General features: G+C 32.5%; 2 pseudogenes; both read right to left on the bottom strand.

Annotated features, from left to right (window-relative positions):
* Nucleotides 1–40,780: 40,780 nt before the first annotated feature.
* LOC149567741 (protein argonaute 1B-like) lies at nucleotides 40,781–42,925 on the bottom strand (annotated as a pseudogene).
* Nucleotides 42,926–43,467: 542 nt separating this feature from the next.
* LOC149567740 (protein argonaute 1B-like) lies at nucleotides 43,468–49,347 on the bottom strand (annotated as a pseudogene).
* Between the last annotated feature and the right edge of the window lie 22,742 nt (nucleotides 49,348–72,089).

The following is a 72,089-nucleotide window of genomic DNA, read 5'->3' as shown; positions in this document are numbered from 1 at the left end:
TTCTTTTATTGATGTGCCAATTATTTGGAATTTATCTTGTTCCATTTCATCATCATCAGTTTCATCAAGCTCTAACTACTTTGCATGAACAAAATCTTCCATCCACTTGTCAAAAAGTGTGTCATCTAGCCAATTAAAATTCAGAATCTCCTATTGTTTCTTCATCACATATTCTCCTAATTTATTAATTTCAATAAAATAATTTCTCAAAGAATAATAAAATATTTTCACTTTTATAACTTCTTTAGTTGCATTTTCCCACTATGCACTTCCCTTTTCATTTATGACCCTATTCATATTAAGGCATAATAGGTCATCCAATTCCTAGGCCCATTCCTCTTTATTCTTCAACTTATCCTTTTTATCTAGGGCATGTGGGAAGAGTTCAAAGTTTATACTCTTATATTTGTTAAAATAATTTATGATTCTCCTTTGCAATGCAATTCTCTTATTATCAAAATTAGAGAGATTGTTGATCAAGTCATAAGTCTTTTCTATATACTCATAGGATAAACTGATAACTAAAAAATATAGTAGAGTGACATCTTTGTCCCTTCTATTCCATTTATTAACAACTGGCTTTAGAACATCATCATTTATTTTTAATTGATCTCATATAATTATTATTTTTTCCAATTTTTCATATAATGTTGGCTACCCAACTTTTTCAACCAACTATAAAATAGCTTTCCTCAATCTATCCTCATACTAGATATCTAGTTCCACATGCAATGCCCACAGTTTGTTCTTTTCTTCTTCAAAATCCTTTGTAGTATAATACTAAGATCTCTATGGTGTGTCTAGAATTTCAATTAGACAAGTGGATTTAAAAGGCTCCACTGGTGGATAAGGATAAGTAATTCTTAGCCTGCTAGATTGTCCTTAGTGCCCCATCACCTTATTTTCAAGTTCAATTCTCTCTTGGACTTCTCTATTATAACCAACTAGAACCTTCTCATTTCTTGTAGCTCTAGTCTATCCCTCTTCTCCCTCAAGGGTGTAGCTAGGGTGACATTGGCTATTCCAACATTTAGCTCTATGGCCTATTCATTTGGAGTGTCCTCTATCCTTTTTACAATTAGGTTTCTAATCAAACCGATAACATTAGGCTGGGAAGAGCTAGCTCTAGATCCTTTTCTCATAGACCAGATAACTAATATAGCATGATCTTCACTTAATTTTGCACCTATTAGCTCCTTTTTCACCTTTTCATCTACATTCAACTTCTTAGTAATAGAGTTAAAAACTATTGCATCAGTAATGTCTCAATTTGGCAAAAGCAAGACCCTAGATGATTTTATCATTTTACTTCCCTCTTCAAGGGTTAGGCTCTTAAACTCTTGCATTGCCTCATATTTTATTTGGTTTGGTAGAGTTGCTTCTTCCATATTAGGATATTTTGCCTTAATCTTATTGCATCTTTCTTCAAACAATCCAATATTGATCCTCCATGAAAACTCATAGAAAGCTTTAGATTTGATAAAGTAGTCATCAAAAATAAACTCCTAACTAGCTTGTTCTACCAAAGAGTAGAATTCCCTTCCTTTCTAATAAAAAAAAGTTAGTTCAAGGCTTGACATGGGAGGTTCTTGAGGGTTTCCTTCTTCCAATTCAGAAACAATGATAAAAACTCCCCCTTGGGATACTAATTACTCCATTTGGTCCTTGGTGAGCTACTCATCTCTTAAATGTAGTGGGGATTGAGAAGGTGAGTACTCCTTTGTTTAGGGTACATGTTTTTTCTTTGATCTTCTTCCTCTTGGGCATTGGCTCATTAGGCCTCTCCTCCATAATAGTATTGGTTGATCAAACTATCTATTGGCCTTTTCCAATTGCAAACATTTTATTCTAAATGATATTGTAACTAAGTCTCCTTTGAATAACTAGCTGCCCTGATCCTACTATAGAGGTAAAAGATAACTTTTTGATGACTTCTCGAGCCTTATCAGGGTAAAAATTAATAAAGAATGTAATTTTTTCATCCATTGCTTCCATAATCTTAGGAAAAGTAATCATCAATTTATTTATTTTATCTGCCTTTGTCTTGGCACCTTTAGAGGCTTATAATCCTTATCAAAACACTTAATAAATTTAATGACCGTAGAGTAAACTCTCCACTTCTCCTTCTTAATCTCTTGTTCTTGGAGAGAGAATTCATTTCTAATTATATCTTCAAGGAAGTAAGGTTGATGATCCTTGGCACAAGTCTTAGCCCTCCATCTAAAAATATCAAAAAATCCCTCACTATCATTGAAACGATCATGGGAGGTGACCATTTTGTATTGTTTTAAGAATTTGTACAAATACAACCAACCACTCTTGGTGATAATGAAGTGGAGAACCACTGTGCAAGATGGGAACATTGAGCCCCTAGATTGACTAGTTAGTTGTGCTTCCTCCAATTCACCTATCTACCATAGCATTTCAACTATTCCTACCTTCAAAGATACTTGGTAAGGGGATTCCATTGGAATCAATACACTCTAAATAATGTAGACACAAGGCAGGGTATGATATCTTCCCAATTGTTGGACACCTTCAAACCAGTAGGGTTGTTTATAGGTGTAATAAAATCCAGTAGTGTCTTAGGTATTTTGTGATTGTCCCTTAATATAAATCCATCAACCTAGATGTTAAGTATCTATAAAATCTCACAAAGCTAGCCTCTTTTGCATCCCAAGTCATATTTGCACTCCATAATTAGACCGGCAGATCTTCTCCCTCATACTCTTTGTTTCATACCATTTCTTTTTCAAAGTAAGTAACCCCTTTAAAAAAGAGCATATGCATCAACAATGAATAATGGCTAAATGTTTTCTCTACTTTTCTCTTTGCAATTACAATCAATCCTATGTGAATTTCCTCTACTAAATAAGATGAAAAATCAAAGTTAAAATACACACCAAAAGAGGAAATCTTTGTCATCATATACATGAACTTTATTAGCATAAAATCTTGTTCATCTTTTCCAAAAACCTTATATAAAGTCATGTAAATATCAATGGCCCTAGTATTGAAAAATTGCTTCTAAAAAGGCTCTTTAGTTGATGTTGTAGCAAAGGTCAAGTTCCTAATTGTGGCCAAGTGCTTTCTCAATGTACCTTGTTTGATTTGATAATTAAAGTCAAATATTATTTTTCTAATCCTTGAAAATCAATGACCTCATGATAATCAGTGGTTGGCTCCAATCCAAAGATCTCCAGAATCTCTTCTATAATGATTTTTATCAAACATTCCCCATCCATTCTCCTCACCATCTTGGCTATTGGGTCATAATTTAGGGCCACTACTACAAGAAGGTCTAAATCCATGAAAACCTCAAGGACTTCTAGCTTTCCTAATTCAAAGCTCTGAATATTTCCATGGGGAGTAAACAATTTCCTCTCTGAGAACCATTTCTTGAATAATTAGAACCTTGTTTTAGAGGTAATGGCATCCCTAGTCCAATTCCCCTTATCATACATACTATATTCAATCCAAAGCCTAGGATTACAGGAATTATTTTTTTCATTTGGGCTGACTCATTCATGGATTCACTCAATTGTTCAAGAAAATCATAATGTATATTCCTACTAGCATGCTTTGTTTTCCCCAAAAAACCCTTCTTTTGAGGCATTTTTCATAATAATTAAGCAAAAATAGAATTCCTTGAATGATATAGGGACTAAGATACTCACTTGGATCTCTATTTTCTTTTTTTTGAATTCTATAGTGAATCATTGGTATAGAAAATTCTTCATGATTTAACCAGATGGGGAAAATAGCTCTTCAACAAGTTCTAGCTCTCAAAAAATTAGAAATAAATTTTCATGAAGAAATCCTTTGACTTTCTACAATATATTCCTAGATTTACTTCACGTGAGGAGCCTTAATTCTCATAAATGGATCATAGAGAAATAGGGTGGCATTACCTTCAAATTTGAAAATAGGTTGTTTGATTTTTTGGAAAATTTGATGATTTAGAATTAAAATCTTTAATGACCTGGCTTCAACCCTCTAAGTTAGCAGTAAATCCAATCAAATGTTCCCACACATGTCATTTCTTTCAATTTTGTAAACTTACATTGGATGCACTTGTGCCTCTAGACACGTGTCATGCTCTCGCTATGTCATCAAGGGTAAAAATTGAGCAACTCTCGTTGGTGACATAGCACCATTGTTGATGAACCTTGCATTGGATGGTAGAACTCGTATGATAATTTCATTATAAATAGAATGGGCCTATGGTATTTCATTTTGGTCACAATTTCACCAAGGATAAAGTTCATACAACTTCCTATGGTGACAAGGTGACCACCATCGATCTTGGGAAGATCTGATGGTGTGGTTTAACATTACATTTCTTTTAGTGTGAATCCTTTGTGGCATCTAACATTCTAACTAACATTCTAACGAGCTATTCATGACATGGAAAGTTATGACACTATCTTCAAAGGTTGGTCCCACCACATATCCACCTGGCAGGTGTTTTCTATGTTACCAAGGATAAAAACCTTGCAATTTCTCATTGCGACAAAGTGACCATTTTCAATCATGAAAGGACCTGACGACATGGGGCATTCATTTTAAATCCTTTTTTCTTCATTAACTAGGTCTTGTGAGTTTGGTCGCTATGTTGCTAACGGTAAGTAACATGTGATTTCTTATGGTGACAAAGTGACAACCCTTGATCTTAAGGAAGATCAAGGGTTATCATTGCTCAATTGATTTTCCAAGTAATCCTACAAAATATCAAAGTGAAAGGTTAGCTTAAAATCATTTTAGGGACATAGGGTAAAAGTAGACTATATAAACAATTTCTTAAAAGGTACTCAGGAATAAATAAATAAAAAGGGGCATTTAAAAAGGCTTTTTCCCACATATTTTTGACTTAAAAGGGTATGCTATGTAAACATAATCAATAGGATTTCTAGGGAAACATTTTAGTGAAATAAAAATTTAGGGTTATTCTAGGGTTAACAAAATTTAAAACTCCAAACCCTAATTTTCTCAAAAGGAACCTAGAATATTCACTTAGATACATATTCAGATAAACTTGAAGTGACAACAAGACCAACAAAATTGAAGACACCAGTGGAGAGCTATGAAGAATGCAGATAAGCTGGAAGGTCTTGTCGTGCCCTTGCTTTGCCATTACCTTATTGAGCCTATGCCCTTGCCTTTTGTATTATATATTTTTGTGCTTATTAGGTATTCATCTCATTCTAGTTTTGGTTTAGGTATTAGATAGCTTTTATTTTATTTAGGGTATTTATTGACATGAATGTTCTTGTTTTAACAAATCTAATGAGCTGAAGACCCAAAATCTTAAAAGACACTCTCTTTACATCTACATAGTCTTCCACCATGATTTTCCTCTTCTTTCAAATTGACATTTTTATAGAGACAATGGGCATGGTCTAGTTTTTCTCATGAGCAAGAGAAACAAGAACAAAAATCTCTCCAAATATTCAACAATAAAAAGATCCCTAATTTTTTTATTATTCTTAAGTTTGAAAATTCAGTGTTAGGTTAGCTAAAGTTGTTTTATGTTCCATAGAAGGAGGAGGAAATTAGTACTTCCCCCTTTTCTTAACTACATGAAAATATTCCCAAATTTTAACCACCACTACATTTGGAGATATTTATTTCATGTGAGAAATCCTTTTTTGGGAAAGTAACTATTATTTCCTTATATCTCATAACTCTTTTTTATTATTGCATCTCAAGACATTTTTTAAGATGTGAGAACTCTTTTGGAAAGAGACCACTATTGTATCTCAATTTTTTTTTCAAAGATAACGACATTTTCTAATATGTATAAGACTTCAATAGAGAAAATATACATATACATTGAGATTCATATTTTCATGAATTAGTAAGATAAAAGAGTACAAGAGGTCTATAATAAGTCTCATAACAACTTTTTATTGTCTATTGCTAAACCCTCTTTCATTCCATTACATAGAAAAAATTAGTAAACATTAAAAAAAGTGAGAAACAATTTTATATTTCTATGCAAATGGGAAACACCCAGTTGAAACTCAATACAAGATAAAATTCCCTAATTGATCATAGTATGACCCATATGGTGAATTATAGCCAATGCACAGAAAAAAAAAATCACAAATGTTACAAGGTGCCGACTAACAATGGTGCTATAGGCTCTTGCCTAATAATAATGTTTTTAGTTAATGTGCTTTTATTTTATTTGTATTTTTAACTACTTTGATTTTATCCTATTGATTTGATCCCTTTCAAGTTAACTTCTTCTCCTCAATACAACTATTGAAGTTATATTATAAATTTACGAGGATTTAGTATTCTTATTTATTTTTAGAAGCCTCTTCACTGCATACTTCTTATTCCTAAATTCAAGTTCCTTTCACATTCCTATAAACATAGTTTAGGATTATCAAGGTATAGGAGGTAGTAACCATGAGTGTCCTAAACTTTTCATAATACTTGAGCAATTGGACATTTAGGGGAACCTTATCTTCTTTACCTTGTATATTAGTAATGGAGGTATAGATTATTAGCTCTAACCTAAAAATACCCTAGGATGCTTGGAATATTCTAGAAAAAATTGTAGTCAAAGCTAGTTGTATATACAACTCTAGATTAGTTGTGGCAAAATCTCATCTCCAAGAATTAAGGCAAGGAAAAGTGATACAACTACCATTGTGCCCATTGCTATATACTTGGATGTTCTCAACATTGCATATACTAGAGGAGGAACACAACTTGAATTTGTACAAACATTAAATTCCATGACTGAATTAAATTGGGATTCTCAAAATATTATTTTTAGCAATATTCCTTGAAATCATATTTTATTGGAGTAGAGAAATCAATTCCAAAACATAAATCTAATTATCCTAACATAAACTTAAACCATGAATAACCCTATGGAAGTCAAACATCATAGTGAGTTAAACCATGGCAAATTGGACAATTTTTTTTTTGAAAACAACTAAAAAATACAAATGCCTATAATAAAACTAATTGCTAGAGCCAATTTTCAAGTATGACTATTTATCTATTTTATATTAAAAAATGATATAGCAAGCAAATTCAAAATCTAAACTAGCGCAATATAGAGTCTTAGATCATGAACAACAATATTAATGTTGACACTTGAGATATAAAACTACACTTTCCTTGAATAGGAAAAAGTAGAATTCCAAAAGACAACTGAAAAAAGTTACTCAATTATTAGATCATGGGAGTTTATTAAATAAAGTCTAAAATGGTTTCCTTTGATAGTAGCTCAAGCTCCTCTCTAATTAGAACCTTTTTCATGTGATCATGTCTATTTATTTATAATTACATATTGCATCTTAGATAGGAGTGAATGCCTCTTAAAACTAGGATAGTCATTGGGACTGATGTAATAATGTGGGTTTGCAGATTGCAGTTGGGCAAGAATAAGCATCTCTGGTAGTTATTTTAGTTTAAGGACTAGTGTGAGAATGTTGGTTGAGATCAAGCACTTTATTTGAATTTATTTAGAACATATATTTAATCTCTAAGAGAAATATAGATTAATATAGTGTCTAATAATTTGTTTGAGGACTTAGCCATAGTCTTCCTACAACCTACCTTAATTGCAAAGCTTTCCAGTCCTGAATCTAAAAGCCAAAATATTCCATAGAATTTAAATGGCTCACAATGGGGAGGATCAATAGTTATAGTTATGGCAAACAATGACAAATAGTAAGGTAAAAAAACCATTGAAATAAGTTAAAAAATTGACATATTTGTTAAAAGGGAAGGAATACTAGTTCTATGCATAGTGGCATCTATAAGTCTAGAAGCTACCTATTGGAAATACTAATGGGAAAGTAAGTTCTAAGAGAAGGGGGAGGGGAGGTGAATCAATATTTAAAACTTTTTCCTCTAAAACATACCACTGTCATCCATCTCATAAAGTAAATAACACATAATAGAATAATTTTTTTACCTAGAAACCCTCCAATGAGAAGGTAAAACTAGGATGGAAAAGATACCCACAAATCTTCATCACTTTAGTTGCAAAGTGCTGATAGTAAACTATGATCTACCCTATTAAAGGCTTACAATACTATTAGGTCTCACCTTGCTAAAGGATTTCAAACTCACAATTAAGTAAGCACTTAGTTAAGAGATTTACATCAGCCTATTAGGACTACTCTATTAAGAGATTTACTTTATATGACCTATTAGAATGATTCAACACCTGATCCTTTAGTTAGCACTCTACTGCTTAATGTCAAATCTTCTCTTTTTTAGTTGTCTTTTGATCCTTTTGATTAGATCTATCTTTACTAAACCTATCACTACTTGTCTCTATTCCTCTTAGACTGATTCAACTTTGCATAACCCTGTCATAGCCATCATAGCCACCATGAATTTTCTCTTACCTCTTATAATTTTTCTTCTTGTGCATACATAAACTCTTTAGGTTTTAGCTTAAATAAACATTGGTGGAGATAGGCTAGGTGAAAATCAATGACTATTGTTGATCCATATTGCCACCTAAAGCTTCCCTTAATCTAATTGGTTGCATGCATTGCATAGGGATTCACAATATGACTCCATACTTATCTCTTATAATTTTAAATTCATGATTATGTCAGCCAAAAATAATTTACAAGTAGTTTGTGCCATAATAAACAACTATGCCAAAAAGTGTTCACTCAACATCCAAAGACTCTGATGCTTGACCTTCACTGTGCCCTAAATGTTGTAACTCAGCTTCTGTATTACTTGAAAATTATTGATACTCAACACCTAAATCACTTAGCATGTATAGACTACTTGGCACTGGACTAACTTGGCACATACTATCTGCTCGATGCATACTGGTTCTTGACACTAACAAGTCATATTGCTTAGCAAGTACTATCTGGAAACTTATGCTCAACATACTTTGATCACTTGACTTGAACTACTTGCTTGGCTTACTCTAGTCACTCAACATGTACTATGCACTTTTGTAAATAATGACTAAGTATTTTTTCTCTACTGTGTAAAACCCAAAATGAGATCAACAGTGCCACAATCCCTCTTCTGATATAGACAATTTGTGTGAAAATATTATGACCAATGCAAATTTGTCAAGTTTCACACATATAAACTTTGATAAATTAGGAAGTGTAGACAAAAATAATATAGAGGAGGACATATATGATATGATGGTAACTTTTAAGATCATTCCTCTAGAGATTACCAACTCCATACCTAAGAGTTTGTAAGATAGAGCTGAGAAAAAATGGCAATTCAGTTTGACTACTAAAAGGAAAATAAGAGAGGCTACATTAGCTCAAGTTATGCCTACTTTGTATAAGTAGATGATTGTAGAAGCAATGGAGAAACACAAAAGTAAATTTTCTCCCAAATAGAGAGCATTTCAAGTTCTAAAGAAGAAAGTAGGAGATGTGGTAACCAAAGCACATTGCTTTGGAAATCAATCTATGGGTTAACCACAAAGGTTGTAGAGGAGAAGGGAGAGAAAGAGGAACATGAACCTAAAAGGATGAGGAAGAGAAATATGAGCAAGGATAAGAGAACCAAGTCAAGGAAGGTACCGTGGAGAGAAAAGAAGGAACAATAGAGGAAGCCACAACTAGAGAAGAGAAACAAGATGTACAACATGTACAAGTGTTGAGTACCAATCCTCCACATGGTAACAAAGAGATTGAACAAGACTAAGTGAGAATAAAGGATGTTATTGATACTACATTATAAAATTTAAATCCTTTAACTAAGGATGATTTGAATAAAATAATCCAAGACTCTTCCAATGTAGCAATTCTATGTAGTAATCTAATATTGGTGAGAGTGGATGAGATACAAAAGGTAGAACTTGCATCTGCAGTGGAGAAGCAACAAGACACATCAAATGTTCCCCCATAAACTACAAAGGTAAAGGAAAAGGAATCACTAGATCCATAGAAAGATCAAAGTGTAAACCTTGAACAAAAAGATGATACAATAAAGACACCATCTACAATGACAACAATTATCATTAAGATGAAAGAAGCAAAAGCACAACCTATAGGTATATCATTGTCAAGCCTAAATAGTTCAAGTTTACTAGCTCTAGTAATTGTTGACAAGGATGGAACATAAGTGAACATGGGTAAGGAAGCAAGTCTTGTACCTATTCCACATCATAGGTTGACATTTAGACATAAGGAGAAAAGATTGAAGAGGAAAAGTTGACTGCTGCATAGGAGGAGAAAATTTCCATACACATATTGGTTGCTTTGCTAGTTTCTATGTCTTCTCTCAATAGCCAAGCCCTTCAGAGGCCAGGTATATAGGACACACCTTTGTGAATATCAAGGCCAAGTTCTAGCACACCCAAGAGTGTTGATGCTACATCATTTGATAATGTAAGCTTAGATGAGCTGATTGAGTTACCAAAGTTTTGTTTGAATACAATCACTATTGAAGAAATGAGCATTCTTCAAGATGCTTTACAAAGAAATAAAATGCAAGAGATCTTAAAGAGGGAGCATAAGAAAAATATTTTTTTTCATGAAATCAAATACATATTCATTGATTCTTTTAGCCTCCCAAAAATAAATGAAGATAAGACTATTATAGAGAAACCTGTCACCATTGTGGACAAGATAAAGGATGAAGACCTAGACTCTAATGTCAAACTATTGGAATGATTTGAAAGAAAGTTTCATACAATGGTTTTGGAGAAGATATCTAGTGCTAATGCACTCAGACAGGTTGATCTAGCAACCAAAATGGAAGGTGTTAAGAAGGTGTTAGAGAACATTTTCTCTCTATAGACTAAGATATGCAATGTAGATATATTTACAAATGAGGTAAAATAGAATATTGACCAATTGTAGGGATATTTACAACTCACAGGTACTACACTGAAATAATCTCTAGGTAATAGTCAGTTACATTTTCAATAGTTATTGAGGACTCAGAGTCGGCTTGCCGATCTGCAAGAACAAGATGCTAATATAGATATACTATGATTAGTATCCAATCCATGTTGACACCTCACATGGAAGTATTTCACAAGGAACTAGCCTGTGTAGAGATATTGATGAAGAAATATACCTAACTTTTTACACATGATAGCTTAGTTGACCTTGCTGCTCAGCTAGATATACATTATCAATCTCTAGATGCAACATGTGAAAACTAGGATGCATCTTTGAAGATCATTTTGGAGCTTCACAAGACATTTTTGGACAAACACACTATCAATGTACAACCCAAATCACATAAGTGTCAAAAAAGGGGGATTATGAAAATTTTGGAAAAAAACGTTTGTCAAGGCAAATATCTACTCAGCAAGAGTAATAGTAGTAGAGCCCGAAACAAAGTATTTACTAAGGGGGAGTAATAAGTATGAAAGATAGACAAAAATTTTGCACATTTTTAAATCTTGAAATTTTTGTATAGAAGTTGAGCAATGAAGATGCATTGTCTAACTTATGCATAAAATAAGGAAGTATATGTTTTTTCGACTCATGTCAAAGGGGGAGATTGTTTATCTCATTTTAGTTTTGACAAGGTAGTGATAAAACACTTAGTCATTATTTAGCAAAGTGCATAGTGCATGCCAAGTGACTAGAGTGAGCCAGACAATTAGTGCAAGCTAAGTGATCAAAGCATGATGAGTATAAGTTTCTAGATAGTTCTTGCCAAGAAATATGACTAGTTTGTGCAGAGCACCAGTATGTTAGGACTACTTTGTTAACTTATTTTTCCATTAGTATTTCCAACAACTCTATGGCTATAGAGACTGGATGCACATGCATCTATTTACATGCATTCAATCTATCACCATGTCTAGACTCCCATGTGAAGCAATTGCATGCAATGATGTTGTGCACATAGTTGTGCCTCCACCCCATGTGGCAAAAAATTGCCACTCAATCAATATAACACAATTTGGAAATCATTAGAGAGATGTGGTGCTTCTGATTTGGGATATATCATTCTTCTCTTCCCACTTTTATAAGGTGTTATAGAAAGATTCATGTGAATATTTTTTCTATTATCCAATGTTATAAATATTGTCTCCTAAATATTCAGATGTGTGTACAAGCCATAGCTACTATTTTGGAAGATTTACATGCCAGCTTCCTTTCATAGAGTGTTCCCAATAAAAACTATGTAATACTGTCTCCAAAAATTTTAGGATGTTATTATTTGTTATAGATTTTCATTTTTTTTCTAAATGGTGTTCGAGAAGGTCACATATGCTTTGTGGATTTCAACTATCATTTTGGGGGAGTCTTGCAAACCAATTTTTTTTAAAAAAATATTATGCTAAACACTTTAGTTTAAATTTATGTTAAAAGGATGTTGTAGAAGGATTCATGTAACATTTTCTTCAATTTCTATTAATAGGGTGATGTAGAAAGATTTGTGTAATACTTCAACTTTATGTTAAGAGGGTGTTTTAGAAATATTCATGTTATACTATCTTCAATTATATAGGGTTTGGCTACTTCATAATGTGGAAATGTGGATCATGGTATAATTAGTTCCTAGGATGTTCTTAAGAAATTCCATGGAGGGCATTTGAGATGTTTTTTGAGGGAAACATTGAAGATATAGGGTCTACAAAGAATATGGTTGTATACATTCAATCAAAACAAAATACATTCTCAAATAAATGAATATATCTATGCTTCAGGAATGATGTCTATATTAATATATTGAATGACATGTGTATTAATAGGGTGAAGTAAAAAATCATTTGGCTTTTATTTTACCTATGGTTGTCTTATATAAAGACAAACCAAATTGAGGGAATATTTCTATTTTTAGAAGTCCTTATTATTTTCACAATTTAAGTAAATAGGGAAGAGAATGTGTATGGCTTATGATCATTTGGGTTTGTTTTGAGATATGTCACTTTGACTTTAGTAATGATTTTAATAAAACAATTAGTTGGTTAATGGAAAGGAAAATTAATAATTGTTTTTTAATGATAAATAACTTTATTAATAGAAGTAGTAATGTAAAATCTTTACATATATATTTTAGTATGCTTTTAATAAAATAAATTCCTCGTGTAATGGGGAGAAAAAATTATAAAATTATTGCATAAAAATAAAAATAATCTATTATTTTATAATAATAAAAAATTCATATTATATATGTGAGCACATGTTAATATGTGTGTGTGTGTGTGTGTGTGTGTGTGTACATTTTTTATATTCATTTACTTATTGGCCAACAATCTATTAATCTTTCTATGATTTGTAATTGCAAATAGACGTAAAGACACATCATTGAGAAACTTCCATCCATCTAAATGATTTAGACCTACATATTATTTTTATCCATTAGATGTCAACCATAAAGTTTACTAGTTCAATAATCCACACAGAATTAAGAGTTAGCATGTATCATTTAATTGAAAGGTTAAAATAAAGAAAAATAAACATAAAAAATGTTATGAAATGCTCTATCAAGGGGAAATGGAGATTAAAATTCAAGTGCAAGCTCTAAAATCTCTTGTACCAGCTACTATTTTGGAAGATTTAAATGGAGTTCACAAAGATACAAAGTTAGACAAGAGTAAATCTACTCGTGTAACTTAATTTGGTGAGAGGGTAATGTGGATATTAATGTGGGGTTAATGAATAAATTGTAGATAAAAATAACTAAATAGAATAGTACTCACACGATCCCATCAAGTGAGGCAAATTTGTGAGCTTTTCATAGCTTATGCCCTACATCAATCATGATAGATAATACATTTAGCATACTGAAATCGAAAAACACAAGCACACTAAGACACTCACACAAAGAACTTCTAACACAAAAATATATAATGATTCTGAGAATGGTCTGCACATTGAAAATATCCACAAATAGTTCATACACATGGGTCTTAACATTGAGGGTATAAACTTCTATTAGGACTAGAAGCTTTTAGATTAGGTGGTTGAAGAGTTTATAGAAATGGGTAAGGAGTGCAACAAGCTGGTGAAAATTGGTAATTCATAATTTAGCCCTGGCTCCATTTCTCACCCTTAGAGGTTTTTCATGTTTGCGGTATGGAGTATCTTACTTTAGATGGCTGCTTTAGTATGATATATGGACACCATTTTATGTTGGTTAACCATTTTAGGCATAGGGTTAGGCTTAATTTACCCTTATACCTTAGAAAATCATTGAGTAACTCTATTTTAGCCATTCAAAATGATCCTAAGGGTGATCATGATTGTCATGAGGGTTTAATAGTTCTACTCATGAACCTTTTGAAATCCAAAAATGTGGATAGACCCTGTCAAAGAAAGAAATCTTTAGATTGTGAGATAGAGGGAAGTGAAACAAAGGAGGAATTTGATGAGGATATGGAGGATGAGGTTGCTGAGGTTGAGATTAAGAAGAGGAAGAAATGTGATCCAAGGAGCTCATCTAGGAAGAAAAGGAAGGATAAGGAGATTGATTCTGAAAAAGACATTGATCCTACAGAGGAGCAGGAAGTGGGTATTAAGAAGAAAGGTATATCTAGCAAGGTTTTTGGAAATAAGGGGAAGAATGTCAAAATAGATTTTATTCCCTTTGATGATGAACTCCTAATTAAGAGGATGGAGAAAAAAAGGAAAAAAGTACTTTCTTGGGATTTGGATGCTGATAAAGGGTTTAAGGAGACTGAGTTGGATAGGAACAAACAAATGGGGTAGGAGGATTACTTTGTGCATAATAGGGATGAGGAAGACCAAGGGTTTTTGAAGGGAATCTTTGGTAGCACAAGACTTATGATGAAGGATATTGGCAATCTAAAGTAGAAGATGCATGACATATTTTGATCAGCTTAATAGGATGGCTAGTGGGGAGAGAATGCTGGGTTAGCACATTTACAAACTTTTTGAGATTATAGGCAATGCTAAAGAGGTAAATAATTTGATGAAACATGTTCCACCACTTGAACCCAAGAACAAAAATATGGATCAACTAGCCAAAGACCTTCAAACAAGAGTGGATGGTGTAGAAAATAGAGTGGGTAACTTGCAGAAAATGGGTAAGAAATTGGCCGATCAGAATTGCACTATCTTGAAGATAGTGGCTGAAAACTTCAACACCCTATTGAACAAGCTTAAGCAAGGTAAAAGCCAAGGCTCTAGGGATATGAAAGAGGTCCATGGTCCTAGAAAATGTACAAGGGATAATTCCAAGAAGAAAGAGGGTGTGGAAGAAAAAAACCTACATGATATGAAAGCCTCTATAGAAAACATGAACATCCTGGTAGACCAAGCAATGGATCTTCTGAAGACATTGTAGTTGTCTTTGGGTTGTCTTTTTGCTTTCCTTTTGCTGGCTTTTATGCATAGTTGTATTTTGGCCTCTTGTTTTTAGTTTGTTTAGTTTTCTCTTTTCTAGGTTCTAAGGCTTTTTTATCTGAGCATCTCCGCTCTTGTTTCTATGATACTTTGTACAAGGTTTTGGGTCCTTTAAACATTTTTTTTACGTAATCAAAACAATAAAATTGAATAAGACCTTCTTTGGGAATATAAGAAGGAATAAAATATTTTATTTTCTCAAATGATCAAATGTGTGAGGGGATATGAAAGGGAGAAAGATAGTCCAAATAAGTAATCAATATGAAATGGGAGTTGTGTTGATACAGTAGATGGACATCTAAATGGAGCATATTTATAGGGGTGAGATGGGATCATTGGGTGAGAAATTTGAAGAAGAAAGAATGATAAAATAGATAATGTTTTTTTTTTTTATCACACTTTATGATTAGGAAGAAAAAGTGCTTAAGAAGAAGAAAAATGAAAAATGAAAGTTTTTGTAGTTATCATTTGTTTATTATAGAAAATATATATAGTGTTTACACAAAATAAATTTCATCTTTATATCAATTTTTCCAACTTACTCATTGGGATTCACAAAAAAAAGTATATTTATAAAAAAGGTACTCAAATGATACCATATGGTTAAATTGTATTTATATGTCAGGGGCCTTGTAGCCCATAGGCATATTTTAATATAGTTTACTAAAGAAATACATGGTGATTTTAATGTAGTTCAGTGAAGAAATACCTTGTTCAATAATTATACCATCTTCAAAATCAGATGTGCAGATATAAATGTTAAGTATGATGTGTCCAATATTTTTGCAAATATACATACACATTAATTACACCAATTTTTTCTTTCAAAACCATATGTGTAGATATAAAAATTAACTACATGTCCAATATTTTTGAAAATATATTCATTAAGTACACCAATTTTTTCTTTCAAAACCATATGTGAATATATAAAAATTTAGTACATGTCCAACATTTTTGCAAATATACACATTAATTACACCAATTTTTTCTTTCAAAACCATATGTGTAGATCTAAACATTAAGTATAACATGTCTATTATTTTTTCAGATATACACATTAAGTACACCAAATTATTTCTTTCAAAAACAACTCAATAAGGGCACAAGAATAAGTTATTCCTATGAAGAAGGATCATGTCAGATTGTTGGAAACTTACAATTGGAATAATTTTTGTTTTATCATTGGTGTCAAATCCATGCATGAGACATATTGCTACCTAATCTAAATGCCATATCTATTTGATTGATGAAGATAATTTGAGAAATTGCTCATAACTATAGCACTTAGAGGAAAGGTTGAAGTTCTGAAAAGGATGTTACAATGGACATTTTATAAGATATAATTTGATAAAGAAAAGTAATTATTTATCTCAAGAAAGCTAAACCAAGCCGAGAAAAAGAGTGAAATACTAAGGAGTGTCGAGTAATGCTAGTATCAACTGAGCTAAAGTTAGTGCCAAGTAAATATACTATTGATCAAGCATTAACATTGACTAAATAAGTTAGTTGATGTTGAGCCATAAATATTTATAGAAAATGAGTATTTTAGTGTTGACTAAATATCAAAATTTAAAAATTGTTGAGTGACAGTAAGAGAACAAATTCAAAGAAATTGTAAGATCAAGTCAACTTAATTGATTTCTTAGGAGATGTAAAAAATATTGAAGATAAGATTGATGAGTTGGATCATTAAATTCAAGAAGGTGATTAGGTAAAGACCTAACAGATATATTCTGGAGAAGTTTCTAGAGGATGATCAAGAAGATGAAAAAATAAATTGAATTGAGTTGAATCTAATTGTAAACCCTAAGATCTATAGTGGATGTAGAAAAGGATAGATCACAAATTTCCTATTTAAGGAGATACAAAACCAAACATTTGGTTCCATGTCTAGTCAAGCCCAGCCAAGCCTAGCCAGTGTGTGCATAAGTGGGTTTGTATGCAAAGAGAAACATATAGAGTGAGGTTGATAAGAAATAAACAAGAGTGTGAATGTGAAGCGAAAGGAGAAAGCTTGTAGATATGATGCTATTATTGATAAGTGAATTATAGTAGAAGGCTAAGTGTTGATGACAAGAGTGGACTAATTGCCTAAAGGGTGACCAAGTAGATCAAGATCATAAATGAAAATGAAAGGCTTATCAGTGGACCAACATAAGGACCAAACATAGATTTGAATGAGAAAAAGTAAGTTGTAATCACATAGATCAAACCTACTATTTTCTTCCTTGTCATTGTAAACAATTTATATTGAATAGAGGTTGACCTAATAGTCATTTGAAGACTCAAAATTTTGTGTAGATCCTTTAGTAGGGTGACATTCTAAATGGAATGATCAAAGTCCTCTTACAAGGCCACTCCTAATAAGGTGATTAAATCCTCTAACTAGGTCACATTTAATACTGTGTATTGTAACCTTTAATAGGGTTGGCTCCTAACAAAGATCACTCCAAAAGAGTGAAAAAGAGTGACATGTTGTTGGTGGTTTTTCCCAAATTGGGTTTCCATGTAAAATCCTTGTGTCAAACTATGATAAAATTTTTTTATGAATGTTTACATTTGATAATTTTTTCATTATATAATACAAGTTATATTTTATGATAGTTGTATAGTAGAGACAAAGCAACAACAAGATAAGTGGAATAATGAAATGTTTAATATTTAATTGTTCAATTGGTATATATAGACCTTGAGTAATTGATTCAGCCCCCCTTAGTTATTCTAAACATTTCTAACAATTGGTATTAGAGATCAATGCTTATAGAGAAAAATTTGAAGGCACTTGAAGACAAAGATGTACCTAAGCTAAACACAAAGAACTTTCCTACATGGAAGACCCTGATGAAGTTGCACACATCTAGTATCAGTGATGCTGCTATCAAATTTATGGACAATGAATATGTAGAAGTAAAAATTAAAATAGAAGTTAGAACACAACCAAGCAATGTTAGAGATTTACTTAGCCCTAAGCTATACCAATTTTGATGACCTAAAAGATTGCAATATAACAAAGAAGATGTGGGATAGATTGAAGACCATATATGGAGGTGACGATACTATTCTTAGAGATAAATTAGAAAGCCTAAGAGGTAAATTTGATGATATGAGAATGATGAAAGGTGAGAACATAGTAGAATACTACACAAGAGCTAAATAGGTTGTTAATGCTATTTGAGGTGCAAATAGAGAAATCAAATATGAAATAGTGATAAGTAAGGTATTGAGGACTCTACTCCTATCTATGCCATTAGTGTCTCTGTAATTCAAGAATTGATATGCACAATAGGTAAAAAAATGACCTTATAAGGTATAGTTGGTAGGATTACTTCTTTTGAGATGTCTAATTTTGATAACTACACACCTGCTACTATTGAATCTACTTTCAAACCACAACTTGTTCTTAGCAAGAAGAACGGGAAATATGTGAAGAGTGAAAGTGATAGTTCTCATGATGAGATTGATGAACTTGAAACCATCATTACAAAAAGGTTTGTAAGAGGAAGAGGAATATATAAAGGTAATTTACCTATCATTTTTTTTCATATAACAAAATTCGTCATATTACTGCTAGGTGCCCTAAAAGAGAAGACAATGATGAAAGGAAGGAGAGAAAGTACAAAGGAAGAAGAGATGACAAAGACTACATGACAAGAAAGGATGACTAAGTTAAGAAATCTTGTTATATTACTGAAGCAAAGATTAATAATGAATCTGAGAGTAATGATGGTGAAGTTGTCTATGTTTCTATGAAAGAAGATTATGATGAAGATGAAAAAACTACATTAATTTCTTATGTGAACAAAAGTGATAGATGGATACTTGATAGCAGATGTTCCAATCATATATTTTGTAATAAAGAAAAATTTGAAGATATTGGTCCATACAATGGTGGATGTGTTAAATTTGGTAATGATATTCCATGTGTTATAAAAGGTAAAGGCACTATTCAACTAACTAACAAGATAACATATGACAATGTTTACTAAGTTGAAGGACTTAACTACAATTTGTTGAGTTTTTCACAGTTGAACAAGACATGTTACAAAGTTGAATTTCACAATAGAAAGGAAAAGATACATGACGGTGATAGGATGATAATTGGAATTGGTGAGTAGACAAAAGGTAACTTATTTTATCTAGACCTACCAAGTGAGATAAGTATGTCTTCACTATAAGAAGATGTTTGGTTATGGAAAAAAATATTATGTCATGTAAACTTTGACAATTTGGTAAATGTAAGCAAGATGAAGAAAGTAAGAAGATTTCCTAAACTAAAGAATCCTAAAAATGCTATGTGTAAATAGTGTCAATTAGGAAATTTGACCAAGTCTACTTTCAAGAGCAAGACATATAATGGTAGTGATATTTTGGAAATGGTTCATACTAACCTATATGGACCTATTAGTGTTAAAAGGTATTGCAGAGATCAACATTTCATTCTATTTGTAGATGACTATTCTAGAATGATGAATGCGATGTTTCTTAAAGCTATATCTGATGCTTTTCATTTATTCAAGTGGTATTTAGCCAAAGTTGAAAAAGAAATAGGGAAGATCCTAAAGTGTTTGAGATTTGACAAAGGTGGTGAATTCATCTCACATGAATTCAATACATTCTACAATGAAAAAGGAATTAAAAGATAGATGTCAGCACCAAGGACCCCTCCTCAAAATAGGATAGATGAAAGGAGAAACATATCAATTATGGATTGTGCTAGAACACTAATGATGGAGAAGAATTTTTCACAAAATTATTAGAGAGAAGTGGTTAGTACTAGTGTCTATACCTTGAATAGAGTTCAAGTCAAGAAAGGTTCAAATTCTATACCTTTTGAACTATGGTATGGTTATGATCCCAATGTTAAATATTTCAACATATTTGGTAGTAGATGATAAAAGATAATAGGAATGGAAAGCTTGATGCAAAAATTGATGAAGGCATATTCCTAGGTTATTCCACTAAAAGAAAGATTATATGTGTTATAAATTATAGCACTAACAATGTAGTGGAAAGTGTAAATGTGAGAATTTATGAGTTTGCAGAAAGAGATGATACTTCATGTAATAAAAAACTTTGACACTATAGTAAATTCATAAATGGGGATGATGATGCTCCCAACACTCAAAGTGAATAGATAAGTCAAGATACAAATTCCCATCAGACTAGAAATAATGGAGTGCAAATGCAAATTGTTGAGTAAAAGAGAGTGGGTGTTGAGCAATAGACTAAAGATGCCAAGTCACAGACAAACATTATTTACCATTAATCAATGAATATCAAACATTAAAAACCTAAACTAGAACCTGAACAAGGAAGAGGAAATGAGCCTAAGATTATTTTTCTAGAAGAACCCCAAGAAGAACTAAGAAGGAAACTACATGTGTTAGCAAAATATGTGAGAAGACATCATAAACATGATAAAATTATTAGTGATGCAACATCAAGTGTAATAACAAGAAGAAGACTCAAAGGTGATGCATGTTTATTAGGTGAGTTTGAGCCAAATTCAATGAGGATTCATGCAATGAATGAAGAAATTGATTAGATTGAGAAGAACAATGCTTGGACCTTAGTGCCAAGACTTGAAGACAAAAATGTCATTGGGTAAAAGTGAGTTTTTAGGAACAAGCTTAATGAAAATTGTAAAGTAAAAAAGAAATAAGGCAAGACTAGTATGCAAGGGTTATGCACTAGAAGGCATTGATTATTGATATACTTTTGCTCCTGTGGCTAGACTTGAAGGAGTTAGAACTCTACTTGCATACTTAGCTTACAAGAAATTCAAGGTCTATCAAATGGATGCCAAATCTACATTTTTAAATGGTATACTAGAGGAAGAAGTATACATTGAATAGCCTAAAGGATTTGTAGATCTAGACAAAAGGAACATGGTATGTAAACTAAATAAAGCTCTTTATGGATTGAAGCAAGCCCCAAGAGTATGTTATGAAAGACTACATAACTACTTAGTGAAAATTGGTTTTGAAAGGAAAAATAATAACAACTCATATCTGAAGAATGGTAAGAATAATAAAATACTATTATTTGAGATATTTGTTGATGATATCATATTTGGAGGAAGAGAAGAATTGTGTAAATCATTTTCTAATGAAAAGAAAAAGGAATTTGAAATGTCTATGTTTGATGAAATAAAATTCTTTGTTGGATTATAAGTATGTCAAATGAAGTTTGGTATTTTTATTTCACAATCCAAATGCATCAAGAAAATATTAAAGACTTTTGGTATGGAATATTCAAGGCTAGTGAGTACACCTATGTCTATAGGACATAAGATATCTAAGACTGATGATTCTACTGATGTGAACCAAACCCTATGCAAATCCATGATCGGAAAATCACAATATGTTGTCCACAATAGGCCAAATATTGCTTTGGTAGTTGGGATAGTTGCTAGATTTTTTAAAAATCTAATAGAAAATCACATGATGGCCATAAAAAGGATATTGAGATATCTATTTCTATGATTCCAATCTCCTATATATTTTTTAAACTTCTAGGGTTTGAGTAAGATCAAATGTGATCTCAAGTTTGAGTCTAGATTTCCTATAGGATGGTATTAATTCTCATTATTCCTTCGAGCTAACTTGATGTGGGAAATCATGTGAGAAATGCTTCAGTCTAAAGCTAGGTGATTAGGGTTTAGAGGGTTTGTTATGCATTATCCTAGTGAGAAGAAGGTATGGATATTCTGATATTCATATTTTCTTGTTCCTAATGATGTTGAAGGCAAAGATTCATTTTGAGAAGTAGTCCTTCATGAATGCATCCCTATAAATCTTTGAGAAACCCTAATAATATGATCAGGTTTTCCATTAAAGGCATAATTCAGGTAAAATGGAGGTATCATGAGCATATACAAAGAAAATATAGTAGAGGAACATTGAGGACCAAGCTTGAAGACAATATACAAATCTTGAGAATGAACTACAAAAAGAATAAGTCAAATTCGCATGCAAGAGAAGTAGATAAATGTAAAAATGGAAAAGAAACACAGTCAAATGTGGTAAATACCAAGGTTTAAAATTTAATAGAAAAATCAAAACACATTTGATTGTACACATCACTATGTTGAAAAGTCAATTGAATGAAAGAACACATGCTATTGGCCAATTGGAAAGTCAAACACTTACTATTGGAAGCATGAATGTTGATGATACTTTTATGGGGGAGTATTGTAGAAACTTGATTAGATCATTATCATGATGATATGTTACATTCATGATGTTGTTTGTCATTGATGTCAACATAGCAATTTTCTATGGTATCTGACATAAGAATAATGGTAAAGATCAAGTTGGTACAGACAATTAGTTAAGAATTTTCATTAAGTAAGGTTAAATGAAGGTTAAACTAAGTGTCTAGTACATGTAGCTAACCTTAGAAGCATAAGATATTAATCTTGGAAGAATTTATGTAAGTTTCAGGGAAGACTATTTTGAGATGGAGCTTACAGAGGCGTGTTCTGGTAAACTTGTTATATCTCTTAGTAGAGTTTTAGTAGAGTTGTTTTTCTATGAAGCTATAATTAAAGATGTGAAGAAGACATTCTGGAGATGATGTAGCTAATATCACTTGTCATATTGTTACATGTACAAAAAGTTATTCATGTAAAAAGGAAAAATATTAATGTTATCACAAAGTGTAACATATTCTTAATGAGGTCCTATAATAATTAATTGAGAAGGTGTAATAACCAACTCAATGAATTGTTTTGTGGATTTAGTATAAAGGAAGAATATTTTACTTTATCATTTATAAGATGTACAAATGATTGCAAGAATAATGAAGAGAAGAATGTGAAGATAAATAGAGCAAAGTGAATGTGAAGGAAACTTCATTTCTGAGGTTTTATCATGAGATCCAAAGTTTGATACTTAGATCTGAGGAGTGATTAGTTTGGTTGAAAGAATAGAGGAAAGAAGTTAAATTACATTACAAGCAATTATTCCACAAGGAATAGTTGAAAGATCAATTGAACAGTGAGTTCCTTGATCTTTCCCTAGAAGTTGTTTGGACAGTGGGTCTTTCTATCTTCCACAACTCCTAACAGGGTTGGCACAACTCCTAATAGGGTTGGAATCTCCTAATAGAGATTCAAAGTCTCCTAAAATGGACTCATATGTACTAAATGTTGTAATAGACTCCTAACAGGGTCTATACTCTAGCAAGGAATATTTATATTAGTACATCATCTTGTGGGCATCATTCCCACTAGGGTTTTCCCTCTAATGAATGGTTTCCCTAGTTAACATATCTAGTGTAATTGTTTATGTGCATCTTTGCATGGTTGTCATTTACTTTGATTGAATGGTTAATATTATTTAAGGTTGATAACTATTGGATAACTAATTCACCCCCCTTGTCTCAGTTATATTGCTAGACTATTATTTGTAACAATTGGTATTAGAGCATTAGGTCCTTGAAGATAAAGTTTGACAACTTTGGGAGATTTATGGAAAAATTATTTAGAAAGGATAGTCCAAAGTTCAATGGAATAAATTATGATAGCTAGAAGGAAAACATGAAGATACATCTATTTTGTATGGGTCTAGGATATTAGATCTGACAAAATTAGAAAAGACAATCATTGCTAAAAAAGATTTGGAATCTTGTACCGAGGAAGAAAGAAAACTTTTCATGTGTGACATGAGAGCTAGTGAAGTACTATTGTCTACACTTCCTAAAATTGAGTACAACCAGGTAAAATCACTTCATACTTCTCATGAGATTTGGAAAGCATTGGAAAATAGTTTTGAAGGTGATGAACATTCTAATAAATTCAGGTTACAAATATGGATTTGTGCATTTCAAGATGCTAAGATGATGGAAGATGAATCTATAAGAAAATATGTAGGTAGGATATCAAAAATTATTATATGCATTAGATCTCAAGGAGGAACCAAGAAAGATAATGTGGTGATCTGGAAGATATTGAAGATATTAATGCCACCTTTTAAGAAAGTAATTCAAATTATATAGTTGTTGATCTCTTATACCAAATATTTCACAAAGGAAACAATACTTGAGAGACTTGAAGCAATTGAGAATGAGTTTAGATAGTCCAAAGAATTGACCAAAATAGAAACAACTTTTAGTGCCCTAAATATTTGAGCTAACTTATCAAGAAGCACAAGTGCTAGAAGAGACTTTGCTAGTAGTAGTAGATTTGAGGAGGATAGAAAGATAGAAGGAGAAGCCCTTCTGGAAGGAAGAGAAAAATATAGTAAGCCAATTTTTAAATGTTGGACTTGTAATAAGTTTGGTCATTATGCATCAAAATGCCCTAAAGGAGAGAAAATATATAAAGGAAAGTTCAAACCTAGAAGAGATAAAGAGTGTTTATATGTTAATGAAGAAGATGATTATGATGAATAGGCAGTAAGTGCTATGATGATGAAATAGGATTTGTAGCTATTAAAGGAGAAAGCTCAAAGAATATCACTTTGGTATCATAGGTTAAAAATAAATTTGAATGGATAATTGATAGTGGTTGTTATCATCATATGATTGGTGATATGAACAAGTTTGTTGACTTCAAAAGTCATGATGAAGGCATTTTCAAAGTTGGAAAAAATGTAGATTACCTTGTTAAAGGTATTGGATCTTAACTCTTGATGGTAAGACTATCACTGTGGATGTATATTTTGTTGATGGTTTGAAAAATAATCTTATGAGTGTTGGACAACTAGTAGATAAAGGTTATCAATTATAGTTCACAGAGAAGACATGCATGATCAGAGACAAAGATGGAAAGGTAATTGGAATAGGAACCATATCTAGAGGTAATGTATTTCAGCTAAATCTAACTAAAATGACATGTTTGGTTGCTAAGGTAGATGACATTTGGTTATGGCATAAGAGATTTTGTCATATAAACTTTGACAGTATTTTGAAAACTGGTAGTATGGTTGCAGTTAGAGATTAGCCTAAGATTGTTAACCCTTGTAACACAATTTCCAAGGAGTGTGTATTGGAAAAGCATACCAAAACTTCTTTTCCCATCAATAAGTTTACTACTATAGATAAGTTGGAGATTGTATATATAGATCTTAGTGGTCCTTTGAAGACTAAAGGATTCCATGGTGAAAGGTATTTCATGATCTTAGTTGATGAATTTTTTAGAATGACATGGGTTGCATTTCTTAAAGAAAAATCTGAGGCATTTGATAAATTCAAGATATTCAAGAATAGAGCTAAGAATGAATTAGATATGAAGATTAAATTTTTAAGATCAGAGGAGGAAAATTTATTTCAAATCAGTTTAACATCTTTTGTAAAGCTAATAGAACCAAAAGATAGTTATCAACTCTGAGAACCCCTGAACAAAATGGCATTGCATAGAGAAGAAATGGGTCAGTAATAGAAGCAACAAAAGCTACATTAGCTAAGAATGATGTATCTAAGATGTTTTGGAGAGAAGCTATAAATATAATAGTCTACACTATGAATAGAGTACAAGTTGGGAAAGACAAACAAATCCCCTTATGAACTATGGTTTGGTCACTCGCCTATAGTTAAGTATTTTAGAATTTTTGGCAGTAAATGTTACAACAAAAAAGACAATGATATTGACAAGTTTGATGCTAGAAGTGATGAAGGTACACTTCTTGGTTATTCATTGAAATGAAGAGCCTATAGATGTTATAACCTAAGAACTAAGACTATTGTGGAAAGTACAAATGTAAGAGTTGATGAGAAATTTAGGATACAAGAAAGTGTAGCTGATTACAATTCTAATGATGAGAATGTTGTTACTAAACCAAGGAATGATGAGGTATTCTTTGAGACTAACAATGATTTGTAGAATGAAGGTGAGGAAAGGCATGAATAAAGCTCAGAACCTTCAATAGAGATAAGAGTTGAGATAACAACTCCTACCTCTGGTAAGAATATGGCAAAGAATCATCCACCAGAGAAGATCATCAAAAGTAGAGATAAAGGTGTGATGACAAGAAGTAGAATCAATGAATAACTATGTCTAATATCTAAAGTTGAACCAAAGAATGTAGATGAAGCATGTAAAGATGACTATTGGAAGAAAGATATGAAAGAGGAATTGGATTAGATAGTAAATAATGAGATATGGGAATTGGTCCCCAAACTAGTTGACAAAGAATACAATAGGAACAAAATGGGTGTTTAGGAACAAGATGAATGAACAAGGTAAAGTTGTAAGGAACAAAGCTAGATTGGTATGTAAAGGTTACTCACAACAAGAAGGAATAGACTATGACAAAACCTATGCTTCTATGACAAGAATAGAAGTAGTAAGGTTATTCTTAGCCTATGCAACACATGAGAAATTCAAAGTGTACCGTATGGATGTCAAGTCAGCATTTATGAATGGAGAAATTGAAGAAGAGGTATGCATAGAATAGCCTAAAGGTTTTCCTTTAATAGATGATAAGGACATAGTATGCAGATTGAAGAAAGCATTGTATGGCTTGAAGAAAGCACCCAAGACTTGGTATGTAATGTTGCACAAGAATTTAACAAAGCTTGGATTTAGAAAAGGTATGGTAGATAGTAATCTATAATGGAAAGAAATAGATGATGGATTGATGATTTTGGTAATATGTTGATGATATCATATTTGGAGGAAATGATCATGAAAGTGAGAAGTTTACAAAAGAAATGAAGAAGGAATTTAAAATGAGCATGATAGGAGAAATTACATATTTCCTAGGATTACATATTATGCAAGACAAAGAAGGAATCTTTATTTCTTAGACTAAGTATTTGAAAGATCTACTAAAAAGGTTTGGTTTGGAAACATGTAAACTAGTTCAAACACTTATGGTAACTAGACACAAGTTATCTACAAAGGATGAGACACCTACTATTGGGTAGAAGAAGTGCATATCTATGATTGGAGGGTTGCAATATATGACTCACACAAGGTTGGATATAGAAAATGTAGTTGGAATTGTTGTGAGATTTCAAGCTAATCCTAGAGAAGTACATTATGCAACAGTCAAAAGGATATTTAGATATCTAAAAGGAACTTTAGAGTTCAAATTGTAGTTTGAAAGATCTAATGATTTTACTTTATATGCTTATACTAATGTTGATTGGGTAAGAAGTATCAATGATAGAAAGATCACTAATGGTGGAGCCTTCTTTCTTGGAGGAAGATTGGTTTCTTGGTTAAGAAAGAAGCATGACTGTACTTCAAAAAGTATGGCTGAAGCAGAATATGTTGCAGTAGAAAACAATTGTAATCAAGTTGTTTGGATGAACCAGATGCTAAAGGATATAAGGATAGAAATTAGTGAACCTATTGTCATAAATTTTGATAACACAAGCACATTGAATATGTCTAAGAATCTAGTGTTTTAATCTAAGACTAAGCACATTTCTATCAAATATCACATGTTGAGAGAGAAAGTCACACAAAAGGAAATTAGATTGAAGTATGTAAGCCCCAAAGAGAAGATTGCAAATATTTTCATCAAGCCTCTTCTGAAAGAGACTTTTAAGTATTTGCGAGGTATGTTAAGGGTTATTCCCCTTCCTACATTAGATTAGATGATGTAAGAGTGCATCAGTCTGGTGTCATAGAGCACTATTGTTTGTCTAGACTAAATGCTAATGCTTCCTTTTATGGGGGAGTAACTATGATGGACAGAGTCATCTAGGACTCTTGTTGGATGTTATTTTGAACAATGTCTTCTGATACTTGAGCTAGTTAGAGACAGTTGTTGCAGCGATTGATGGTTGCTAAAACCTATGACATTGATGTCAATGGGGGAGAATTTACAACATGAAAAATAGTTTGAGCATGGAAAAATTGTTTAATGAAGAGCACACTGAGGTATACCAATGAGGGAGATTGATTGATGAAGAGGATTTGAAGAGATAGGTTAACAATCTTTTACTATTGGTATTTTTGGAACTAGATGTTTTTCATCTATGTTGTCATCAATGCCAAGGGGGGAGATTGTTGGAAGCATGAATGCTGATGATACTTCTATGTGGGAGTATTGTAGAAACATGATCAGATCATTATCATGATGGTATCTTACATTCATGACTGTGTTTTTCATTGATGTCAACATAGTAGTTTTCTATGGTATCAGCCAAAAGAACAATGGTAAAGATTAAGTTGGTATGGACAACTAGTTGAACATTTTTATTAAGAGAGGTTAAAGGAAGGTTATACTAAGTGTCTAGTATATGCATCTAACCTCAGAAGCATAAGATATTAAGACTAGAAGAAGTTATGCAAGTTTTAGTGAAGACTATTTTGAGATAGAGTTTACAAAGGCATGTTTTGGTAAACTTGTTATATCTCTTAGTAGATTTTTTATTCTAAGAAGACAAAGTTAAAGATGTAATGAAGACATTCTAGAGATGTTGTAGCTAAGTTCTCTCATCATATTGTTACATGTATAGAAAGTTATTCAAGTTACAATTTGAAAGATTAATGTTATTGCTAAGTGTAACATTTTCTTAATGAGGTCCTATAATAATTAATTGAGAAGGTTTAATAGCTAACTCAGGGAATTGTTGTATCGATTTGGTATAAAGGAAGTACATTTTACTTTATCATGTATGAGATATATGAATTATTGCAAGAAGCACAAATAGTAGAATGCAAAGATAAGTAGAGAAAAGTGAATGTGAAGAAAAATTCATTGTCAAAATTTTATCATGAGATCTAAAGTTTGATACTTGGATCCAAGGTTTGTGACCTAGTCTACAAGGTTTGACAATGATTGGTCTGGTTGACAAGACAAAGGAAAGAAGTTAATGTATAGTACACACAATTATTTTGCAAGGAATAGTTGAAAGATTAGTTGAATAGTGAGTTCAGTGATCTTGCCCCAAAAGCTATTTGGATAGTGGATCCTTCCATCTTGCACAACTTCTAATGGGTTTGGAATCTCCTAACATGGATTCAAAGTCTCCTAATAGGGACTCATATGTAGTAAAATGTTGTAATAGAATCCTAACAGCATCCATCCTCTAACAAGGAATATTTATATTAGTACATCATCTTGTGGGCATCATTCCCACCTTGGTTTTCCCTCTGATTAAGGGTTTCCCTAGTTAACATATCTGGTGTAATTGTGTATGTGCATCTTTGTATGGTTGTTGTTAACTTGATTGAATGGTTAAGATTATTTAAGGTTGATAAATATTGGATAACTAATTCACCACCCCCTCTCATTTATATTGGTGGACTATTGTTTCTAACACTTACCTCTCAGATCAGGTCTCATTTAACTATAAATAAAAATGGAAATGCATTCAACCATAAGATCTTACAAGATTGACCTCTTTCACTTTCCCACTTTTAAAAGTTTCACAAAGTTTAGATAATGTAGGGAAGTGGCAACATAACATATGTACATAAAGGGACCCATTCTATTCCACATAATATAGTCTAGTCATGAAGTTCCATGGGGTATAGATAAGCCAATGTCAAATTCTTCAATCAATGAAGTAATGTCATCTATATACCACGAGATACATAAGGTTCCTAGTTGGAAAATGGACCCACACCACAAATTAAACAATCAAGTACAATATTTTTTGTGACCTGTTAGATTTTACATGATCTACGATGTGCACTTTCCCACTTTTCAAAGATGCTCAAGGTTTACACAATGCGAGGAAGTGATAATGAGATATGTGGAAAGGGTACCCATGGAGGAAGTTATAAAGGAAGCTCATAATCATGATCATTAATTTAAGATTGATGGTCAATTTTCAAAGTTGCAGTGACCCTTGGAATATGAAATATATGAATTTGATAAAAAATGATAGAAAATGAAGAATAAATGATTTTCTATAGGATTTTCTAAGATTGCATGAAGATGAACAATAATGGTTGTTTTTAGGATTATCATAGATTCAAAATCATCAATAGAAGGGATATCACATGCTCATATCATGATATAGATTGGATAATTTTATATTTTATTCTCATTTTCTTTTCTTTTATGTGATTGTTTCTCTACTAGAAATAAGAAGGGATAACAAAAAACTATAAATGTAACATCATTTGATAATAAATATGTCGACAAACTTGATGGTGAATTGGTCTGTAATTCTATTTACCTTATTTTCTTATCATGTTTTGTTGTCCATGCATAGATTAGTTATGCATTAAGAGTTGAAGGATAATTATATTTGATCCTATGATAATTAGGTGGATTTCATTTCATTTTGATATTTGTAGTAGAAGTGATTTGATTTACTTTCCTCATATATGATTCTGCTTCCTCTCTTGTTCATTTCATATCATGTTAGCTAGTTTCATTGGGAAATGAAAGATAAATGTATATGAATCTATTAGTTATTGATTGGATTCCATTTCACTCAAGGCTAATAGTGAAATCAATTGCATTTCCTTGATGTCCATATTTCTTCATTCCTATTTTTCATTTAGATGGTAAATCTATAGTTAGAAGTAGGAGTAGATGTTAGAAGAACTTCAAGGTAGCTTATAATATCCATTCCATTGGTTGTTATAATAATCCCAAATCTATTTCTGCTTAGGTTGTTTGTAGTTATGAACATCCTAGTTTATCCTCTTCTACTCTAAGGTTAAGAGCATACCCCATATTTCAATGATCTATTAAAAAAACAATTCATTACATATATTGCATATAAGGGAGTTGTACCTTACAATTTAGAGGGCAGTGATATAACACATACACTAACCCATTTTTTGGTAATATCCTTTTGTTTCCTCATATTTTGGGCATCTAGAGTCAAGGTAAAGCCAAGTTAGCAAGAGGCAAAACTGTTAACCAATAATTTTTGGCAACTTTGCTAGGGATTGGAATCTAAGCCTAGTGTTTGGTTTCTCATTCTCATAAATTTAAAGGTGTCTTCCCTAGGATGAAGACCAAAAACTCTATATGAAGGACCTACATTCTTTGGTTTGAGAAGGTCCAATGTAACTCAATATCCATGTCAGATTCAAATACTAGGAGAAGGCCAAGGCCTAAACCCACTCTTTAAGAACTTAACGATCAGATTAATGAAAAGATACTACAAGAGCTTGTACTTCTATGTAAAGAAAGCATCTCCCATGCCATCCAAAAGAATATCAACATTGAAGATGATCATGTCACTACATTCCTATTGAAATCTGTGTGCTCCAAATTCTACAAGTTGAAAGACATACAAAGAGAAAAGATGAAATTGAAGCAAGCAAGGTTGAAGCTCATTCCTACTCTTGAAGAACTTCATGCCACAAATGAAAAGGTGCTTCATGAGCTCTTTGACTGGTATCAAGAGAGCATATCCTATGCAACTCAATATAATATAAACATAGAAGATGATCATATGTCAAAGATGTTTTGGAATCATATATGAGCCCATTTTAGAAGGCTAAAGAATCTACAAGAAAGTGAAATAAAGAGGCCAAAACAAGTATAGATAGTTGAACATGAAGAAATCTTGGTAAAACCACCTAAATCTATTCTTTATGTTTTTTAGATGTTTAAAGAGTAGGTGGATACCCATAAAGTGAGCACAAAAGAAAGGTCAAGACCTAAACCCACTCTTGAAGAACTCCATACAATTAAGGACAAAGTCTTTTAGAAGATCTTGTTGAATCTTGCAGAGAATCTCAATAGAGGAGATGATCCCAAAATAAGGAAGATATAGAACTATCTCTGCACTCATTTCCACCAGCTAAAAGGATCAACAAAAAGACAAGATAAAGGAGCTAAAGATGAAGATAACATCTACACCTGATTATGAAACTCCCATGGTAATGTCTCTTGATTCTAGTTCTCATATTATTGCAGTCTTTAGTAGATGAGGCTATTACTTATGTTAGAAATCAAGGTGACAATACTTCATTAGATTCCTCTAAAGAATGATCTTTTGAACATTCCACTATTGATCTGCCAATACCTACAAATCTAATAATAGTTGAAGAAAGATGCACTTAAGTTCAACCTAAAGAATGTTTGTGTCAACTTGAAGAGGAACTCCATGGACCCACTAGTAAGACTCTTATCCTTGATAAAGATGTAATTAAAGAAGAGAGTCTTGAGACCAACTGTTATTTTGTAGAAGAATTAGTTCCATTGGTAGACACAACTTTCCCTTATAATAAGGAAGAAAAGATTCTTTGTGAGTTATTGTCACCCTTCCAAATAGATGAACCCTCTCATGGAAACTTAGTGTCGAACCTAAAACTTGAAGAAGAACTATTAGGTTTTGATTCCATTTCTATACATTCACATTTTGAAGGTAGTGTCATACTATGAAAGAAGGAAGGATTGAAATTTACTTGGCTTTCTAAAACAATAAGGTGACTGATCATCAACTAGTAGATTCCATGATAAAGATGACATCTTCCTATTCTTAGGTTCATGAAGAAAGTTCAAATCACTGTAAGAATGAGTTCATTTTCTTAAAAGAGGTGTATGTCTTTGGCACAACAAAAAACCATCATGAGAATGACTTGAAACATGCAAAGGGAGATAATGAAGTATATGACTAGGCATGGTTGTTTGGACTTGAATGGATGTATATCCAGCCAATGCATGTAATCAAATAAACATGTGGATTTGCTATGTTGTTGCTGCTGCCACAAGTTAGGATCCTACTTAGAGATCAAAATAAATTGTGGAGGAGGGGATCATACTTCAGTCAATCGACTAGTGGATTCACTTGAGTGTCTTTTTCTACTAGTTCTCAAAGGTGAGATTAATCTCACCTTTGTAAATATGTTTAGTGTAGTTTTCTTTCCTTGCTTTCCTTATTTCTATGTGTTTTCTTTTCTTTTGTGTTGGACCTTGTTTCCCCACCATCCAAATGCATAGCATCTCTCTCTTCTATTTAAGACTCTACAACCCAATAGACTAAGGCACTGATCTTTGCTATTTGGTATTTTCTATAGTAAAGGAAGTGAGTAGTTCATTGTTTTGTGTGTTTTTCCAAGCTCTTTTCAAAACTAGAGATTGCTAGGCTCCTACCTAGGCACTCACATGCCTAGTTCCCCAATCAAATTTAGTTGTTCCCATTTTTATTCCAATCTCCTATATATTTTTCAAACTTCTAGGGTTTGACTTAGATCAAATGTGATGTCAAGTTTGAGTCTAGATTTCCTATAGGATGATCTTTCTTCTCATCATTCCTTTGAGCTAACCTAATGTAGGAAATCATGTGAGAAATGCATCAGTCCAAAGCTAGGTGATTAGGGTTTGGAGGGTTTTTATGTGTAATCTTGGTGAGAAGAAGGTCGTGGTATTTTGCTAATTCATATTTTCTTGTTCCTAATGACATTGATGGAAAATATTCATGTTGAGAAGTAGTACTTCATGAAAGCATCCTTAAAAATCTCTAAGAAGTTCCATTAAATGCATAATGCAAGTAAAATGTAGAAATCATGAGCATATATAGAGAAAATATAATAGAGGAACACCGAGGACCAAGCTTGAAGACAATATATAGATTGTGAGAATGAACTACAAAATGAATCAATTGAATTTTCATGTAAGAGAAGTAGATAAATGCAAAAATGAGAAAGAAGCATGGTCAAAGGTGGAAAAGACCAAGGTTTGAAATTGAATCAACCAATTAAAACATGTTTGATCATCAACATCACCAAGTTGACAAGTCAATTGAATGAAAGAATGCATGCTATTGGCAAGCTAAAAAGTCAAACACTTACATGCTAGATTTTTAACTATAAATAAAAATGGAAATGCATTTAACCATCAAATATTACAAGATCATCATCCATAACTTTCCTACTTTTCAAAGTTGCACGAAGTTTAGACAATGTGTAGAAGTGACAACATGACACATGTACATGGAGGGACCCATTCTATTCCACACGATACAATCCAGTGATGAAGTTCCACTAGATACAAACAAGCCAACATCAAATTCTTCAGTCAATGAAGTAATGACATCTGTCTACCACAAGATACATAAGGTTCTTAGTTGGAAAATGGACCCATGTTGCAAATTTAAAAAGGAAGTACAATCTTTTTTGCAAGCCGTTAGATCTTACATGTTCTACAACATGTGCTTTCCCATTTCCAAAGATGTTTGAGGTTTACACAATGCAGGGAAGTAATAATGAGACATGTGGAAAAGGGACCTATGGAGGAAGTTATAAATGAAGGTTATAATCATGATCATTAATTTAAGATCAACTATCAAAGTTCAAAGATGTAGTAACCCTTGGAATATGAAATATATGGATTTGGCATTAAATGATAGAAAAATGAAGAATAAATGTTTTTCTACAAGATTTTCTAAGATCACATGAAGATGAACAGTCATGGTGTTTTTTTAGGAATATCATAGATTCATAATCATCAATAGAAGGGATATCACGTGCTCATATCACAATATAGATTAGATAATTTTATATTTTATTCTCATTTTTTTCCTATTATGTGACTATTGCTCTACCAGAAATAAGAAAGGATAATGTAATGTCCCTACTTGCAAGGGCTTATAATATTGTCCTATTTTTTTTTTCAAATAATCAATTTAAAGGTTATTGTTGTATTATTAATGATTCTTTATATATGTATATATTCCTACCTAATCTATTACATTACACATATAGGCTAGGTCACCCAGGGATTGGACAAGGAGACCGTGTTAAAGGCTTGACAAGACCTTGGTCCCCACCTTTCAAATGAGTGCTTTCCATCCCTCACTATGCCTAGATGATATACCATGCCTCAGTCCTCAAACATTGTTGTGAGGTCCCATAGCTTGATAAACCTAAGCCCAAGAGTTGGTACATTCCCCTCTTGCCTTAGGACTCAGCCCTACCCTCTTATCCACCTAGCTCTTACTAATTAATGTAATTCTTGGGATTGTTTTCAAGTCATTATCATCTCTTAATCAATAATATCAATTAGATGTTTATTTCTTTTATTTAATTATGTCAAATGAAAGAAAATGTTCATTCTTATTACCTTGGTATTTCTATATAATTATGTTGCCTCATTATTATCATAATTAATATTAAACAACATTTAATATAATAAATATTTACCTTATTACCATTTTTCTTTTCTAAGAGTCACAACCTTGCATTATACAAATCCTTTGAAAAGTCACAACACTTCATAGTTATAATCCTTTCAAAAAGTCACAACACTTCACAACTAAAATCCTTTGGAAAAATCCCAATACTTTATAATCACAATATTTTTGAAGAGTCACAACCATTCATAGTTATTACCCTTTCAATATCATTCATACCTTTTCAAAAAGTTACTTCCTTATTTCCTTCATGATATTACTTTCCTCTTCCATTTTTCCTTTTTGAACTCCTCTCTTCTCCTCTTCCTTTTTCCCTCTCTAAAATAAACTCTCCTCCCTTTCATATCTTAATTTTAAGGAGTCATGTCTATTTGTTAAATCTCTCTTGAATTTTCATTAGATTTAGTTAATTTATATCATTCTATGTTATATTATTTATTTACTTGCTTGTGCTTATTATTTTTTTTTATAAAATTCTATTTAGAAATTTAATATACTTCCTACAATATTGTCTCTTATATATTTTCTTACTCATTAAAATTTTATTATTATTTTTAATTATTTAAAATATCATACTAAATATTATTTTAATAATAATATAAATTAAATTACTATTATTATTATTTTAATATTTTAGTATTAGTCTTAATATAACTTTATTATTTATTTAATAACATTGTATTATCTAATAATTATTAAAATTCTATCTTAAAATGGGTATATGACAGTTTGCCCTTCCTCAAATTACTTGTCCTCAAGCAATTATATAACTTCTTTTATTGAGTTGAAATTTATATTTATTTTAGTCCAAATTCTTAGGTTGCTATCATGGATATGTTCGAATCATCTCTAATAGTCATTAAATTTCTACATTAGTCTTTCAAATAAATTATTTTTCTAAATCCCCTTTAACCTTACAGGATGACAAGATCATGCTCTGATACCACCATAATGTCCCTACTTGCAAGGGCTTATAATATTGTCCTCCCCCCCCCCCCCCCACAAAAAATCAATTTAAAGGTTATTATTTTATTATTAATGATTCTTTATATATGTATATATTCCTACCCAATCTATTACATTGTACGTATAGGCTAGGTCATCTAGAGATTGGACAAAAAGACCGCCTTAAAGGCTTGATAGAACCTTGGTCCTTGCCTTTCAAATGAGTGATTTCCATCCCTCACCATGCCTAGATGCTATACCATGCCTCAGTCCTCAAATATTTTGATGGGGTTCCATAGCTCGATAAACCTAAGCCCAAGAGTCAGTATATTCCCCTCTTGCCTTAGGACTCGGCCCTAACCTCTTATCCACCTAGTTCTTATTGATTAATATAATTCTTGGAATTTTTTTCAATTCATTATCATCTCTTAATCAATAACATTGATTATATGTTTATTTCTTTTATTTAATTATGTCAAATGAAAGAAAATGTTCACTCTTATTACCTTGGTATTTTTATATAATTATGTTATTTCATTATTATCATAATTAATATTAAACAACATTTAAAATAATAAATGTTTACCTTATTACCATTTTTCTTTTCCAAGAGTCACAACCTTTCATTAAACAAATCCTTTGAAAAGTCACAACACTTCATAGTTATAATCCTTTCAAAAAGTCACAACACTTCATAACTAAAATCCTTTTGAAAAATCTCAATACTTTATAATCACAATATTTTTGAAGAGTCACAACCATTCATAATTATGACCCTTTCAAAGGTTCACATCCTTTCAATATCATTCATACCTTTTCAAAAAGTCACTTCCTTATTTTCTTCATGATATTACTTTCCTCTTCCATTTTTCTTTTTTGAACTCCTCTCTTCTCCTCTTCCTTTTTCTCTCTCAAAAATAAACTCTCCTCCCTTTTATATCTTAATTTTAAGGAGTCATGTCTATTTGTTAAATCTCTCTTGACTTTTCATTAGATTTAGTTAATTTATATCATTCTATGTTATATTATTTATTTACTTACTTACTTGTGTTTATTATTATTTTTCATGAAATTCTATTTAGAAATTTAATATACTTTCTACAATATTGTCTTTTGTATTTAATTTTACATATTTCTTTACTCGTTGAAATTTTATTATTATTTTTAATTATTTAAAATATCATACTAAATATTATTTTAATAATAATATAGATTAAACTATTTAAAAAAAAAAAAAATTTAGTATTAGTCTTAATATAAGTTTATTATTTATTTAATAACATTGTATTATCTAATAATTATTGAAATTCTATCTTAAAATGGGGATATTACAGTCTGCCCTTCCTCAATTTGCTTTTCCTCAAGCAATTATATAATTTCTTTTGTTGAGTTAAAATTTATATTTCTTTTAGTCCAAATTCTTAGGTTGCTATCATGGATATGTTTGAATCATTTCTAATAGCTATTAAATTTCTACATTAGTTTTTCATATAAATTATTTTTCTAAATCCCCTTTAACCCTACAAAATGACAAGATCATGTTCTGATACTGTTGTAATGTCCCTACTTGCAAGGGCTTATAATATTGTCCTTTTTTTTTCAAATAATCAATTTAAAGGTTTTTATTATATTATTAATGATTCTTTATATATGTATATATTTCTAACCAATCTGTTGCATTGTATGTATAGGCTAGGTCACCTAGGGATTGGACAAGGAGACCACATTAAAGGCTTGATAGGACATTGGTCCTTGCCTTTCAAATGAGTCCTTTCCATCCCTCACCATGCCTAGATGCTATACCATACCTTAGTCCTTGAACATTGTGTTGGAGTCCCATAGCTTGATAAACCTAAGCCCAAGAGTCGGTATATTCCCCTCTTGCCTTATGACTCAACCCTACCCTCTTATCCACCTAGTTCTTACTAATTAATGTAATTCTTGAGATTATTTTCAAGTCATTATCATCTCTTAATAAATAACATCAATTATATTTTTATTTCTTTTATTTAATTATGTCAAATGAAAGAAAATGTTCATTCTTATTACACTAGTACATTTAAGGCCATTTTTTGACCAATGCTTGGTCAAAACCTGTCAAGCATTGGTCAAAATGCTTGGTCAAATTTTTTGAGGCTCACACTTGTTGAGGTCCACTTCAGCAATGGCCCTTCCTATGAAATTGCTATCTAAAACCTTTCTAATGAGATAATGTGTTATGATATCTTCATCAATGGGATGGAGTGTGAATCTAGGAGGTAGTTGTGCATCACCCATATCATGACTATAACTAAAGTTAAGAGTCTCTATTATTGAATTCTCTTCCCTATCACCCATATTCATTTTCTTTTCTATGGGAAATAGGGAAGAGCATTCCATAATAGAGGCTCTTAAATTTAGTTACAGTCATGATATGGGTGATGCACAACTACTTTCTAGATTCACGTTCCATCCCATCGATGAAGAGCTCATAACACATTATTTTATTAGAAAGGTTTTAGATAGCAATTTCACAAGAAGGGTCATTGCTGAAGTGGACCTCAACAAGTGTGAGCCTCAGGGAGGGTTCAATTCCCTTCTTTATTATTCACTATGTATATAATCCCACACACTCATTTGATCTCAAATGATGATATGTACTAAATGTTGAGTGCTTCAAAAGCATCCATTTCATGCCTTAATCTATACACAATGTCTTTCTAGTTTCTTTCTACTTGCATGCCCATTTGATTTCATATGATCATCTCAAAATTGTGTCACTCTAAGCTCTCAACTATTTCCTGTTGATTGATCATCTCATAACTACTGAATGAGAGCTTTGGGATAAGTTATAGGCATCCATCAAAGAATAAAGGATTTTTTTATGCAGTGTAGATGAAGTAGTAGCATTTTCCTTGGGAGACATGCCTACAAAATGAAAGCATAGATAAGTCATGTAAATTGTTTGACAGGATGCCTGAATGTAATGTGGTCGTCAAAAGCCATGGTTGTTGGATATGCACAAAATAGATATATTGAGAGAATATATTTGTTTTAAGTTGCAACTTCCTTGGTAGACATGCATGCAAAATATGGAATCCTAGATGAATAGTTCAATTGAAACCTTCTCCTAGAGGAAGGCTACAAAAAATACATAGTTCAATTGAATGGTCTATAGAATCTAAGCCACAATGTCAAAAACCTCATACCAAATAGATATTTAATGCCCATTCGCCATACATTGAAAGCGAGAAATGAAAATCTACTATTCCCTCAAAACATTTAGGTGTTGAAACAACTCAACTAGTGATATCCAATTGATTAAATGGTTTCTAGCCAATAAAACATCTTTGAATCTGCATCACATAGTTCGAGTGAAAGAAAAATGTCTCTTTTACATTAAAGAATTTAATAGTTAAATTTCCATCAATGGACACAAATACTAAAAGAATGAAATCTAATTTTTGCAATCCACAATATCTAAATTGTAAAATTAACTTGCTAACTAAAAAAATACCAAAGAGAATGTGGGACATCCATCATCATGCATCTTCAAGGCTCCTTAAATGAAGGATTTGGCTTCATAAACTTTAAAACATTTGAACTCAAGGATTGTAAGGCTCCAACATAATTTTAATACTCCAATACAACAATCTCTCAAATTGTTCCAACAATCCAATTCTCTACCCTTTAGGCCTATTGCATACTTGAAATGGGGATGACTTTGGCTTTTCCCAAGATATGTGACAATGTAATGATGCTCACTAATTCCTATTTGGTGTATTATGTGTTATCAACCAATTATGAATCTATATATAGGACTATTGGTATTGATCAAATAGCTAGAAAGAAGGAGAAAGGGCAACATCATGCCTTGTCAGGATGCCACTGCCACTTTTCATTGATGATCTCAAAGGATCTATCAAAAAACAATGAACTCAACTTGCCTCTATTCAAAATAATTTCAAGCTTAAAAGCACAGAATTTGGGCACACGTAGACAAGGAGATGGAAGATATGGAGTGGTTTGGAACACAGGCTGAGCAAATGATTACAACAGAACTAGCATGAAATGATAATCTCCAAAAAGGCACTCTGAAGAACTGGGGAACATTTATCACATGAACAATCAATCCATCTTGAAAAGTGGTTTGCAAACCACCTATCATTGGATCAAAGTCTTTTTTCAATTTTTGTTCTACTTGTATTAAGGGTACTACTATTACATTTTTTCATCCAATTCTTGATCTGTATGTATGGTTGTAGGCAGTTGGCATATTCTTGACAGGGCCTATGGGAATATTGATAGGCAACCATTATGATTAAATAGATTACCAAACAATCTTTGATTTCATTTGTACTCAAAGCTTAACAATTTCACATCTATCCATTACTTAAAATGAAAAAATAGTACTTTTAAGCCCAAGAGTAAAATCTATGAGAATGGAGTGGTTTGAGTTATACCTGAGCATTGACCATGTACTTCTTCTAGAGATGACTAATATTGAATGTCGGTCATCCCCTAATCCTTTAGTCATGTTCCTAGTCTGGCAATTTGTTCAAATCCCAAAGCACATGATAATGTGCTAGTCTATTGGTCCCCGGTAAATGGTAAAAACCAGATTAGTTTTTGTTACAATACATAGCAAAAAAAGCATGAAAATTTGATCTAAGAAACAAGTATTATACATGTATCCCACCATGATAGCAGAGATAAAAGTTGAATTCTGTGGGATGGCAAATTTTGGAATCAACCATAGTGTCTGACAAAATATAGGAAACCCACATCAACATTACCAATTGATACCTTTGAATAGAGTAGAACAGTACTATATAGCTTTATAGGACCTTCCTACCTGGCAAGATGTTCCCACTTCTATCTATAGAATGCCAATTTGCATGTTTGTTTGCAAATAGTCTAGTATGGTGCTACTTTTGAACAACAACAAATGTCACTAGGGGTTGGTAATTTAGCTCAAGAGATGCAAAAACTTGTTCACACGACATAATTTTTAGTTCATATAGCATTTAGCTATCTTCTTTAACAAAACCCAAAGAGAATATAAAAAAACTAATGAGCCATGTCAATCTCAATTGAATAGCAAGTACTATAGTGAGTATTAGGAAATTGACCCTGTGAATAGTATCCATTTCATAAAGTAGAACTTGGTAAAATTATCCTTCACTTACACCATCTTTGAATAAATACCAAAGTTGTCACCAAGGAGACATAAGAAATGTAGAACTAAATCTCACCACAAAAACCAATCAAAATGAAATAAATTACCTATAAAATATGATTCGCACAGGCTTTTGTCTTGTTCCTCTACGAAAAGAAATTAGTAGCTCCTTGCAAAGAATCAAAGTGAAATAATCATTCGAATTTCCTAATATCATACTTTAAATTTTGAGTAGCAAGTGAATTTCCAAAAATCATTTTTTTAATTTTGAGGAGCAGTAACTTGTCTAAGAATTTTCAATTTCATTGGTTGGTTTAGTATTAATAAAATGCATAATGATCAAGGAAGAAATTGTGCTCTAGAGGGTTTTCTCCTCTTCATCATTTAGTAATTCAAAACACATCCCTAATCCATGGTGTGTGAAGTTGTAAAAGTTTCCCCCAAGTTAATTCTTTGTAAATTAAATCTCTTACATTCTAGATATGTAGATTGTACTAGCTATACATTGTCACTACATAATACAGGTAATAATCCTAGTTTAAGACTGAATATAAATTGAGTACTATATGTTGGTATAAAAGGCACTCACTATTTCAAGTAGAACACCTCCAAATCAAATATAAATTGAATCAACATCTTGACATTTACATCTCAAATAGAACTTACAAGGACATAACAATGTAGACAGACATATGATATGTACCAAAAGATTACTTTTAAAATGCAAGGTTGTAGTCAAGAAAATCCCTAGCACAAATACACACCCCTAAAATATATAACTTTTGACCAAAAATGTAACAATATTTTTCTAAGCAGCATGACAACCTTGTAGACTAAACAAATACCACATATGATGCCTACTTTATCATTTCTCCAGTAACAGTGCCTTGTACTAGATCTTGCTAGACTTTATACAAATCTTGAATGAGCTCTTGTTAGTGTGCCTGAGCATAAACTAGGCCTGCATACTTTGTGATTTCAGGCCAGTCTTGAGATGCAACCACCTAACAGTTGCACCAAACCAAAAATATTAAGATAAGAATTTTTCATATGAATTGTGCGAACCAGAACAATAGCAAACAATGATCTATATTGAAAACCTACTGCCTCTATTGATGGATTGGAATCTTCTCCAGGGTGTGGATGTGTAACATCTGCCCCATAGGAGTCTAAAAGACATTGTGAATTTATTAATCAAGTAATGTTTCTTACTTGTAAGAAAATCTCAAAAACACACAAGTTGATAATATGAAAAGTTCTCCACAATTGTACATTAAATAAATAGCAACAGATCTGCAAAATAATAAAAAGGAAATTGGACACCAACTTGTATCAAGAATGATTGATCAAACTCAGAGTGTTTTTTTAAAAGACATTCATTCATTTAAAATCATGCTAGAAAGAGGATTAACCTAGAAATTTTTAGAGTATTTGAAGAATATTTATCATAGAGAATTAATACACCATGACATCAACCATTGCAAGCTTGTTGCTTGTCTTCAACCATTGTTCCAAAGCCAAATAATTGATCCAATTATAGTGGCTAACTAAGAATGTAACCCTCATGACTTATTACATGTGCCAAAAGTGATTGTAAACATTGCAATTTCCATACAAAAATTCGAATTTAAAAAGATAGAGGTGAGCAATTCTAGTAGTTAAAATTCTTCCAAATCATTTTTGTTACTACAATTCATATGCATACATCAAATAAAGTTTCACAATTGTAAATGTCAGTTATCCACTTATATAGATGAACCAGAGAAAAGGTAACTTGGTTCAAAGGATCTAAGAAAATCATCTAATAGCCTCAAGTACAATTCAAAATTCAAATCAACATAACAAATTTAGTTTTGGTCTGCACTCCCATAGGTAAACTTTCAGTTTGAATGTACTAAGGAAATAAACATAACAAGCCCTAAAAATCCAGCATTGTGAATGATATATTCCTTGCTTATTTAATTAAGGCATCTGTTTAATAAACACTCTACTTAACTAAATAGCATAGATATATATGTAACTAGTTTATTTTCCCTTGCAAACACACATTCATATAAGTGCACAGACACTAAACTGAGATAAAGATTAAACGTTCAAATACATTCCACATTTAACTTTGGTATTTAATTCATAGATCATATATCTAAATTAGTTGCTTTTTCCAATGCTTTATTCATTTAATTATCCTATAGAAATTTCATTTTATGCTCTATTTATTTGATTAGCCTAGATATTTTTATTTTATACAAACAATTTATTTTTCCTTACAAATCTATGCAAGTATCATCCAAAGGAGTGTGTGTAAAAATAAATAATATTTCATCTCCATTTTGAACTTAGTTTGATATCTATATCTATTTACATGTAAACACGTGCCTCAAATAATTCACATGCCTTGTCTATGCTTCCACAGTTTGCATTAGTCTACTGAGGTAATTTGAACTTCAGTATCTCGCAAAATGCCTCTATTCTTTATACTTTGATGGATGTCTATAACCTGTTTTGAAGATCCCATTTCAACATAGGAAGGTTAGATGCTAGTAAAGGTTGTTGTGTTTTCCTTTAACACCAAATATCTTGTAATCATGACATGTCATCAGACTACATTTCTTTGAGGCAATCAGTCAAAAAGTTCCCATGCCTTCTGTATGCTTCCACATTTTGCATCCATATATATATGTATGAATGCACATATATATGCATACAACATGCATGCCCATATAAATATACATGTATATGTATGTATATATTGTGCATACATGTTTGCGCACATGTTTTTCATAATCGTGTTCTTTTCTCTCTTTTTTTACATCTATTTTATGATTTTATCTTACTATCATCCTAGGGCTTTATTTATCTTTTATCTTTTTTTAATTTCTAGGGTTCATATTTTATAACCTTAAAAAAAAAGGGCTAATACTAGTGTTTAAAATTGAAATTGTGTTTGAGTTATGGCATTGGGAAAACAACAAAGCTGGTAGCAACCAAGGGGAACTTACATGAAAGGACTAGTCATACAAAAATTGTTCTAAAATGATAGGGTTTACTTCTATTAAGAAAAAAAATCTAGGAGAAAAATTGCATACACAAACTTTGAATTGAATTAGATCACTTTTTGGGACTCATTATTAGCATGAGTGATGGTATTATGTAGTGGATCTCTTCATACAATTCAACATGTGCACAATATCAACTACAATTTATCAAAAACTATGATCACCTCAACATGAAAGTTAATTTAAGATATGGTGATTAAAAGTTAGGTTTTTTCTCAAAACCGCTACAACTTATTTGACCAAAGCTTTATTAATTAGTTTAACATAAATTGGTGAACAGAAAATTCATAATAAAAATCTAATGAACAGATGTGAGAGGATGGTTATGTCACCAGAAGAGAGCTTGACCATTATTTTAAAGGACTAAATATACTTAAGTCCAAGCCAAACAAGAGGAATATGCAAAGTAGGGGCAAATGATAGAAATAGAAAAAGTAAAAGGAAAACTTTATTTGGGGATAAAAAATGATTCATACATTGGCCCTACAATAGAGATTTTGGTGCTTGATCATGAGATTGAGAAGTGTGAAGACAAGAACAATGAGACCACAAGGTTCTCTAGGTTAAGCACTTGCCACTTACTAAATAAAGGAAGCACCTTGCAATCTGGAAACCATGTGAAGTAGTCAATTAAGAGGAGCCTACTAGAGAGTTGGTTAGCACATTCTTTTTCATTGTTGAGATATTTTAGAAACCTAGAACCCCAAATAGCAAAAGTAAACAAACAAATTCAAGACCATTTAAGCTTTACCCAATAATAATATCCCATGAGTCCAAGAACAACATCTGGCTACAAGGGTGATGATGAGAAGTGTGGGGCAGCATCCCTTCAAACCATATAAATTCTTCTATAGTTCATGTTCAATGACACAAATTTTGCATTTTACATACAAAAGCATGTTGTCTAGTGTCCTCTTAAATTAACGGAAATCAATACAATTAGAGAAATGAAAAGAAGAAAGATGAAGAATCAAACATCTGAAGGATATAGTGTTGATGCACCTTCAGAAAGATCGTTCGAAGGACATGATATGCTTAGGTTGAAGGAGCTTTGAGATTCATTACTAAACTCGAGAGTGGGCTCATCTTCAATCCTCTGAAATATCACACACTTGATTTTTTTCCACATCTTGTTCAAACCATATAATGTAATCTCATCTATGAAGTGTATTAAAAGCTAATAGAGCATCTTCGGTAGATGATCTCCCTTGCGAGCTCAACTAAAAGAGAATTCCTAAAGAAACTCAACCTACAAATTTATTTTTTCTGAAAGTAATTGAAGAGAAAACAAATCCTTATGCTAAACAAATAGACCAAAAACTCACATGCAAAAATAAAGGCAAGTGCAACCTTTGTTGGCATCTTCCCCCCCTATACCAAAATGGGAGCTCTAGAGTAGGTCATGGACATCCATCAAAGTATGATGAAAAGACTATTATCATCAAATAAATTTTATTGTTGGAAATACAATGATAGATACATATGCAAAATACAGAAGAATAGACAAGGAACATTATTCTTCAAAGTGATGTCATCTCAAAGTTGAAGATTGTGCATTTAATAACTCTATTTCATAGTTTATAACCTTAATGCAAGTTGAATTCATGTGAATTGAAATAACATTAATAGAGCTATGAATTATTTACGTACAAGAATGGTTGAATACAGGCTAAAAAAATGGTGAAGGCCAACAAAATAGATGACTTGGCCAAAGATACTTCATAGAAAAGATAAATAATGGGATAAAAAAAGGTTAGCATAGCTCCCAACTCATCAGCGAACAAACAAGGAACCTCATAGGCACAGTATGGATAAAGCATTACATATTTTGTTGTTGCTTAGGTATATCTATTTATTGTTCTTAAGAATCTTATTTGATCATGATAATTTCAAAAGAACATAAACTTTGCAAAAATAAATTATGTTAAAACTGACCTCTACCACTGTTGTTGTGATCTCCTGCATAGTGAGCTACTTGGAAGTGTCTGTTGTTAGCATATAAATAAGTAAGACCAGTCAATAAAGAAGATTCAAACCATGCAAGGAGAGAATACCTGTAAAATTTCCATCTCTTGTTCTTGAGGATACTGACATGTAACTTTCAGATGGGTAGTAATTTGCCTTTCATTCAAACATTTTGAATAGTGTTGGCCTTCTACTATCTTACAGACCTATTTAGTTACACTAATGAGTATTCTACATAAATAGATAGAAACATAGCTAACTTCTACTAAGCACTTCCTATTCCAAAATATTTTATTTGAATTACAAAAGCATACCTCCATTGGCAAATAGTTTGGCCTCTGTGATTTCCAACTTGTAGGCGTGGCAAACTAGTATGTTGTATGGTAAATCCATATGTCTCCTAGAAATACTCCACCACAGATTTCATTGTTCCTTTATCATCCATAGGAAACCTATAAAAATAATATAATTAGCAGCAAGATGTTGTGTACCATATATAGGCAACTTGTAGCCTCTTGTAATAGGAATATTTCCATTTACATATTACTAATATTAAGCATCCTGAGAATCTTACGTTAATTCTCGGGTGGGTTGAGAAGTCAAACAAAAAATATGAAATTTCCTCCACATATTTTCTCAATGTGTGACCTCAACTTTTACACCTCTCAAGGCCTTCTTAATCTATCTCAATAGAGATGTCATAATGACTATATTAGACTAGATTCGTTATTTACATCCACATTTTAAAATTATCTTATATAATCCAATTGGGTGTTTGTGAAACCTTATACCTTGATACGATTAGCATTAGACAATGGTCTAGATCCCATCTCCCTATTTAAGAGTTGAGCCACAAAATCAATAACATTTAGTGGCTCAATGAAGGTAGTTGATGACATATCTGCAATAAGGGAGATGGTTGTCAATTGTTATTTGCAAGTCACCATTCAAGTGTAAACTTAATAAGTACACCTTCCTAATACAGAATATAATATAATGATATGGGAAACATTTTCTAATAGAGAAACAAAAGTTATCCTAATTAGTAAAAGGTTAACAAATAACAGAGTAGAAAAAAACAAGAAAAAACACTTCAACAAAGATTGGACTTCTATTCCTTCCTACCAATATTAAGTGACAATCCCATTTGAGTTGGTCTTATGCTCTGGTAAAATCCACACTAGATTTCTAGAACCTCACTAACCTATTGTCTCCTTCCCAAATCAGGAGAGTAAAAAGATCTTTTGATAGGAGAATACCTACAATGCAAATCAAACTTAATAACTTCCCTTCTCATCCAACTATTCATCCTCTATGTGTAGGTAACTCACACAACACAATATCTAGGACCTACAGAGCTTCTTGAGGAGCATCTTCTTGCATGCCAAATAAGAATTGACCTAAATGATGAAGGTCTATGTGAGCTACAAACTTTATCACAACCTTGAACTGTCTCTCCCTTCTAAAAAAAAAATTGAAGACATGCTTAGGTATTGTGATAAAGCCACTTAAAATTTATATGCGTGTCAACTAGAAATTTCAAGCACTTAACCATAATAGAGCATGAAATTTGAATAACAATACATAATTAGAATGTCTTTAATAAAGCATTAAATCAACATAGCAATGAATCATAGAGCATAACTATTCTACAAACATAATAAGTCATTCATGTAACAATAAGCTTCCAAGTAGGAACTTCCACATTGTGGAAAAGGAGGACCACCACAATAACAACAAAGAACGTTTGATTGAAAAATCACTCTACCAGTATCAATTTAATCCATTGCTTTACCTTGGGCCTCCCAACCCATCTTCCTCATCAATAAGATTAATCATAAAATCCTTGGATGCAAATGGCAAAGGGCTAGTAGTGTATAGGCTCTTATGATCATATACAGGAAGCCTCCTCTGGCCTAAATGTGTTTCCTAATACTGTTTCACTAATTGCTACATTATTTCCTTGTTAACACCTCTAGAAGTCACCTCAGGTTTAATTGATACCTATACAAAGAAAAGTGCCAAATTGCTAGCAAGAATATTAAGTAAAAATTATGCCTAGAACACCTATGAATGGATTCATTGTCAAACTTTACCATGCTTTGTATACAATACAATTTGATATATAACACATCAACATGAGTGAAATGCCTTGGGAGCATGGAACTAATAAATACAAAAAAATTGGTCTTTTGGTTGTTGTTTCTTGCCTCATTTCCTCTCAATGTGTATGTCTAGAGACTAGTAAATTTACTATAGTTAAGTGTATAAAAGGAATGGTTATTGAGATAGATCAAGTTTATCAAGCCATCAACAATGAATATTTTCTCTATAATATTTCAAAATGAATTTTACAAAGTAACCAATCATTTTTCACTCCTAAGATATATGCTCATTTTTTATGTTTTCAAATACCCTTCAGATACAGTTGATGTTTCTTTACTATGAATTGCCAACGCTATAAAAATTCACTCCTATTGTACAAGCTCTTTGATTTCATCTTTTGATGGTTCAAATTTTAATTTTATAGCTCAAGGGGACAAGAATAGTTTTAGGACCGGACATCACGTACTTAGCTCATAGGAAATTCATTTAGAAACATCTCCCAAAAAGAGTTGGAATAGAAACTTCAAATATTTCATTTCATTTAAAAATGAACAATTTGCATTTAATTTCAAAAGCATAAGATCTATAAAATCCTTTAGTAGTGCAAATTATAAGTGAAGCATGCAAGATTCAATTTCAATAGTTCATAAGAATGATAGAGTAAAGCTCAATGGCAACTTACATCATATTGGTGTAGATCCTTATGAAGAAGTTGTGCAAAAAAATGATTAGCCTTGAAAATGCACTCGGTGCCAGTTTTTCCCATTCCTAGATGCAATGGGAATCAAACTCCCTTGCTTAACAATGGTGTTGTTCCAACTACTATAATCTCAGATCGCCCAAGCACATCAAGGCCTGGAGGAGCCTGCAAAGTGACGTGCCCCATCTTTTCCACAACTTCACCAACTCTAGCTTCAATAACAAGTTTAGCCCCACTGCCAAATTCAATTGGCAAAAGGAACTATGGAGGAAAGGACTATACTAGTGTTTTTGCGGCCTGTTCCTATTGATAAGGTTGTTGAGTGGCTTGGGGTAGATTGGGAAATTGCCTAAAAGGCCATGTGGGAGGACGGGGGCCACTGCCATAAGGGTCAAGGTCACCTAAACTAAACTAAGATTAACAAATTGACCCCTTATGAGCCTCCTAGGTACATTTCGACCTTATAGTACCCTAACCTCTATTACATTGCCTTTATAATTTAGGCTTGTTACATCAAAATTGTTCAACAAATAGTGGATGCTTACCATCATGACAAGTGCTTGCACACATGTGACTGCATTGGAGAAGAGCCCTGCAAGGCCATGTATAGAATAGAGGATTGAAAGAAGATGCACTTTATTGCACAGAACAAAAGGAGGGTTGCAAGGATGTCTTGGAAAACGAAGATATATTTCAACTCGGTTGACAAAATTATAGAAAATTGGTCTAAATTGGGTTTCTTATATGTGATGATGGTTAAGAAACATTCACTGGCCATAACCAATCAAATTTTCTCAATCTTGACAAATAATTGTTACAGTACAACCTTGAGAAGATGTTTTGGAAGTCCCCCATGTTTCCACTTGGTTTTAGAAAGCAATATCCATCTTGTAATGATGTTTATATTGTTAAAAATAGTTTATAGGTCATAAAATCCATTAAAATATATAATATCATGCTATGAACAAAATTTGGAGTTTTTAATGCAAGCTTGAACAATGTTTAAGTATGTAGGGCACCACGACAACTATTGTGTTCAACGAGCATGGTTAAGGCATAATGGTTTTAATAAACAAGTAGTTAATATTGGGGAGTACTCACAATGTTTGGAATCATTAGAGTTATCTAAAGGGATGAACATGAAAATTGAGCACTTGTGTAGATAAGTGCAAATAATGAATCACTAGCTAAGAAGTTTGGAGAAATTAGTAGATGATGCAGTTTCTCGCACTACCTTCTCAAGGCTAAGGATCTCTACAGCATACTAGTATTTGGATGATGTTTTTGTCTGTTGCAGTAAATTTGTGGGTTCTTTATTAAACCAATTGCCATAAGTCCATCAGTAAAAGACTTCTGGAGTGGATTGAATATTATTTTTCTACTATCTTTGGCTTTGCAAAAAAATAATTCAATGCAGATATATTAAGACATAGTACTGGGAGTATTAGTTTTTACATGGGGGTATTATCCCTATTTCAATTCTACAATTTTTTTCTGGATTTTATACTGTTAAAAGATGTAAAACTTGTTTTTTTTAATCTAATACCTTGATCATTAAGAGAAATGGGTTCTCTTTGTCCCATATTCATTTCAAGATCTAAGCATGGTATTATAATGTACTCATTTTTTTATTAAAAAGAATCTTCTTCTAAACCAAAATAACTCTACTACCATCTCAGTTTTATTTGATTTCCATAATCCATTGAAATTAAATTAAAAAGCTTTTGGTTTAGATCATGTATGTGTTTTTAGCATCAATATTTTGGATCATACTTCATGATGAAAAATTTTGCATGGAAGAACAATACATTGAAACAAAGAGAAAATTGTCTTAATGTTTTATGATATAGCAATATCTAATTATGCCAAAACATTCAGCATAAGAGGTTATTTGTATGGAAGACAAAATATTGGAAGATGGATGAAAATATCTTGACATATCAGAACTTAGCCATATCTAATTAGTGAAATGAAAACAAAAAGTTTACTTATCCAAGATGAGATAGGCTAGAGTTCAAGAATATTCTACATAGAAAGTGTTTTCTATACGTAAAATATTGAGGCTAAAAATATAGACCATAACCTTCTGGTAGATGCCTAATAAAGCACAACACATACTCTATATCCCTATCTAGATTGATATTTAAGTCTTGAAATATAGGGAATCATTTGTATATTTGAGCAGAGAAGGTTTTCATAAGGTAAACTAAACACATTAAGATCCATCAAAATAGATCTACATAGTTTCATTGTGGACAACTGACAACCAGAGAAGGTGACTATACAAAAGATAAGTACTTCATATCAGATGTTTTTTGGATATCACAGCCACCTTTATCTGGATTGTGAAACCCAGGTCTATCAAATACATTTCCTAGTTAAAACACATCATTTTTTACAAATAAACAAATATCATTAATTAAAATTTTCAAGAGATAATAAGTACCTTAACCTCCATACTTTCCCTAAGATCGCTAATTTTTTCAATTGAACATCCAAGATATTCTCTACAAGATAGAATACTAGATATTAAAACTCAAAACATCTGCTAACAAATGTAGGCTAACTCATATTTACTAATAATAATTATAATGTATGAAAAATGATGCACATATATTTTGAAAAAGGAAACCAAAATAGATGCAAGCAATAGATTTATTTGAAAACCAAAAACTAAACATCTGCAACAACATGTCATATATAATAGGCATGATAACAAAAAATTAAATCCATGGAAAACCAATGAACCAATTCTAGTTATCTTGCAGAACTGAATGGGTATTCATTTCTTGCATCCAGAAATGCAATTCTTGCACCCGCATCCACATCCAAATTGATGACTTAGTATAAATGGGATATCTTATTGTAAAGATTTTAAATGTGTTTTGTAATGTGAACTATTTTGATCATTATTGGATGTATTTTTGAAAATTATATAAGTAAATTCAATGTTGAATTTTTTTCACCTTGCAAAACTTCATAGCTATCAAACTTGAACTCAAACCTTGTGACATAGCATATAAGGAATGCAAGTAGCATTAAGGTCAACTTGAGTAAAGTAGCCCTTAGTGTGGCTGAGAGGCCCAATGGCAAGTGTCATTCCATGATCATAGGCTTACTGAATAGGCTCAAGGGGCCTTGTATGATCTCCCATGGTACTCCATAATGTGGAATGGGTTATTGGGGAAGATTTTAAGGGAATTCTACATGTACAATATGTTAATTATAGTGATGATTATAACTCTATTTTTAGCATTGTAGAATTATATGTTTATCTATTTTCCATACTGACTACTAACCTGGCTGTGGGTCCTAATTCAAGATACAAAGTTGAAAATCTACATTCTTAAACATAATTGATAGCTTATTTGGGGATTCTATGGAAAATAAGAATTAAATCCCAGTTGTGGACATTATAGGATGACATTTCATCCTAGACTTGGTTGATCAACTCTCTTTTGCTTTGCTAGCCTCCTCAAGGTATGTGGAAGAAGATGAGGCAACAGGTTAGGACAGAAGTAAATAATCAGAAAGAAGCAGTGGAAAAACAATCTATAGGTTGTATGACTTAGATCAAAGAAAAGATAGACATTGCATAATTATGTTTCTTATCTGTTATGATAAGGCACAGCAGCTGGTATGTTTTTAAGGGTTGGTGATATTGAACATTGTTCTTTGGGGTTAAGCCCCTCTATATAGATCCCCATAAATTAGCTTTAGAAAAATAAACTTGCATCTTAGGGTACATTGATTAGTCTATTCGCAAGTATCCTTCTACAAAAGAACCAGATTCATTCAAGCCACCAATTATTTCAAGCCTTTATCATACAAAAGGCATTCTCATATTAATAAAAAAAATTTCTTGAAAGTGTGAACTACATCAAGCATTTAATAAAATACCATAATGGAAGTTGAGTTTTGAAAAATTTCTATGATATGCTTCAAAAATAATCTTGTACACAAACAATAGATTTTGACTTAAAAGTTCATAAATGCACTATGTTAGTACTCAATAGAATATGAAGCTTGACCCACAAATGCAAGGCTTTCAATAAACAAATGTTTATCCTTATTCTAGGAAATTGAACAATAGAAAAAGGATGTACATACAGTTGAGATTTATTTGTATTTCTCTCTTTAATAGCTTCACTATCTATCCATGACTACCTTAGGGACAGATCAATTTGTAATTTCCCATCAGTTGTTGTCATAACTAATAGGTATTTGCATTTCACAAACTATCCTTGCTTAAACCCAACAAGAGGATTCTTTGTGTAAGTGTCCATTAACTCTGTGAAATGAACTCTACCATAAAGACAAGCTCCAATCTGCCCCAATTCAGACCATATAAAAATGTGGGAAAAAATAATTCAAAAATCATGAACACCCAGGGTGTAGCTATGGTAGAAAAGAAGATGCATAGTGATATCATTTTTTTTCAAAGGGGTCTAAATCATGAAATATAGCATACCCATATTAGCCATGGGCAAAGATAGAGCTTAACATTTGAGAAGGTCTAGAACAAATGACTTCAAAGCCACAAAAACAAACAATTGTTTCATTTCAAACCCTAGCCAAAAACAATGGTTTCAGTACTTACCCTCTGCGATCCATTATATTCAAATTGAAGAATCACATGCTTAGTGACCAATCCTCATCTATGGTAAGGTCATCGCCTATTCTTCCTGCTTGGGGTTCATATCATATCAAGAGGATTTGTAGGTCAAAGAAATGCAATGGAGATTTAATGTGAATAGCATAGTTTTCCCCTTGACTCTCATGTGCGCGCATCAAGAATACAATGATAATGGGCCAAAATTGCCTTTTTATATATTAAAGTCATGTTGGTCAAAATTTTGACCAACACGGGCATGTATTTAAAAAAAAAAGATATGTTTCCTTGCATATTCCAACCAATTTGACCCCATTTTATTAGTTGGTCAAAAATTTTGGTCTAAAAATGGGGTCAAATTTACTAGTGTTACCTTGGTATTTCTATATAATTATGTTACCTTAGTATTATCATAAATAATATTAAAAAACATTTAAAATAATAAATTTTTACCTTATTACCATTTTTCTTTTCCAAGAGTCACAACCTTTCATTATACAAATCCTTTGAAAAGTCACAACACTTCATAGTTATAATCCTTTCAAAAAGTCACAACACTTCATAACTAAAATCCTTTTAAAGTATTGGGATCATAATAATGAAAGGCTTATGTGTAAATCCTTTAGCTGGGAAAAATTCTAAATGGAATGATCAAAGTACTCTTACAAGGCCACTCCTAATAGGGTGATTAGTTGCTCTAACTAGGTCACATTTTATAGTGTGTATTGTAACCTTTAATAGGGTTGGCTCCTAGCATATTTCACTTCGAGATAGTGAAAAAGAGTAACATGTTATTGGTGGTTTTTTCCAAATTGGTTTTCTGTTCAAAATCCTAGTATCAAACTATGATGAATGTTTTATGAATGTTTACATTTTATAATGTTTTCATTGTGCAATGCAAGATATACTTGATGACATTTTTACAGTAGAGACTAAGCAACATCAGGATAAGAAGAGCAATAAAGTGTTTAATATTTAATTATTCAAGTGGTACATATAGATCTTGAGTAATTGATTCACCCCCTCTTAGTTATTCTAAATATTTCTAATAATAATACAAGGGAATTTGATCAAAACAAGGAGACAATTGCTAGATTATTGTCTAACTTTCAAAGAGAAGGCGATGACAAATGTTATTATCCGTTGAAGAGTTGTAATGACTTAAAGACAAGAAGAATCAAAACAAAAACAACTAAGAGACATTGTAGAGAGAATGGTCACATTGAAGGAGGTTTGATTATCATCCATTTGTAATTTGTTTGTTATATTGTTTTCACAATTAATATACATATGAACCATGAAAGGAGGGTTTGATTATCATCATTTTTATATAGGTTGATCTCCCTAGGGTAGTATATGATATGGACCATCACATCTCGAAGGTGTTGGAAATAATTAAGACTAGCTAGGTTTCTGAGAGGGGAGGGGTGAATCAGTAAATCAAAACTTTTGACAAATTCAGCACTTAACAACATAACCCATTTATCATTAATTGATCTAATCTATTGCATGAGAAACTAAAAGATAAACATTCATGGCACATGAACACAATATTTGGTGACCCAGATCCCTTCGAAATAGAAAGTAAAACTAGGGTGGGGATGATACCCACAAAACTTCAATACTGCAATATAAAGTTGGCTTGTTAAGGCTTACAATGATCACTTCTAATGATCTACCCTATTAAGATCAATAAGGACTGCTAGGTCCACCTTGTTAGAGGTTTTACAAACATACAATGAAGTATGCACTCGATAAAGAGATTTAAAGAAAAGACTATTAAGTCTACCCTGTTAAAGGATTTGATTTTGATTCACCTATTAGGATGAAACAGTAGATCTAACTTGCAACTAAATTGTTGAGTTAGATCCTTGAAATTTTGATCACCTCTTTGTGATAGATAAAACTTAACTACTCCTAATTTGACCTTGGTGAATACTTTTCTCTACTACTGATTCACATTCGCATTCACTCTTCTCAAACATTACTTCACTTCTTCATCTTTCTTGGGTATGCTACAATACATTACATAAATACCATCCCAATTCTCATAATTACAAGGTCGGCTAAAACACAAGTTAATACAAATATTATTGAGTTGGCCCAAATGTAGAAACTTGGGTTTTGAAAGCTGACTTGGTGAACTTTTGATACTTGGCATCCACTGCATTACTTAGAATCATCATGCATTTGGTAGAAGTAGAGGCTCAACCCATACTAATCACTCAATGTAGCTTTGAACTCGGTGAGCATTGGAGACTCAGTAGATATAGTGTCACTCGGTAGAAACTGAATACCATGTTTACCATGCTTGCACTCCATAAAATTTGCTTCATATCACAAGAATTGATGACTTAGTAGACACTGTGAAGCTCAGTAATCACTAACTACTCGGTAAGAACTAAACTACTCAGTTTGAACTGCTAGACTTTGCATTGTCTAAATTCACTTGGTAACCACTGGAATGCTTGGAATGAATTGTGAGACTTGTAACCACTGAATTGCTCGGTGTGAACTGAAGACTAAATGATGAATTTGGTAACTATACAAAATATGAATAGGTGTTGTCACTAATAACAAACATGACTTAATGCCAACAATCTACCCCTTTGGCATTAGTGACAAAAACACTTATTAGCCAAAACTTATGTATAGTGTCATGTTGATTTTGATTTTTGATTTTTCAAAATGTCTTTGTAATTCTACTGTATATACATATCATATAAGGCATAATATCATACTTAGTATATATACAAATAGCTTTTTTTCTTAATTTCTCCCTCTTTATTATTATGCACAAGTCTCTCCTCCTTTTATTCTATACATATGTCTCTCCCCCTTTTTGACAGTAATGAAAAACATTTATACACAACATACTTATATAGAGACACTAAAATGTGAGAGAAACTCATAATGTATCTTAAGAATAAGAGTTAATGTCTTATCCCAATTTTCTTGCAAAATCTTGCAAGTTTGAAGTGCAACTTGTACTTCTGCTGAGAGTTCAATCATATGATTTGCAATTGAAAAATTGGTATCATGATCAACATTTTTTAATAAGCAATGTGCTTCTACATTGTATCCATGATAGGAAGGATCATGTTCTAGATGTCTATTAGTGTAGATCAGATCCTTGCTTCCTCTCTTAATAGCTCTGCCTACATGTTTGATAGGAATTTTGTTGAGATAATGGGTGTTGCACACATTGCATAATATTGTTATTTTATTATTTTATTTTTTATTATGTAATGTTGTACCTAGATGGACATGCAACATGTAAAGATTCCAATGGAATATTCTTGATGAGTTGTATTGTAACATTGTAAAAAAAATTTATGTAATTATTTAATATTGGGGAAAAGAATTTAATGCCCAATATTAAATGTGGGGTCAGTGGGCTAGGTAGCACATGGTATTAGCACATGGTTTATGTAATACCACTTAGTGGTTTTGTGGGACTTGCTACTATATAAGTAGCCACAAGGGTAGTTGTTGTAAGAGAGAGAGTGACAAGGAGAAGACAAAAGGCAAGAGTCAAGCGGGACAAGGCTTGACAGGTTAGCCAAGGGAGCATTTGTGAAGGTTGAAAGCATGGCATGGGATGTGTGGATTCATGCTTGTTCACATAGTTTGCTCGGTTGTGGCTATGGCCATGAAGGCTTACATGGTTGTATGGCAATGGTATTTTTTGCTGAATAATACATGGTGATGGATGCTTTTGGAGGCTGGGTTTTTCCCTCAATGAGGGTTTCCCAGGGTATATCTTGTGTCACAATTTTGTGGGTATGTTGTCTATTCTCTTGCATGTGGATTTTAATTTCATGTTTATTTCAGATTTATTATGGGTTATGTGGAAACGGTTATATTCTTTGTTGCCAAGTTTCCTTTACAAGTGGTATCAGAGCTATGGTTTTATTATTGTAACCCTATATTGAATCCATGGGAATGCATCAGAGGATAAAAGGAAAGGGCAAGATATATGAGTGATTTATTGCAGATCTGAGGGTTTTGGATTTGTTGTTATGATGGGATGTTAAAAGATTTGGGCATGTGAAATTGTTAGAGAAAAAGATTTTTTGGATGTTTCATTTAAAATGAGGGTTTTAGGGGGGAGTTGTAGAAAAGACCTCCTGGGTAAAAACAAACCTCACCATTGGATCCAAGTCGACATTTCCATAAAATTTGATATATAATATGCCCTAGTTTGGCCATGTTCAGAAAAAATGAAAGAGTTTTTTGGTTTCAACCCATGATGGCCGTCAAATTTAATCCCGTCGGAATTTTCGTCACTGAAAAATAAAAAATGAAAAATCATACTGAAAATGGTAAAAAGACTATCTTAGTAAAAAGGCCATAACTTTCTCTCAAAATATCAGATTTTAGAGTTCTTATAGGCGTTGGAAAGCTAATTCAGAGCACTACAAGATGGTGTAGATTTGGTTCTATGATTTTGACATTTTTTTAGGTTTTAAGAGCCCTAATTTTAGATGTTATTTATTTTGAGCACGGATTAGGGCATAACTTGGGCATACGGAGTCAGATTTTGAACTTCGAGTAGTCAACGAAAAGCTCTTGGAGAGCTCTACACATTGGTTCAGATTTGGTGCAGGTTTGGCATGGTTTATTTATTAATATATTGATCTAAATAGTTTATAGATATATTTTGACTATGGTAACATTGTGAGTTTATGGCATTGGAGATTTAAGATTTGATGTCATTGTATACTTGATTCATATTTCAGATTGGTCTCATGATGATATGGTTATCAGTGTTTGGTTTGGATATGCATGATGACTTGTTGGGTCTACAAGTTGTGCAGTTTTGTAAGTGGTCTATACTTACAAGTTGCATTTATAGCTTGGTTATGGGTTGTCTTTGCCCATTGATCTTTCATTATTGATGCATATTCAGATTGGTGGCTTGGATTTGGGTTGTCTATGCCCTAAGTCACATGATTTTATCTTCATGTAGAAGGGATGAGATGTTGTTACCAAATATAGTCATGGCAGAGGATTGTGGTTGACTATGCTGACAGGTTGGACATATTGAGAGCCAAATGCTCGGTTCATGGATGTGATCATGGTGTCATGGATTTTGGCATGACATGATTGGTTATATAGGTACATCCTTAATGTTCATTAGCTTGGATTTTCTGATTTGGTTATGGTGGTATATCTTCTTGGTTGAGGATCATGGTTATTTGGTTTCTTTTGAGGAGCTCATGATGTGCACTTTGAGTTCTTTGATGGTTTGATGCCTTGGTTGATTCTCATGGTTAGAAGATGGTTTTTTTATAATATGTCATGGATAGCTTGGATACATGGTTTAGTGGGAGCTTGTGACAGTGATAGGGTGACAGTGCAGGATTAGTTCTTGGTTTGGTTTATATCCTCTTGGTTTGGAGAGGATGGATTTTATGATGCCATAGGTGACTTGGTACCACAGTTGAGTGGGAGTTGTTGTCATTGATATATTTATTGAGTGTTTGCAAATGTTAGAGGTTTGTCTTAGATCCTGTTGCTACAGAAGCATCTTTGACATTTGCATAGTGCACTTGTTATCTTCATGGTGTTTGAAGATGGTTAGATCTTGAGGACTCATGGAGTTCTTGGTTATCTTCATGGTATGTGGAGATGGTTCTTCCTGGTATGTGGAGATGGTTTTCTTCATGGTGTGTGGAGATGGTTGCATCTTGAGGACTCACAGGGTTCTTGGAAAAGGTATGATTTATGCTTTTATTTGGCATGTTATCCTTGGTATGAGGATGGTTTCATTATTATGTCATGGTATACTCTTGATACGCATTTAGAGTTGTGACATGTTATAGTATGTTCATGTGGAGCATGTTATCTCTTTAGTTGAGATGGTAAGATCATGTTGTCATGTTTATGTTCCTGAGGCCATGGTTGGAACTTTGACATTGATCTTGGTTTAGTTTCTTGGTATTGAGTACACTGATCATAAGCTGGATACTTCATGATATTGCTATGTTGCATTTGGAGTTGGCATGGATTGATTGGTTACAGGTGCTCATGGATACTTAGAGACGGTGGTGATGCTGATTTCTCTTGGATTAGAGAAGTATTTGTTGGGGCGATTGATGGTTTCAATAGGAAGTCCGAAGGGCAGTCACCTGATATGGACTTGAGAGGAGATTGTTCTTAGATGAGTCTTGGTTAGAGACTTGGGTATCTTGATGAGCATTCTCATTCCCCACTCTTGGTCTACTCGATGGTTTGCTACTTGAGAGGTATAGCCCATTGTTTCTCTCAATTGCATTACATTTATGCTTGTCTTTCATGAAAATGGATCTTGAGCTATGGTACATGAGTTAGTTATGGAGGGTTCATTTGAGAGATGGTTTGGCATTGGTTATCTCCATGTGCATATGTTGTTATGCTGGTTGAGTTTGGGAGACAATTTTATATTGGGCATTTTTTTTTCTTGGATTAGGAATGGTTTATTGAGTTTGATCTTCTTGTGAGAGGCTTACATCCATGATTAGTTATAAGATATGGTTTGGGTGTTGTTGAGGCTTCTTATTGGGGTTTTATGGAGGAGATCATACTTGCACAGTTTACATCTAGAGCAGTGTGTAGGACATGATACAGGTTATGATTTGCATGGTTTCTCTAGTCTTGGTTATCTTCTTGGATGTTCAATTTTGCCTACATTGGATTTGAGATTGGTTGGAGATTGTGATCACTGGTTTGTGCTCATTTTTTTCATGTGAGAGATGACATGGTTATTCTTTTATCTCTTTCCTCTGTTGGTTGTGGTGAACTTGGGAGAGCATTGGAAACTTGTTATGAGATTTGTTCTTGCAGGATTTTAGTTTATGTATTGTGGATGTCCTTGATACTATATGGATTCACTTCTTTGAGATGTTGTTGAGTGGATTGGTTATAGATTTGACATTATCTTTTGCAGTGGGAGCTTCTTGGTATATATGTGGCAGGTATTGCTCTTGAGGCTTGTGATTGCAGGTTATAGATTGGATATGTTGGTGATATAAGATTCACTTGTTATACTTTTGAGGTATGGATAGTTGGATGGGTTTGGCACTTGTTGTGGGTGCTATTTCAGCTATGGATATTTTGACAACTACGGATACATGTGATTAACTTTGGATCAGGTTTTTTGTGCTTGGAATTTTAGTTGGTACAAGATTTTATGATCTTCTAATGCGACAGTTTGGGTGGCTTTCTCTTTGGATGGCTTCTATGTATGTCTAGTGGGAGTGGCATAATAGGAGGTGAGATCATTCATGTTCGAGATGCTGGATACTTTTATTTTGTTGCGGGTACCAGGATGGAGCACTTGGTGTATTTTGATCCATGATGGTGGATGTGTTGGGAGGGATTGTGCCCTTGTTCATTTATGTGGCTACGGATTGACCCTATGCAATGTATACAACAAGTGGGAGATTGTTGAGATAATGGCTGTTGCACACATTGCATAATATTGTTATTTTATTATTTTATTTTTTATTATGTAATGTTGTACCTAGATGGACGTGCAACATGTAAAAATTCCCATGGAATATTCTTGATGAGTTGTATTGTAACATTGTAAAAATATTTTATGTAATTATTTAATATTGGGGAAAAGAATTTAATGTCCAATATTAAATGTGGGGTCAGTGGCTTAGCTAGCACATGGTATTAGCACATGGTTTATGTAATACCACTTAGTGGTTTTGTGGGACTTGCTACTATATAAGTAGCCACAAGGGTAGTTGTTGTAAGAGAGAGAGTGACAAGGAGAAGACAAAAGGCAAGAGTCGAGCAGGACAAGGCTTGACAGGTTAGCCAAGGGAGCATTTGTGAAGGTTGAAAGCATGGCATGGGTTATGTGGAAACGGTTATATTCTTTGTTGCCAAGTTTCCTTACAAATTTGACACTTATGTGATGTGCAAAGCTTGAACTAGGGTCAAGCTAAAAATTTTGAGCACTGGCCTTTAGATCCTCATCTATCTTATTCAATTTTCCCTTTATTTCCTTTGTGTACTTGGCAACATCACATAACTTAGCAAAAAGGGATGTTACATTCGTGAAAGAATTTTCAAGATTAGCCAAAATTGAGGAGATCTCTACCTGATGTATGGCAATATGTTGAGCAATGTGCTCAAGCACTTTATTGTCAAACTTTTTCTCTGCCTTCTCCATCAACTTATCCTAGCTAGTAGAATCCTCATTGAATTTCTTTACTACTTCTTCTAACTATAACAAAATATGTTGAGATGAATTAACATCAACACCTATGGCTTCTATTAAGATATTCTTGGCACTTTCAATGATTTAGAATTCTCTATCCCTTTCTTCTTTGAGCTGCTTCTACTTGGCCTTCTATTCAAGAAGCTAGCTGACCAATCTCATTTGTTCAACAGTAGCATTATCAAAATCTAGCTTTGGAATTTCAATTTCCTTGTCCAAATCAATATATTTATCAATTTATTCTCCACTACTCAAAATTTTAAGTGGAGTCTTTGGTTCAACTACTGACATTATTGCTTTAGACTTTGAAACAGAAACAATGGTAGAAATAGTAGGGCTTACAGTAAAAGCTTGAATGGTTCCTACTAATGGAATGCTAACTGAAGCACTAAATAAATCCAAATTTGATGTATTTATAGGTGGAACACTAATAGAAGTACTTACAATAGGGGCACTTAATAGAATATGCAAAACTAAAGTAGAAAAAATTGTACAACTAGATGTCGCACTTACTGTTGATGTCCCTGACTCAGGAGCTAAAGAAGAGGGGGGTTGTAGCTCAATTGATGAAGTGGTTGACACTTCCATTAGAGATACCTAGAGATTAGAAGGAGAAAAGAGTGATTGGGTAGATGATGCATTTGTTGTGGTTGCAATCACACTTGATGAAGCTATCTCCATGCTTGATGATATTACAGTTTTTGGTGGAGAGTGAGGAAGGGGGGCTATGACTTCTGCTACTATCTTGACTAGATCACTTTCTTCTTCTACTTCTTCTTCCCTATCTTCCTCTTTCTCTTCTTCATCATCCTTCATCAATTCTTGATAATCTTTAGCATCTATAATGACACAAGGAGTATTGTCTTCTTCAATATCCTTATCATTGTCACTATCATCATCATTGATTTCCACTAGATTCTCAATTGGTTTGTGCAAATGATAAAAAAAATTTCACATAGATGTAGCATCCTTGACTGCATTCTCAATATCTTTTTATCAAAATGAAACAAGTATGAAATCTGATTGTCATCTTATCTTCATTCTTCTTCATTGCTTCCTTTAACTCTGCATTGGTAAGACTCGATAGCTTCTATCTCAAAGATTTTTCATATATGTCCTTGGATATTTGCATGGTTGATTCCCATCTAGGCTTTAACCTTGATAATAACTCATTATAAAATTGAGGGGCAATTTGATTAGGGGAATATTTCTATTTTCCCATCTTTGTCAACACTAACTCCTCAATCTGCATCTTTTCTGCATCTGATCTAGTTTCAAATTTTAATGCTTTAAAATTTGTAATACCAGCACCTTCTTCCATTCACTTCAATCTTTCTTGGAAGGTGAGAGGGGGCTTACTAAATACAACTTCAATACCTCCTTTCTTCTTAGATCTTCTAGTAAACACAACTGCAGAGGCCTTGGGTGGCTTCATGATAAGTTCTCGCAGGCTCTTCTTCTTTTTCTAATTCTTCTTCTTTATTCTTAGACTCTTCATCTTCACCTTTTCCCTTGATAAGCATAAGAGGGGAATTTTCTATTTTCATTTTTGAAATCCTTCTCTTGCTTTTATTTATTGCCTGTGGGAGCTTGATCTCAAGCTCTATTCTGGCCTTTGCTTCATCATATGTTCCAAAGATAGGTACCTTTGGATCTATAGGCTCATTCACCAAGGCTTCAATTATCTCCTTTGTTTCATAAATATCAACATCATAAGGAAGAGGTTTCACCCATACTATTCTACGCCTAACTATCTAAATGTGCACTCTGTCACAATTAGCCATAAAACATACATCATCCTTGTAATCATCCATAACCTGTTATTCATCTTTTACTTAAAAACTTTAAAATATTTATCCATTCTACTATCAAAATTCTCACCCATTTCTACAATAAACTCATTTATCTGATAAAAAATTGGAGTGTACTTTCTCCATACCACTGAGCCTTTGGAAGGGAAAAACTTTTGAACATAAAAGAATAAAAAAGTCAATAGAGAACCAAATTTACACAAATTATTCTTCGAGGTTCTTATGTTATCCATATTCTTATTCAACTATTTCAACATTAAGTTTGCTAAGTCATATTCCAAATTATTCTTAACAACTTTATATGCTAAGTCTACAGCCTCACACAACACACTATTCAGTCGACTAGAGTTGTATATCTTATGTGCAATAATATGAATGCCAAACCTGAGTTCTATATCAGATACATTGCTGATTTTTAGTCCTCTACCATCCCACTCGGCTAGGGTTTTCTTTTGAAGCTCATCCCAACCTAGGGTTTTAGTAACTTTAACCTTGTTGAGCATAGGGAGACTCATAATTCTATGAATCATCTTCTTTGTTATCAAGATTGCTTGCTCTAACCACAACTGACCATTATGGACTCAGCTCAAGATATAATATCTAATCCATTTTATCTAAAAGTTTCTTGGCAAGTGTGGAATGTGGGTTAAACCTTTCTCCTCTAGATGTTTATGCTCAGGCTTAAGAGTTCCATTTAGACATGGTTCACCTAGGGAACTATCCATTTCTAGTGTTCCTATTTCTTGCACAACACATTTAAAATTAGTACAAATATCATTAATAAGGAGTACCTTTGGTGGAATTTGTGATTGAGCTCCATTAGGGTCAAGGGATTCTGCAATTGTTGGCATTAGTTTAAAATTTAAAGCCTTCCATTTGACACCTCACACCAACATCTCTTATCATTTCTTTATCTTGCTTCTACTACTGGTGGATGCCATGATCACTCAGTAGACTAAGAGTGTTCTTTGACAAACTTCATTGAAAATTATGCTCAAAATCACTGGAATACTCTACAAATCACTATGCTCTAGATATATTGAATTCACGATGAAAAATGAAGTCAAATTCTTTCCCTTTTGATGAAAATTTTCCATTAATGCTTAGTACAATGAGAGCCATAATGACACAGTGCTTGATAGGCTATCATCCAATATCTATGTAGATTGCTTGGTAGAACCTTGTAACTTGGAAACCAAGCAAAATTTTGTTACTCCTGACCTCATTCAGTATAACCTAACCTCACTTGATGAATACTGATGCTAAACTCTTGTGATCCCTCTGTATATGGAATACTAATTTGGATCTTTTTCTTCCTTCCATTGGAACTTCTTGAGCTATGACTTTGAGAATACAATTCTAGTTCTTCCTGAAGAACTTTAATTTGAAATGGTGGAGTCACTCACTTCTTGAGTGACATGACCATCATCCCTAACTTGCTCCATAGATTTGGTAACCCACAACTATCTCATCTACTTCATGATGTCATCAAATTTTTCTTTCTTTTGATCTTCAACTCTACCTATATTCATACAATTCTTAGTTATATGACCAAGTTTAGTACATGTGTAACATCTTATTGTAGTATCCCTTCTTCTCAAGTGATGCCTAGCACAGTTTATGCCAATGCGTCCATATTCTCCATAGTAGTAACATCTACACCAAGTATTGTAGTCCCAACCAAATATTGCCTTTAAGAATTGTTCAGCTGGATTGAATGTTTTAGATCTACACTCGCTTTGTGACCTTGTTTCTTACATTTGTGACATTTGCCTTCAAATTTTGGTGTCTCCTTGCATTAATTAGCTTTATGATGATGCTGACTACAATTGTAGCATTTTTCATTGAATTTTTCCTTTCCATTACTCCAACATTTATTTGATGTATTACGTATCTTACCACAATGATTGCAAGTAGGTCTTTGATTTCCTTGGGCACCTTGTTTAGAAGATTCACCTTCTTCTTTGTATCTAAGTCCTTCTTCAACTCTTTTCCTATAAATATTCTATTCATTTTGCTTATTCATTTGATCCATGTCTTCTTGGGATTTCATTATTCTTTCATTGAGTTGCTTCTAAAAATTTAGATTAACTTTCAATCTTTCATTGATTTTCCTTTCAGTGCTTAAATCATTCCTTAACCTTTCATTTTCAGATCTCAAACTCATGATTTCTTCATTTGCATTGGACAGCTAATTGATAAGACTTTCTTGCTGAAGGGATTGATTTTGAGTTTCATTGTTTCTTGCCTCCAAGTCTTCACTTGCCTTATTTCTCTATTCCAAGATTTCACACAATCTTATTGATTGGATTTCTTGTTCTCCTTTCAATTTTCTTTCCTCTTCTTGTAGGGAGCCATTCTTCTCTAGGAGTTCTTTGATTGCCTCATTTTCTTCATCCAAACTACTTGAAGGGAAAAAGTCTTCAATATTCTCTTCAACATACTGGTAGTCATTCATCTATTTTGCAAGTTCCTTCCTTCTTTTTAAGGATTGGGAAAGATGCTCTTTTTCTTCCTTGAGTTGAGTTATGGTCATCTCTAGATCTAGCTTCTCATTGTTAATAGCTTTGTCAAGTCTGAATATCTCCATTGTCCTTGATCTTTGATCAAGTTGTCAAACTTTATCCTAAGAACCACAATGCTCTGATACCGATTGTTGGAAATAATCAAGACTAGCTAGGTTACTGAGAGGGGAGGGGTGAATCAGTAACCTTAAAACTTTTGACAAATTTAGCACTTAACAACATAACCCATTTATCATTAATTTATCTAATCTACTACATGCATGAGAAATTGAAAGATAAACATTCATGGCACGTGAACACAATATTTGGTGACCTAGAAACCTTCCAAATAGAAAGTAGAATTGGGGTGGGGATGATACCCACAAAACTTCAATACTACAAGTATAAAGTTGGCCTATTAAGGCTTACAATGATCACTTTTGATGATCTTCCCTGTTAGGAGTAATAAGGACTGCTAGGTCCACCTTGTTAGAAGTTTTACAAACATACAATGAAGTATGCACTCAATAAAAAGATTTAAAGAAAAGACTGTTAAGTCTACCCTATTAAAGGATTTTATTTTGATTCACCTATTAGGATGAAATAGTAGATCTAACTTACAACTAAATTGCTAGGTTAGATCCTTGAAATGTTGATCACCACTTTGTGATAGATAAAACTTGACTGCTCTTGATTTGACCTTGGTGAATACTTTTCACTACTGCTAATTCACATTCACATTCCCTCTTCTCAAAATATTACTTCACTTCTTCATCTTTCTTGGGTATGATACAATACATTACATATATACCATCCCAATTCTTATAATTACAAGGTTGGCTAAAACACAAGTTAACACAAATATTACTGAGTCGGCCCAAATGTAGAAACTTAGGTTTTGAAAGTTGACTTAGTTAACTTTTGATACTCAACATCCACGACATTACTCAGCATCATCATGCATTAAATAGAAGTAGAGGCTCATTCCATACTAATCACTCAATGTAGCTTCAAACTTGGTGAACATTGGAGACTCGATAGATATAGTGTCACTCGGTAGAAACTAAATACCATGTTTACCATGCTTGTACTCGCTAAACACTAGCTTCACATCACAAGAACTGATGACTCGGTAGACACTATGAAGATTAGTAATCACTGACTACTTGGTAAGAACTGAAGGACTCAGTCTGAACTACTAGACTTCACACTATCTAAATTCACTTGGTAACCACTAGAATGCTTGGTATGAAATCATGCACTAGAAAACACATTTAAAAATGATGGTACAAATGCATTGATCCATGACACATTTGGTACTCATGTTGCTATTGCTATTGTTGATGGTGATGATTATTATGATGAGGATAATATTCAGGCCATCCATGATATACCTCTACTTGAGAAGGAAAATATGATGCTTTACGAAGGATCCCAATCAACTCTTCTATCTGTTGTATTGTTGTTGGTGAATTTGAAGGTTATGAATGGTTTATCCAAAATAACAATGTCACATATGCTAAGGTTTTCCATATCCATCATTATAGTCTATAAAAGGTGAGACCCATACCATTAAGATTGTTTATACTAACAACTTATATTTTTTTCTAAATATTGATAGGTGACTATTTGTTACCACCATAAAATTTTCTCCCTCACCTGTACCGAGAATTATGTGCCACTATAAAACATATTGGAATGGAGTATCAAGCAATAGATCATTTTCCTAAAGATCATGTTATTTACCGTAAAGAACATTAAAATGCAACAAAATGCCTTGAATAGCATATGAGCAGATATCAAGATGATCAAGTGAAAAAAAAAGTATCTTGCAAGGTTCTTTGTTACATCCCCATTATTCCACATCTTAAACAATTATTTAGGTGTAGTAGCTTGGCACAATTTATGGATTACCATGCATGCAATAGAAGTTGAGATGGCATTATTCAAATGACTACAAATTATTCTAAATTTATGGACATAGAGGAAAAGTGGCCACACCTTAATGAAGAACCTCAAAATCTCAGGCTTTCCCTTGCAACTGATGGTGTCAATCCATTTGGAGAGATGAGATTTGTTTACTCAATGTGGCCTATTTTTGTTATCAATAATAACCTTCCTCCATGAATGTCAATAATGAGGGAGCACATTATGTGGAAATAATTATTCTATGTATTTTATTATTTTATTGTTATCTACATGTAATTATTAGTCTTGGAGTGAAATGACCACAATAATTATCTAATGTTATTCATTCAACTAGGTAAGTAACAAGTGAAAGATATGAATGTAAATATTGCACCTCTTATTGATGAGTTTTTGGTGTTATGGAATGGTTCACTATGTATGATATCTCTAGACCAATTGGAAAAAAAAATTCAATTCCATGCAATGCTTGTGTGGACAATTCATGATGCTCCAAGGTTGACACATTTTTGTGGTATGTTATGCTGAAATCAAGTTGTATGCGATAATACTAATTCCAAAAATGAACATATTTAATCCAATTGTATCATTATCTTTTAGGTCTTCAATCAAAGGGAAAATTTGTATGTCCAATGTGTGGCCAAAAGATGAAATCTCGTCATTCCAAAAGTTTAAGAAAATAGGTTTTTTATGAGTATAGGCACTTCCTTCACATAAATCATAAGTATCAAAGTGCTAAAAAACATCTTTTCAATTAGAAAGAAGAGATTACATCAAAGCCATGAAGAATGATGCCTCACCTATGGTAGTTGGAATGTAATAGAATTCAAGGTAGTATTGCTCCACCTAATGGTTTATGTTTAGAATTTATATATTTTGATCATTTTCTTTTGGCTAATTATGTAATTGATGATCATGAAGGTTGTCAAAGCATCGCTAACCACCTTCCAAAGGGAATAAAATGTTATCCTAGAGAATTTAGTAGGCTGCCCTACTACGAGTAACAAAAAATTGTGCATTTATTTTATACTATGCATATTTGAAAGAATGTAACAAGGACACTATGGAAAATATTGAATGGAAGGCATGACAAAGAAAATACTTCTCAAAACTTGTAGTGACATTCATGATTCCAATCATGAAATGAAAAAAATAATTGAATCAAATAGAAATGGAGAGCAAATTAATGTAAGTGCCCTTCTATGGTTATTAGTGGAGCGAAAAAGTAATGCCATAAAAGAAGTCAGATGAAAAATTCAATTTCCTAAAGGATTTTCTACAAATATAATAAATATTACATCAAAGAAGATGAATTTGAGCCAGGGCTAAAAATGCATGATTGGCATACCTTCATCAAGGTAAGTCACGATCTTTTGTATTTACAATATATTTGTGAAATTGCATTCAATTTTCATTGTCTAAAGTTGGAAAAGAATGAAATGACCAGTTGACAATTTTTGTAGTATGTGCTACCCCTATCACTCCAAGACAACTTCAACAATAATATTAAACAAGTGATATATGATTTGGAAAAACACATGAGGTAAGTAGTGACATTTGTTCAATATATCAAACGAGTAATATATTGTAAAGTCTCATATTTATATGTTTTTGTGTCTTAAATCCCATGTAGGTGGTTGTTATCTAAAGAAATCCATAAAGAAGATATAAAATATTGGAAGAAAAGAATTTTCCTACTAATGTGAGAAATGAATTTTTTTTTACTTTCAACTTTTTTCAATGCACAAGAACACTACCTCATTCACCAAGTTGAGGAGATTGAGTTGTGTGGACTTCTATAGCCTAGGTCAATTTGGATGGTTGAGAGACACTTAAAATTTTGAAGGGTTTATTTTGACAAAGAGCACATCTCGAGGGTTCTATGGTTGAGGGATATATGGTATACCAGATGATGGTGTATATTATTCAATATCTTCTTGATCTTACATCAAAGACCCATATAGATTGCATTTGGGATCTTGATGCCATTAAAAAATTTGAAGGGGAGTACTTGGTGGGGAACATTAGATTTAGGAAAGTGAAACGTAATAAAATATGAGATGTTATTGTAGTTATTTATAAATTCTTAACCTTCAAAATAAATCTTTTGTAAGTCATCTATTTACTTTCATATAGTTGTTAAAGAGTGGGATGCAATACATTTGTTTATTGCAAACAATCAAGATTGGATGACGGTATGGATTGGATGATGTCAAAATTCTAGTCATAGATTAAAATGGGAATCTGTGTCATCATTGGTTATAAAATCTTATTTTAATGGAGATTGCAATGTTACACATAATGAAATAAATTTAGCATATGGTTTAAGAGATCTCAAGGTATTTATAAATTTGTTAATCAACTATATGTTTTTTAACTCATGATGCAATAATTTATACATGTTTGACATTATTGTAGGTGAAACAACACAAGGCTATGTTATGTAATAGTTATAAATTTTGCGTCAAATATTTTGATGACACAAAGAGAACTTGTGATTTTGGGATAACTGCAGTCTTCCAGGTGACGAATATTTCATCTAGAAATTACTTACATCTTTGAGAATCTCAAAATTGATACTATGAAATTTTGGTTGATATACTTGACTGCAACTTTAATTCCTTCAAATTAGTTCTTTTTGTCATAAAATGGTACAAACTATGACATAATCAAAATTATCCTTATAGAATAGTTATTGAGAATGAGAAAGGATTTCCAATGATTAATACAAGGTTGTTTGAGCTAGTTTGGGATGAGCCCTATGTTCTTCTAAGCCAATGTGAGCAGGTATTTTAGTCAAAGGTTCCACATAAACTAGGTTGGTCATTTTTGTTAGACATGATCTAAGAGCTTCGTTAATAAACTATAATGTAATGGAAGAAGAAGATACTAAGAGGAAGAACTGGATCATGATCGAGAGTTAGTCGATGATGCTTCTATTGATTATGATAATGATGATGATGATGATGATGATTAGCTAAAATTGAAGGAGGGTTTGATTATCAATGACAAGAATGAAATGTATAGTCATGTGACCAATTCCTATGCTAGTCAATGTTGAGTTCTTAATAGATCAATGATTAATTTGATTAATTTGTCATTTACCTTTTACTATTTATAATTCATATGTATATCTGTCACGATTTTTTAGTAAACATAAGACAATTGATTTACATATGCAGAAACCTAAAGCCCTTTTACAAGCATCCCACACAGTCTCATGGATCATCAAGTATAAGTCAATACTAATAAATAGGTATTTGTTAGATTTTTCTTCCTCGAGTGAGGAAAATGTAGGAATGGAAGAAGAAAGTGAGACATTTAGTATGTCTAAATCAAGGAGATCGACTCAAGGTCAAAATATCAAAAATAAATCCAATAAGTGCATGAAATTTTTCCTTTCTCAAGGTGGGTCATGTTCTTATGATGATGAGAATGAAGATAACTCTAATGTTTCCTTTAGATATACACATCTATAGAAACAATGGGTCCCTGATGAACTTCCTCCAATAAACACTAATTTTTTGTGTTAGAGGATATATCATATAGCACCATCCTCATTACATGGATGGCATAAAGGTCTCTTACAACAAGGTTGTTGAATTGATGGAGTATGTCAGACCTTTTTATGATTATAGTAGCTGGAGGCAGATTATAAGATATATAAAAAGTATGTGTAGGTATACACTTGTGGAAAATTATATACAAAAAAAAGGTAGTAGAAAAAGTAAAATAGTAGCTATATACATTGATGGAAGGCAAGAAGCATTAGG

The sequence above is a fragment of the Cupressus sempervirens genome, chromosome 3 (genome assembly GCF_028749045.1).
Source record: "Cupressus sempervirens isolate cs-2001-9-10 chromosome 3, ASM2874904v1, whole genome shotgun sequence".
In the NCBI taxonomy this organism is placed as follows: domain Eukaryota; kingdom Viridiplantae; phylum Streptophyta; class Pinopsida; order Cupressales; family Cupressaceae; genus Cupressus; species Cupressus sempervirens.
This window is presented reverse-complemented; position numbering and strand designations above follow the sequence as displayed.